The sequence below is a fragment of the Miscanthus floridulus genome, chromosome 15 (assembly GCF_019320115.1).
Source record: "Miscanthus floridulus cultivar M001 chromosome 15, ASM1932011v1, whole genome shotgun sequence".
Classification (NCBI taxonomy): domain Eukaryota; kingdom Viridiplantae; phylum Streptophyta; class Magnoliopsida; order Poales; family Poaceae; genus Miscanthus; species Miscanthus floridulus.
Window position 1 is genome coordinate 71,129,012 of NC_089594.1, and position 72,089 is coordinate 71,201,100.

General features: G+C 42.6%; 1 protein-coding gene across 1 annotated transcript; it reads right to left on the reverse strand.

Annotated features, from left to right (window-relative positions):
* Positions 1-13,639: 13,639 nt before the first annotated feature.
* On the reverse strand, positions 13,640-48,120 carry LOC136507622 (putrescine hydroxycinnamoyltransferase 1-like). Its single transcript, XM_066502290.1, has 2 exons — positions 47,898-48,120; positions 13,640-14,220 (listed from the first exon to the last, which is right to left on the reverse strand). Exons 1-2 carry the CDS (start codon positions 48,118-48,120, stop codon positions 13,640-13,642), a joined length of 804 nt encoding a protein of 267 aa, XP_066358387.1.
* Positions 48,121-72,089: the final 23,969 nt, after the last annotated feature.

Here is a 72,089-nt window from a genome sequence, read left to right on the forward strand (position 1 = left end):
ATCCCCCATGTATCTAGCTAAGTATTCCTTTCCTTTTGTTACTCTTAATTTTGCTCTATTTTACTAAAACAATAATAAAAAGATGCATAACTAAAAGCAATTTTTTTATCTTTGTCTTATATATATTAGTAAGGTGTGATCTAAAAAAATATAAAAATAAATAAAAGGTGTGTCTAGTTTTCTATTTTAAGAGCTAAATAATGGACTTCTGAGGATGATCTCCTATAATGGAAATAATGAATAGTTGCTCTGTTGTAATTCCTTTCAATACCTAATTTTTAGCCTTGAATTCTCCTGAGTTTTGGATAAGACTGTTTTGATATAAGAATTTACTCTGAACTTGAAACTCATGGGTAGTATATGCTTGATCTAAGTCTAGGTAATTGATGGATATGATATGAGAAGGTCTGAGCTGCTGTTTATCTTGTTTCAAGTGATACTAAAGTTCTAGAGATTTATCTTTTGAAAAAACATAAAAATGCTACATATGAGTTCCTATATGACAAAGCTTGAATTCCTACCAGAGCCATATATGATATTTAGAATAGGAAAGCTTCCACTCATATATGCTATTTGTTTTGCATTGAGTTTAGTCAAGCTTTGTTGACCCTTATAAGAGGCTTGTCATGCTCTTAAAATCAAGATCACGTACACACCACTCACATATGCACTACTCGTACACTAGGGGTAAGCGCAAAAACATGCCATTCCATCTAGATCCACCCAAAAATGTTTTACTACTACTCTAGGAGTAAACACCAAAAACATGTTCATAGGGTTTTGCATCAAATAGATGCTCCAAGTTCTTGTTGCTATCTCTCAAAAGTTTTGTTGCAGGAAAGAAGCATGGGGCTTTGCAAAAGTTATTCATAAAAAAAGAGAAAAAAAGAGATGAGAAAAAAATGGACAAGTGTCCAAGATATTGAAAACAATGGGTACTCAGATACCCGCCTGAAAAAAGAGAGAGATGAATAAGATAGCCCATGTTTTCTTGCAAAGTATTTTCCAAAGTTTCAAAGAGAGACATGTTTTCAAGGAGAATAGTAGAATTAAGTTAGCCATCATAAATATCCACCATACATCCATACACATGCACGTCTTGATTTGATTGTATGACTCAACTCTCTTTGGATCCGAGGTTTGACTTTACAGTACATGTATTGCAAGTATGCTCTTTCATGTTTTTTCTACTCCTATGAGCTCCACATAAGCTTTAGTTGTAGGAAGAGAAAGGCATAATATCACTATTGCCTTAGTAAAGATCCATAAATACCACATATATTGAAAAACTTGAGAGTGTCATATGAAGGAAGCTCTGAGTTTTATTTTGAAAATCTATAAAAACTCTAGAATAATGGTTGAGCAAAGAACTTGAGACATTGCGCTTGACTTGATCGTTCTGTCTTTCGATTGCTCAAGATCCAAGTGAAAGCTAAGAAGCCCCATGGTTGAAGGTAATGTGGGTAAGTTTGAAAGTCAGATTGATTCATTATACCTGGAGGAGAATTCTTATTTGAACGCATGTGTACTTTTGAGGATTGAAAGCATCGATGCAACTCCTGATCCATTTACTGAGTTTAGGTTTGGTCAGGGACGAAAAAAGGTTAAGCTTGGAGGAGTTTGTTGACAGTAGTTAACAACCATTATAAATCATCAATATAACATGTATAAGGGCATAAATATAATCACCAACGAAGGTCTTGTAGGGTTATGAGGATGCTACGCTAGCCGGAAAACAAAAATTTTGACCTCATAAACCAGGATCTACTGCTAGTTATAGATCACGGGATTACCACTAGACTGCTAGTTGAATGCGTTGTAGCAGTGCCATGCAGTTGCAAGGTCATCCATCCGTCCGTCCCATTCGTGCGGTACGTCCTTGTGCTCCAGATGCAGCACCTCTGTGGTATCCACACGTATAGGGAGGAAGCGTTGCGCCTCCGGACTGCTTGGTCTGCGAGGAGCAATAGGCGTGGCGTAGGATGGGTGGCAACGGCTGCCAAAAAGGCATGGGATCTGTTAGCCCCGTTTCCCACCCCACATATTTATAGGCGTCCCTAATGAGCTCCCGAGTTGGAGGCCAATTAGTAACCCTAAGCCTTATCTAACTCGGATCCAATCCGAATTAGGCTTCCAGCCCCTTAAGCGTGTGACCCTATAGGTTCACGCACACATAGACATGGCCCGAGTACTCCTACTCGGCCATTAGTTGATAGCAGCCTCTAGCAAGGCATGTCAACTCCTATGTGTACGTAAAGATCATATCAGACGAACCACCACAAAACCACATACTTGTTATTCCCTTGCCTCACGATATTTGGTCCAACTCATAGGTTAACACTTAACCCAAGAACGGCCATGCATTTCTTGATCTAATCATTAGAGTGATCCAGTGATATCTCTCTCATATATAGAGAGGGGCAAATTCCATCTTGATTGTCTATGTCTCATAGCATGTTTCCCGACAAACCCGAAAACCACCTTTATAACTACCCTATTACGGAGTAGCGTTTGATAGTCCCTTAGTAGGTCATTTCACATCTTGAATACATACAACAATCTCAGATCTAAGGACATAATGTACATAACATGAATAGAGATAATAACAACATCTCATGTTGGGTCAGTCTAGCCCCATGTCATACATGTGCCCACATTATTAGTTTGACATCTCCATGTCTATGACTTGTGAAACATAGTCATCAACTAATAATGTGTTGATCTATTATTCATGTGTATCCTCACACGAACTCTGACCAGGGACAACATTAGAATAACCATACAAGTAAAAGAGTTTTACAAACAATTCACATAATTGCTAATCGATACAGGTTGTCTTTAATGGAAATTCAATGAACTCATAATATATCATGGATATAAGGTAATATAATCATCTCTATGATTATCTCTAGGGCATACTCCCAACAATCTCCCACTTGCACTAGAGTTAATATCAAAGATATCTAATACCCATAGCTCTCATGTGTGCCTCATGCTTAGGCTGTGGAAGAGCCTTTGTCAAAGGATCTACAACATTCAAATCTATGTGTATCTTGCACATCTTGATCTCATCTCGTCTAACGAACTCTCAAATGAGGTGAAATTTCCGCAGTACATGTTTGTTCTTTTGGTGATTCCTTGGCTCCTTAGCCTGCGCAATTGCCCCATTGTTGTCACAATATAGATTCAATGGGCTGGACGCATTCGGAAACACACCAAGTTCAATGAGGAACCTCCTCATCCAAACATCTTCCTTCACAGCTCTAGAAGCTGCAATGTACTCAGCCTCTACTGTAGAATCAGTCACCGTCTCCTACTTGGAACTTTTCCAACTTACAGCACCACCATTTATTGTGAACACAAAACCTGATTGAGAATATGAATCATCCATGTCAGTTTGGAAGCTAGCATTGGTGTAACCATTTACAAGAGCTCCTCCTCACCTCCATAGATTAGGAACACATCTTTAGTCCTTCTCAAGTACTTAAGAATGTTTTTAACAAGTGTCCAGTGACTCTCTCCTAGATCAGCTTGGTACTTGCTCGCAACACTTAGAGCATATGAGACATCTGGGCGAGTACATATCATGGCGTACATGATGGAACCAACTGCCGAGGCGTATGGAACCTTACTCATGCGCTTCCGCTCATCAGCTGTCAAAGGACACTATTTATCGCTAAAGCGCATACCATGTGACATAGGCAAGAACCCTTTCTTAGACTGTTCCATGTTGAATCGTTTCAACACCTTGTCAATGTACGTATCTTGGCTTAATCCTATAAGCCTCTTCGATCTATCTCTATAGATCTTGATGCCCAAAATGTATGCTGCTTCTCCTAAATCCTTCATAGAAAAATTATTATTCAGTGAAGTCTTTATGGATTGCAACATAGGAATGTCATTCTCAATCAATAATATGTCATCCACATACAAGATCAGAAATACAACAACGCTCCCACTTTCCTTCTTGTAAACACAAGGTTCTTCTTCATTCTAATGGAAGCCAAACCCTTTGACCACTTCATCAAAATGAATGTTCCAACTCTAAGATGCTTGCTTTAACCCATAAATGGATTTCTGAAGCTTGCAAATTTTTCCAGCATTATTTGGATCAACAAAACCTTTGGGCTATATCATATGCATGTCCTCATCCAAATTTCCATTTAGAAAGGCTGTTTTAACATCCATCTGCCATATCTCATAATCAAAATAAGCAACTATTGCTAGAATGATCCGGATAGATTTAAGCATCGCTATCGGCGAGAAAGTCTCGTTGTAGTCAATTCCTTGAACTTGCTGAAAACCCTTTGCAACAAGTCAAGCTTTATAGATGTGAACGTTTCCATCCATATCCTTTTTCTTTTTATAGATCCATTCGCACTCTATGGGTCTAACCCCATTAGGCGGGTCAACCAAGTTCCAAACTTGATTGTTTCCCATGGAATCTATCTCAGATCTCATGGCACTTTGCCATTTCTCGGAATCTGGGTCCATCATTGCTTCTACATAAGTCGTAGGTTCATCATCGTCTAACAATAACAAATCCCCACGCAACTCATGGATTCTTGCTAACCTTCATGGTTGTGGCGGTGTTTCTATTGCCACGGGTATCTCAACTTGTTCTGCTACATTAGCATCACTCATAGAGTCCTTCCCAACTAGCTCATCTTGAACTTCTTCAAGATACACCTGCTGTCCACTTTTCTCTCTTTTGAGAAACTCTTTCTCTAAGAAAACACCGTTCCGAGCAACAAACACTTTGCCCTCTGATCGGTTGTAGAAGTAATACCCTAAAGTTTCCTTCGGATATCCCACGGAAAAGCATTTGTCTGATTTGGGTGTTAGTTTATCTGTCATAAGTCGTTTGACATAAACTTCACAACGCCAAATTTTTAGAAAAGACAAACTAGGACTCTTACTAGTCCACATCTCATGTGGTGTCTTAACTACTGACTTAGATGGTATCCTATTCAATGTGAAAGCGGCTGTTTCTAGAGCGTATCCCTAAAATGATAATGGTAGGTCTGACTGGCTCATCATAGACCGAACCATGTCCAACAAAGTCTAATTATGTCACTCGGACATGCCATTTCTCTGAGGCGTTCTAGGTGGCGTAAGCTGTGGAACAATTCCACAACTCTTTAGATGATTGCTAAACTCATGGCTCAAATATTCGCCTCCACGATCAGATCACAAAGCCTTAATTTTCTTGCCACGTTGATTCTCTACTTCACTCTGAAACTCCTTGAACTTTTCAAATGTCTCAGACTTATGTTTTATTAAGTAGACATAGCCATATCTACTAAAGTCATCAGTGAAGGTTATGAAGTATTGGAATCCACCTCTTGCTGTCGTACTCATTGGTCCACACACATCAGTATGTATGAGTTCCAGCAAGTCTGCCACCCTCTCAAGAAAACCTGTGAAAGGCGTCTTGGTCATCTTGCCCAGCAGGCAAGCCTCACATGTCTCGTATGATTCAAAATCAAACGAAGTTAAAAGCCCATCAGAATGGAGCCTCTTCATGCGATTCTCACTTATATGACCTAAATGACAATGCCACATATAGGTAGGACTTAACTCATTAAGCCGAGGCCTTTTAGCACTTATATTATAGATAGGAGCATCTTCAAGATTTAAAATAAATAACCCATTCACAATGGATGCAGAAGCCACAAACATGTCATTTTTAGAGATCACACAACCATTGTCTTTACTCGCAAATGAATAACCATCCTTCATCAAACATGAAGGTGACACAATATTTTGACTTAAACTAGGAACAAAATAACAATTATTCAACTCCATAATAAATCCTGACAGGAGGTGGAGTTGCATCGTCCCGGCATTCAACGCAGCAACTCTTGCATTATTGCCCACGCGGAAATCAACTTCTCCCTTTTCCACGCTTCTACTTCTTATCATTCTCTACATCGTATTGCAAATATGAGCAATCGATCCGATATCAAATACCCAAGAATTAATATAAGAATTAGCAAGGAAAATGTTCGTAACATAAACAACAAGTGTACAAGCTGCAGGAGTACCTTTACTGCCGTGATCCTTTATGGATTCTAGGTACAGCTTGCAGTTCCTCTTCCAGTGACCTTTCCCATGACAATGAAAGCACTCAGCATCAGCAATTGGTCTAGCCTTGGGCACAGGTGGGTTTGGCTTAGAGATCTCATCTTTAGCCTTGCCCTTTTTCTTCTTCCAAGAATTGCCCTTCTTCTTAAACTTAGGCTTGTTTTGGACTGCCATCACATGGCTACTTCCAGCACCTTTCTTGATATCAACCTCTACTGTTTTAAGCATGCCACATAATTCATTCAAGCCCTTCTCCGCCCCATGCATATGGTAGTTCACGACAAAATTTCCATAGTAGGGCGGAAGAGACGTGAGAATAAAATCAGTAGCTAATTTAGGGCCAATTGGGAAGCCTAGCTTCTCCAACCTCTGAGTGTAACCAACCATTTTGATCACATATGGCCCAACTGTTGCACCCTCTGCTAGCTTGGTTTCAGCAAAAGCCTTTGAGACATTGAACCTTTCAGTCCTAGCTTGAGTCTGGAACATATCCTTGAGCGCCACGATCATATTGTGCGCTGCATGGTTATTGTCAAACTGCAACTGTAGATCTGGTTCCATACAAGCAAGCATAAGACAACTCACTTCAAGATCAAAATCACATGCTTTCTTATAAGCGTTTTTCTCTACAGCAAGTGCATTATCAGTAGGCTCATATGGTAATGGGGTGTCTAGAATTTCTTCCTTTTTCTCAACCCTGAGAACAATTCTCAGGTTGCGGATCCAATCCGCATAGTTTGTTCCATTCAACTTATCTTTCTCAAGAATTGAACGCAAAGTAAATGGTTGATTGCTAGGCGCCATTTATCTACAACAAAAGTAATGCAAAATACTAAGACAATGTATCCAAGACAGAGTAAACAATATTAAACCTTTAATATAATCTACTCCCACTAAAATCAATATCCCTTTATTGAAACTTAGTGATTCAAGACCCACAACTAACAAGTCTACTAGTGAGCTTTAGCATCACCACTAGAAGACATGGTAGATTGGTAAGCAACTCTTTGCTAATCATATCACATATGACTCTTGTTGTTGGGTAGCATCTCTATGCTTTGGTGCCCAACTACTCATGCTCCAAGGTCCCTAACCGTTAGGATGACCTTGTCCAAGTAACCAACCCTTCTGCTGTAAGTATCTGATACGAACCTGTCTAGTCAAGGAAAACCAGTAGCACCCTAATTTCATAGACCCACCACCGATTGTACAAGACACATGACAGTGCAAGGTTTGGGGAAGCATTTTAACTTAAACATTGCCGAGGGATCGTTCTACTTCACCATCGCATGTAGACAAAAACATTATCGCACGTAAAAGTAGAACATAGTAAGAACGACATTAACACAAATATGACATGGTATAGCCCAATGTTCCTTTAGGGATCTCAATCTCCATTGAACTGTTCCTCATGATGATCTCCATCTCCATGATCCATGTATGCCATCCTTCACTAATGAGTCCACCAAGACTAGCTATCACTAACGCAAGGCAGTGAAGAAGATTACATAGTCACGGATAGGATCATCACAGTTTGGCACGTAGGCCATTACATCAAATTGACAATATCTTAGTGGCTCCAGCCATATTGTCATACTCATGACATGCAAGCCATGAATTAATTACATACATGCATCACATACACATAAGGGCTATACCAGTCATAAATTTCTGCAAAACAGAGTTAACCGATTCTGACGTCTAATCTTAAAACGCCGAAAACACCATCTTCCTGGCCATTTTTCACAAATCTAATTTCAGCAAAACCGCCAAAGGGGGTGAGAATCGGATGTAAAAAATTTTTCTCTACAATTTTCATATAGAGTTCGTCTCAATCCGAGGTCATATGCAAAAGTTATGGCTGTTTTACTGAACAACACTTTTTCTTACACCCCGGCGCCCGACAGTAGATCCAATCTATCACCGTTGCGCATCACATGCTCTCGGCACTTGACCTAGGTTCGATCCAATCAATCTGATGGATCTCCATCTTGCCATGATTGGATTTACATGTATCACTTAACTCGAATGGCGGAATTCCGACCAGTACGAGTAGATCGTTACAAGACCAGCATGGTAAAATCATGAACCATGATCAGAGACTCATCTACAACCGTACATATCTCCATACGTACTCATCCGAACCTATAACAATGCAGTAACCTAGCTCTGATATCACTGTAGGGTTATGAGGATGCCACGCTAGCCAGAAAACAAAAATTTCAACCTCATAAACCAGGATCTACTGCTAGTTATAGATCACGGGATTACCACTAGACGCGTAGGTGCAGCAGAAGCGACTCGATGTAGTCGAACGTGTCGTAGCAGTGCCATGCAGTTGCAAGGTCGTCTGTCTATCCGTCCCCTTCATGCGGTTCGTCCTTGTGCTCCAGATGCAACACCTCCAAGGTATCCACACAAACAGGGAGGAAGTGTCGTGCCTCTGGATGGCTAGGTCCACGAGGAGCAATAGGCGCGGGCGTAGGATGGGTGGCCACGGCTACCAAAAAGGCATGGGATCTATTAGCCCCATTGCCCACCCCACATATTTATAGGCGTCCCTAATGAGCTCCCGAGTTGGAGGCCCATTAGTAACCCTAAGCCTTGTCTAACTCGGATCCAATCCGAATTAGGCTTCTAGCCCCTTAAGCGTGTGACCCTATGGGTTTACGCACACATAGACATGGCCCGAGTACTCCTACTCAGCCATTAGTTGATAGCGGCCTCTAGCAAGGCATGTCAACTCCTATGTGTACGCAAAGATCATATCAGACGAACCACCACAAAACCACATACTTGTTATTCCCTTGCCTCATGATATTTGGTCAAACTCATAGGTTAACACTTAACCCAAGCATGGCCATGCATTTCTTGATCTAATCATTAGAGTGATCCAGTGATATCTCTCTCATATATAGAGAGGGGCAAATTCCATTTTGATTGTCTATGTCTCATAGCATGTTTCCCGACAAACCCAAAAACCACCTTTATAACTACCCTGTTACGGAGTAGTATTTGATAGTCCCTGAGTAGGTCATTTCACATCTTGAATACATACAACAATGTCAGGTCTAAGGACATAACGTACATAATGTGAATAGAGATAATAACAACATCTCACATTGAGTCAGTCCAACCCCATGTCATACATGCACCCACATTATTAGTTTGACATCTCCATATCTATGACTTGTGAAACATAGTCATCAACTAATAATGTGCTGATCCATTATTCATGTGTATCCTCACACAAACTCTGACCAGGGACAACATTAGAATAACCATACAAGTAAAAGAGTTTCACATAATTGCTTTTCGATACAAGTTGTCTTTAATAGAAATTCAATGAACTCATAATATATCATGGATACAAGGCAATATAATCATCTCTATGATTATCTCTAGGGCATACTCCCAATAGGTCTAGGGGTTTAAACTAACAAATTCCATGAGTTTTGGTGAATCTGTACTTTCTACAAGGTTTATCTAGAAAACCATCAAGGTGGACCTAGATGTCAGACTTAATCGCGCTTATCCACAACGAAAACAACCCCAGAAGGTTCCAAAAGACTTGAGAGGACACCACACCAAAGTGGAGGGCAAGGCGCCGCCATAGGTCGGCTAGCCCTTAGGGCCCACCTGTCAGCCCCCCATTGTTATGTCGGTTCTCCACCGCCTCTTAGATTGCATCTATGTTGTTTATTCAAGTTGGTTTGATCCGAGGGCTCAGGATGGACGCTTCGGTCTATATATACCAGCCCCTGCCACCCCCAGGTATCAGATCATTAAACCCTGATCAGGTCATTTGAGAAGACAGAAACCCTAATCATCCTCAGAGCTCCACCATATTTTAGGGCATAACTAGTTAGGCTAGGTCTAGAGGGAGGCAAGCAGGTTTCACTTGGATTCCTGATCATATCAAGAGCGTGGTTTGGTATAATCTTTGGACCCCCTCTTTTGTATCTCTCATTACTTTTATATGTTTGCTATAATTGTTATGACAATATTATTCATATCGTTTATGTTTCTAGTTATCATGTTCATGGCCTACTTTGGTTATATACTTAGTATAGCTAGATTATCATTATATTCATGCATAAGTTTGTATAGCGCTCGCTCTGGTGTACACGGGGTGAGTGGTTGACATTGTGTAAGCATGGTGCTTATACGTTGTTTACCTGTGGATACACCCTATATTCTAGGCCATGTGGTAGATCATGGATGTGACACTCCCGTTGAGTCTTTTATAGTCCACTCCTCGAATATCAGTATACAAGTAGGATTCAGTTACGAAGGAAGACAAGCTCTGTTCTTAATCTTCCTTAGTAATATCCCTTATGTGTAGATATAAAGTTGATCTTAGCTATGACTACTAGGTGTAATTGCACTAATCAATGTATGCTTTGATTTGTAATTAAGAATGACTTAGGAATTATTCCTCTAATGTTCTACTTAACCATGCTAATACCATAGAAAGGAGTACTCTGAGTGATCAATGATTAGTTATTATGCACCATTCATATATACATTTACCTCTTAACTTACCCCTGTTGTGAGTAGAATATTGGTTATGGTTTACTTCTCCATCAATAGCATAAGTTATCAATACATGTCCAGGGTAGACCTTCCCTGTGGTAAAAATATAAATAACGATACCTAGAATACTCTCGGATAAAGTGCTACAATGGTATATTATCTATACACTTGCAGATCCCTTATATATATATATGTAATCTTCCTAGTCACATAAAATAATAAAGAGCTACTTAGTATTATTCTAGTAGTAATGCTAAGTAGTACCAATAAACATCTCTAACCTCATCACTTGGGATGACAACCTAGTAAAGTAATGTTTAGAGGTGTAGACATTAATTAGGTGGCTAGTAAAACAAGTGACAAGTTAATAAATACCAACACACACGAACAGAGCTAGATCGACGGCGGTGGTCATACAGTCTGCCTGGTCACCTAGAGCGTGAGCATGAGGGCGCACCGGCTGCCACAGACCGTGAGCCATGGGTCGTGCCCATCCACTGCATAGCCTACCTAGTCATTCAGTGGCAGCGAGGGTGGGCCCCTGCCGGCCGCCACACAGCGCGTGAGGGTGGACCTGCCAGTTCACCGCGCCCGCCGTAGTCGGCATCGTTAGCTATCGACACCAGTTTAGGTGGAGCTAGGGGATTAGATGCCGACAACAATGACCTTGCCAATGCCACCACAACAAGGACTGGGGCCACCGGATCTGCCGTCCCCAAAGACAGAAACGATGGCAACACAAATGCTGGTGGCTCTCGTAGCACGAGCACTTGCTTCGCGCGGATCCAGGCAGCAGCGGCTGACCGGAGGCCAGATCTGCCGATTTCATGACTGGATCCGTCGCCGCCGCTGACTGAGGGGCACTGGCCATGGGAGGGGGGAGCAGGAGAGGGAGCCACGATAGGCCATCTTGTTGAGTACCCACTGCAGGCCGTCGCCACCGCTCGCCAGAGAAGCAGCAGCTGTGTCTGGAAGGGCGTCCGGGAGGGCCCTCGATGGCGGTGGCTTGGTGTCCCTGTGCCACCCCAAAGGACAAGGCAGGGGGAGGGGGGGCTGGGGGAGCTATCCATTGGTTGTCAAGTGTTGTGTTGCTGAGCTAGCCAAACTAGCAGCTCTGACTTCATGAGAACTAACATCGGTCAAATCTCAAGGCATGAGAAAGGCACCAAACTATCCTCAAGCCCGACATTGCAAAGAACACAAAACCTACCATCGAAGTCCCTTATGCCAACCATTGCCAACAGTGGCATATATAGGGGGGCTGGACTGAAGAGAGCAAGACCAACTTATAACTCAATTATGTCCCATACATAACTAATATATAGCAGTTTTAAGCATTTTATAACATGATAACTTTGATAAACAATTAAAAGTGCATCATATTTCACAAGAAGTAAAAAATACAATTGAAAATGGCAAATGGGGAAAGGAGAAAGGCCCACGACCCACTTGGCCTATTGACGTTACTGCCTTACTGGGCCTATTTGGGTGGGGGGAAACAAAGAGATGTAGAAACAACCGATGCGTTGTCTTCAACCTTCGTTGACCTCTCGGGTGTTTTAGGTCTCCAGCCCTTCATTTCCTTCCTCCATTGCTAGTCCACTGTCCAAAAATTCTTGGGGGGGGGGGGGGGGGGCTAAGGGGGGGCTACACTGACGTGGCCTTGGTAGGGGGGCTTGAGCCCCCTAGCCCCGGTGGCAGATCTACCACTGATCGCCAACAACCAAGCACGGCCTAAACCACAAAGATATGGTGCTTAAATCTAGCTTACATGGTTATTAACGTCCAAAAATGGATGGCCTCCCAAAGGTAACCTTTTGCGCGCCACATATAATTATTACTGGCCAACACAAGGATGTCGTGGCAAAGAAGTGACCATTTTCTAGTTAACCTGATTGAACCAATGCTCCATCTAATCAAATTGTGAACTAAATGTTAAGCAATTTGTTGTCTTGCCCAATCTAAATAAATGCGCATCTAGACTAAACGCATGCACTAGTGCAATCACCGACAATAGCTGCCATAGGGTAAATAGAGAGATGTTTCCCATCATAATCATCGGCGAACAGGCCGGTACCGGATATATCAGCAACTAACTCCTTGTCGACTTAAATCAAAGATTAAAACTACATATTTCTATGGATCCTTTCCTTAAATGGAGTTGCGGAACTCAATATTTAACTATGAAGATTAAAGTTATAATATATACAAGTAAATATTTTTGTGCTGTGCATGGGAGAAAAATCTATCAGCGTTGCACTTTAATTCGATGTTAGTAGGATATTATCATGTTATTGCTAACATTAACTTATAATATGGATGTTGTGTTCGTCGTAATATAAATTGTAGCTTTAAAATTTCATAGAAGGATAAAACATAAATAGATATCTAGCATTTTTGTTCTCGTTTCCAGTAAATATTCGGTAGCTTATTTTTCTCCCATTACAACGGACACACATATTTGCTATTCCCTACAATATAGCATTAGGAATTACTATATCTATGAAACATAATTTATTATAGAAGTAGTACATTTGAATACTGTTTCTTGAAAACATAACATATATATCTAGTACATATCCAATACAGCACAATATTGTGAAAGTACCTTCGAAAAGAGGTCGATACATTTTCTTCTTGTTAAAGTTTTGCGTGTTTGACCACACACGCATCATGAGCAACATGTTCCTATGACAATAGGGAGTAATGCTTGAGCTCCTTGTAGAACAGCTCCTTGAACCTGGACAATGCCTGTGGCTCCATAGAAACGGTGACATTGAGCTGGCCATCGCCGTCTGGGCTAGGCACAAGGTACAGGAAGTTGCTGTGGTTGAGGATGGCCCGACCGACGAATGATGGCTGGCCCTAGCCGAAGTCCATGTCGATGAGGGGCAACTCAATCCAGCTCACGACAAGCAAGTTAGTGTCTGGACAGCCCACTGCCCTAGGTGCAGTCCCGGTGCATCGTTCATGGTGAGCTCCAAGTAGTCTACCAGCGACCGTATGTGCTCGTCGCTCATCTGAGCAACTGTGGCGGAGACCTTGTCGGGACGGCGTTGAGTGGGCTTGAGACGATGTCCTTCACCTCGGTGACTGTCGTCGATGTAAGGGCGATGGCGTTGCTAAAGTAGACACCTAGGAGCGATGGACACATTCGCGAGCGTAGGCAACCCACCCCATAAATCCGTGAGTCTGCCGTTCCACTGATGCTTTTTGCCTTGCATGAGCACTGCCACACATGCGCCATCACAACGCTGCAAGTGGAGACCTTACTGGCACTGGCGCCGACAGCGCCTTTGAGCGCCTCGACCTGGTTCTTGGTAATGGGCAAGACGGCAGTGTTGAATGGCGCCTTCATCGTCGTCGACGGTATGCTGCCACGCCGGGGGTATTTAGGGTGCTGGAAGCGCACTACCGGCAGCGAACGTCCGTGGAGCAGCATGCGGTCGAGGCATGGCTGCAACGATGTGGTCGCCTCGTTGTCACCCCTTGCAATGGCAGCCCACATCTTCATGAAGTCACCAGCCGGGCGGCCGTCACACACCGTGTGGTGGATTGCTGTGCCGAGGCACACCCACCACACTTGAAGAACACCACCTGCGTGGTCGACAACTAAGACCACTACCAGAAACAGTAAATTTGCCGAGTGTCAAAAGATTTGCCGAGTGGATTCCATTGGGCAGTCAGCAAAAAAACTGTTTGCTGAGTGCTTTAGAAACCACACTCAGCAAAATAATGGCACTCGGCATACCAATATCTTTGCTGAGTGCTGAAAAAAGAACACTTGGCAAACTAGGAAAAGCACTCAGCAAAAAACCGCGACGTGGACATCCGTTAGTTAGTGTGCCGACCGTTAGGAGTTTGCCGAGTGTCCATTAGGGGCATTCGACAAAGAAGTAAGTTTGTCGAGTGTTTTTCTTTAGCACTCGGCAAAGAAATAATTTTACTGAGTGTTTTTAGGCACTCGGTAAATAAATAAGTTTTTTTCTCTTTTGATCTTGAAACTTTTTCTACTGTCCACACACAATATGTGGTACTCCATGTTAAGATTTGGTATATTTCTGAAGCTGTTGGCTATATTTAATTAATTCATTGCATTTCAAGGAATTTTTTGGTATAAGTCAAATTTGAACTGGAAGTCATTCAAATAATAGAATAAAATGAGTAGAAAAATGATATTCATGTTATTGAGTCCGGTGTGAGGCCTTACCCAGTAAATAAAAAGAAATTTCGAACATCTTGTCTAGGAAACACAACCACGAATGTGTGGCCGAATGGTTTTTAAATTCTAAAAAAAGCAAATGAAGTATGAAAATCATGAGATTTGTCAAGATCTCATGATATCATACGTGGAGGACATGGTAAAATTTTGAGAAGGTTTTGCACAATCTGTCATGTACGATGTTTACAAACCAAAGTATCTCAGAAGAAGATCGTAGCGTTGAGAAGGATTCGATAAGATTTGGAGTCAAAGTGACGGTCCAATTGGGGTTTGACTTCAAAACTTTTTATATAGGCAATAGAGAACATAGATTGATTCATGTGTAATTTTGGTAATTTTTTGGATCCGTTTGATAATTTTAATTTATTAAGTGCAATTATAAAATTTTAATTGATATAAATTGAATTTGAGCTATAACTGCATGAAATAATAAGTTTTTTTTCTCTTCTGACATTGAAACTTTTTCTACTATCCACATACAACATTTGGTACTCCATGTTAAGATTTGGTATATTTCTGAATTTGTTTGCTATATTTAATTAATTTATTGCATTTCAAGAAATTTTTTGATATAAGTCAAATTTGAACTGCAAGTGATTCAAATAATAGAATAAAATGAGCATAAAAATGATATTCATGTTATTGAGTCTGGTATGAGGCCTTACCTAGGAAATGAAAACAAATTTCAAACATCTTATTCAGGAAACACGACCACGAACGTATGGCCGAATGGTTTTTATATACTAAAAAAGCAAACGAAGCCTGAAATCATGAGATTTGTCAAGATCTCATGATATCATACATGGAGGCCATGGTAAAAAATTGAGATGGTTTCGCACAATCTGTCACGTACGATATTTACAAATCAAAGTATCTTAGAAGAAGAATCGTAGCGTTGAGAAGGATTCAGTAAGATTTAGAGTCAAAGTAACGGTCGCATTAGAGTTTGACTTCAAAACTTTTTGTATAGGTAATAGAGAACATAGACTGATTCATGTGTAATTTTGGTAATTTTTTGGATCTATTTGATAATTTTAATTTATTAAGTGTAATTATAGAATTTTAATTGATATACATTGAATTTGAGCTATAACTGCATGAAATAATAAGTTTTTTCTCTTCTAACCTTGAAACTTTTTCTACTATCCACATACAACATTTGGTACTCCTTGTCAACATTTGGTATATTTCTGGATCTGTTTGCTATATTTAATTAATTCATTATATTTTAAGGAATTTTTTTGGTATAAGTCAAATTTGAACTGCAAGTGATTCAAATAATAGAATAAAACGAGTATAAAATGATATTCATGTTATTGAGTCCGGTGTGAGGCCTTACCTAGGAAATAAAAAGAAATTTCAAATATCTTATTCAGGAAACACGACCATAAACGTGTGGCCGAATGTTTTTTAAATTCTAAAAAAAGTAAACAAAGTCTTTAATTCATGAGATTTGTTAAGATCTCATGATATCGTATGTGGAGGCCGTGGTAAAAAATTGAGAAGGCTTCGCACAATCAGTCACGTACGATGTTTACAAACCGAAGTATCTAAGAAAAAAATCATAGCGTTGAGAAGGATTCAGTAAAATTTAGAGTCAAAGTGACGGCTGAATTGGGGTTTAACTTCAAAACTTTTTTATAGGCAATAGAGAACATAGATTGATTCATGTGTAATTTTGGTAAATTTTTGGATCCGTTTGATAATTTTAATTTGTTAAGTGCAATTATAGAATTTTAATTGATATAAATTGAATTTGAGCTATAACTGCATGAAATAACATGTTTTTTTCTCTTCTGACCTTGAAACTTTTTCTACTATCCACATACAACATTTGGTACTCCATGTTAAGATTTAGTATATTTCTAGATATGTTTGCTATATTTAATTAATTCATTACATTTTAAGGAATTTTTTGGTATAAGTCAAATTTGAACTTCAAGTGAATCAAATAATAGAATAAAATGAGTATAAAAATGATATTCATGTTATTGAGTCTGATGTGAGGCCTTACCTAGGAAATAAAAAGAAATTTTGAACATCTTATTCAGGAAACACGACCATAAACGTGTGGCTGAATGCTTTTTAAATTCTAAAAAAGTATAAAAAATATGAGATTTATCAAGATCTCATGATATCATACGTGGAGGCCGTGGTAAAAAATTAAGAAGGTTTCGCACAATCTGTCACATACGATGTTTACAAACCGAAGTATCTCAGAAGAAGAGTCATAGCGTTAAGAATGATTCGATAAGATTTGGAGTCAAAGTGACGGTCGAATTAGGGTTTGACTTCAAAACTTTTTTATAGGCAATAGAGAACATAGACTGATTCATGTGTAATTTTGGTAATTTTTTTGGATCCGTTTGATAATTTTAATTTATCAAGTGTAATTATAGAATTTTAATTGATATAAATTGAATTTGAGCTATAACGGCATGAAATAATAAGTTTTCTCTCTTCTAACCTTGAAACTTTTTCTACTATCCACATATAACATTTGGTACTCCTTATTAACATTTGGTATATTTTTGGATCTGTTTGCTATATTTAATTAATTCATTACATTTTAAGGAATTTTTTGGTATAAGTCAAATTTGAACTACAGTGATTCAAATAATACAATAAAATAAGTATAAAAATGATATTCATGTTATTGAGTCCGATGTGAGGCCTTACCTAAGAAATAAAAAGAAATTTTGAACATCTTGTTCAGGAAACACGACCACGAACGTGTGGCTAAATGGTTTTTAAATTCTAAAAAAGTCTAAAAATCATGAGGTTTGTCAAGATCTCATGATATCATACGTGGAGGCCATGGTAAAAAATTGAGAAGGTCTCGCACAATTGGTCACGTACGATGTTTACAAACCAAAGTATCTTAGAAAAAGAATCTAGCGTTGAGAAGGATTCAGTAAAATTTGGAGTCAAAGTGATAGTTGAATTGGGGGTTAACTTTAAAACTTTTTGTATATACAATAGAGAACATAGACTGATTCATGTATAATTTTGGTAATTTTTTGGATCTATTTGATAATTTTAATTTATTAAGTGTAATTATAGAATTTTAATTGTTATAAATTGAATTTGAGCTATAACTAAATGAAATAATTAGTTTTTTCTCTTCTGACCTTGAACCTTTTTCTACTATCCACATACAACATTTGTTAGTCCATGTTAAGATTTGGTATATATTTGGATCTGTTTGCTATATTTAATTAATTCATTGCATTTTAAGGAATTTTTTGGTATAAGTCAAATTTGAACTGCAAGTGATTCAAATAATATAATAAAATGAGTATAAAAATGATATTCATGTTATTGAGTTCGGTGTGAGGCCTTACCCAGGAAATAAAAAGAAATTTCGAATATCTTGTTTAGGAAATGCGACCACGAACGTGTGGTCGAATGGTTTTTAAATTCTAAAAAAAGCAAACGAAGTCTAAAAATCATAGGATTTATTAAGATCTCATGATATCATACATGGAGGCCATGGTAAAAAATTGAGAAGGTTTTGGACAATCGGTCATGTACGATGTTTATAAACTGAAGTATCACAGAAAAAGAATCGTAGCATTGAGAATAATTCGATAAAATTTGGAGTCAAAGTGACGGTCGAATTGGGGTTTAACTTCAAAAGTTTTTTATAGGCAATAGAGAACATAGATTGATTCATGTGTAATTTTGGTAAATTTTTGGATCCGTTTGATAATTTTAATTTGTTAAGTGCAATTATAGAATTTTAATTGATATAAATTGAATTTGAGCTATAACTGCATGAAATCATAAGTTTTTTTTCTCTTCTAACCTTGAAACTTTTTCTACTATCCACATACAACTTATGGTACTCGATGTTAAGATTTGGTATATTTCTAGATCTATTTGCTATATTTAATTAATTCATTGCATTTTAAGAATTTTTTTGGTATAAGTCAAATTTGAACCGCAAGTGATTCAAATAATAGATTAAAATGAGTATAAAAATGATATTCATGTTATTGAGTCCGGTGTGAGGCCTTATCCAGGAAATAAAAATAAATTTCAAACATCTTGTTCAGGAAACATGACCACGAACGTGTGGCCGAATGATTTTTAAATTCTAAAAAAAGCAAATGAAGTCTAAAATTTATGAGATTTGTTAAGATCTCATGATATCATATGTGGAGGCCATGGTAAAAAATTGAGAAGGTTTTGCATAATCGATCATGTACGATGTTTACAAACCAAAGTATTTCAAAAAAAGAATCGTAGCGTTGAGAAGGATTCGGTAAAATTTGGAGTCAAAGTGACGGTTGAATTGGGGTTTTACTTCAAAACTTTTTTATAGGCAATAGAGAACATAGATTGATTCATGTGTAATTTTGGTAATTTTTGGGATCCGTTTGATAATTTTAATTTGTTAAGTGCAATTATAGAATTTTAATTGATATAAATTGAATTTGAGCTATAACTGCATGAAATAATAAGTTTTTTCTCTTCTGACCTTGACACTTTTTCTACTATCCACAAACAATATTTGTTACACCATTTTAAGATTTGGTATATTTCTAGATCTGTTTGCTATATTTAATTAATTCATTGCATTTTAAGGTATTTTTTGGTATAAGTCAAATTTGAACTACAAGTGATTCAAATAATAGAATAAAATGAGCATAAAAATGATATTTATGTTATTGAGTCTGGTGTGAGGCCTTACCCAGGAAATGAAAACAAATTTCGAACATCTTGTTCAGGAAACACGACCACGAATGTATGGCCGAATGTATTTTAAATTCTAAAAAAAGCAAACGAAGCCTGAAAACATGAGATTTGTCAAGATCTAAAGATATCATATGTGGAGGCCATGGTAAAAAATTGAGAAGGTTTCCCACAATCTGTGACGTACGATGTTTACAAATCGAAGTATCTCAGAAGAAGAATCTTAGCGCTAAGAAGGATTCGGTAAGATTTGGAGTCAAAGTAACGGTCGAATTGGGGTTTGACTTCAAAACTATTTGTATAGGCAATAGAGAACATAAACTGATTCATGTGTAATTTTGGTAATTTTTTGGACCCGTTTGATAATTTTAATTAATTAAGTGTAATTATAGAATTTTAATTGATATAAATTGAATTTGAGCTATAACTGTATGAAATAATAAGTTTTTTCTCTTCTGACCTCGAAACTTTTTCTACTATCCACAAACAACATTTGGTACTCCTTGTTAAGATTTGGTATATTTCTGGATCTGTTTGCTATATTTAATTAATTCATTGCATTTTAAGGAATTTTTTTGGTATAAGCCAAATTTGAACTGCAAGTGATTCAAATAATAGAATAAAATGAGTATAAAAATGATATTCATGTTATTAAGTCTGGTGTGAGGCCTTACCCAGGAAATAAAAAGAAATTTCATACATCTTGTTCAGGAAACACGACCACGAACGTGTGGCCGAATGGTTTTTAAATTCTAAAAAAGCAAACGACGTCTAAAAATCATGAGATTTGTCAAGATCTTATGATATCATACATGGAGGCCATGGTAAAAAATTGAGAAGGCTTTGTATAATCTGTCATGTACGATGTTTATAAACCGAAGTATCTCAGAAGAAGAATGGTAGCGTTGAGAAGGATTCGATAAGATTTGGAGTCAAAGTGACGGTCGAATTGGGGTTTGACTTCAAAACTTTTTGTATAGGCAATATAGAACATAGATTGGGGTTTGACTTCAAAACTTCACAACATGTGGTTTGCCAAGTGTCAGACCTAGGACACTCGGCAAACAGCTTCACGGGCCCCACACACATAGTAGTTTTGGATTTGGAAATGGGAAAAAATAAAATAGGTTTGCCGAGTGTCATATCAGGGGCACTCAGCAAACCCCCCTTATATGCACCCCACGGCCGGCCGCACTCACACACAAAGCCACTAGTACACCCAATGCCCCACGCCCGTGCCCGCTATCCTCCCGTGCCGTGCTCCCGCCATCGGCGCGCGGCCCCCGTTGCCCCACGCCCCGACCCCGGCGGCCGGCCTCCCGGCCCACCTCTCGCCGCCTGCTACTCTGCCCTAGCCCCACCACGCTCTCCACCGGCCCCTGTCACCGCTGGCCACATGTTCCCTACGCCGGCCCAACATCGTGTCACCGACCCCGCCTCACGCCATCGGCCCAACGCGCCCAACCACGCCGCCCCCTACACTGTCCTCGCGCTAGCGGCCCCGCACCCCCTCCACCCTCCGTCGGCCTCGCTCCACTAGCCCTGTGCCCCTCCATGCACCCACCCATGACACTGCTGCTGCTCCTGATGCCCAAGCAGGTGAGGGCCCTGGACCATGCAATGAAGGTGTTTGATGAAATGTCGATGAAGCTGTTAGCTTGTCAATAGCACCTGTTTGCCATATAACCTGTGAATCTTGATTTTAGGGAACTATGAATTGTTTGAATGTGACATACTTGGTGGTTTGAAAAGTTGTTTGCCCTAGAAAAGAAGTGCCGATATATCTTACTAGAGACATAATAATTTCTTGGTTAAACATACTTTTAGAAAGATAGTATAAAGAGATACTAGATGGAAAATGCCATAATTTCTTAGTTAAACATACTTCAATTATATGCCATGAGCATAAGAAAGTTAGGAAATTACAAGTTCTTCTCTTGCTACATGCACATTTAATTTCAGCATACAAGTGACATGTCTTGTTTTATGTTTTAATAGGTTACGCGGCCGCCGCTCCCTACCCTGCCCTGCCGGCGCCATCCATCGCTCTGTGCCTTGCCCTCCCGCTGCCCCCACCTTCTCCCTATCATGGTTTTGCAAGGTATAAGCTATGCATGTCGGCCATCATGCCATTGGTTTGCTGTGTATGTGGTTGTCGACTATCGTGCCGTTAGTTTGTTGTAGGTTGTGGTTACCTCACCATGCAGGGGAGGTACTGGCAAAATTTATAATTGACACTATTATGTTCCTTTGTTGCAGGAGAGGCCATTACAAAGATCGTTCCCCACCGTCCTTGACTCATCACTTTGCCCTATAGCAAGGTGAGGCATCCTACACCCCTCTTTCCATATGATGTGAAACATAGGATGTTCGTATATCATGTAACCTAGCTAGGCGTCTCCCGTTCGAAGAGACACGATTGGAAATATGCAGATCTTTGCATATCTATAACCGTATCTATTTCGAATTGTCCATGTTTTTTGGATAGCCCGAGTATGTGTGAATGGGGTTAATTTTCATGCTCTACTCTGATCTGAGACAAAGTTTTGATAGCATCTCCCAGTTGTTCTCTAGATACCCAATCTCCCTGCCATGATATGTATTTAGAGAACAATGGGGAGGTGCTGCCGAAATTCTGTCTCGGATAGGAATAGAGCATGGAAACTAAACCCATCTACACATCCTTGGATGGGATTAGGACCTATGTTCACCTATTAGACCACCACATAGGAACCTATAGATGTAATTGGTTTTTATATTACTTGCTGATATATTAGAGGATGGATGACCATGAGTGGATGTACATGTGCCGCTCTAGTCAGGGTTCATTCACAGATGAATGGATTGAGAAGACCGATGCTTTCTTAGAACTAGCATTTGCAAGGGTTAAAGGAGCGCATGCCACTTGGTGTCCCTGCAACATTTGTGCAAACACACGTCGACAAACAAAGGTGGTCATGGGTAAACATCTTTGCAAGAATGGATTTACGATGGACTATACCCGGTAGATCTGGTGAATCCGATCGTGTGAGAGATGAGGTCATGAGACAATGCATCGAGGATTATGATGCCAATGTTGGGGTAGGAGACATGTTAAATAACTATCATGAAGCACACTTCGATGAAGGACATAGGGAAGAGGAGCCAGAGGCAACCGCAAAGGCATATTACTATATGTTGTCTGCAGCACAGCAACCCCTTCACGGGCATACCAAGGTTTCTCAACTAGATGCCATTGCACGCCTAATGGCTGTAAAGTCCCAATTTAGCTTGAGTCAAGAAACCTTCAATGTTATGCTGACAGTTGTTGGCAGCCTTCTCCTAGATGGTCACATCCTGCTAAAGAGCATGTATGAGGCAACCTCAACCTCTCAGAATACGCGGCTAGATGGGTACGTGAATTCAGTTCTTTATTCTAATGCTCAATTCTGTATAATTTCTAATCATATTACTTTTTTGTAGTCGGTGGCACATGGTGGCGAGCCTTGCTCCTAGTTCATGGCATAAGCTTTGCCCCACAAGGGCAAGGCGATGACCGACATCGCCTACAACCCGGAGGACCCACCCTCGGCATATAGCAACGAGTCCATCCACAGCCGCCTCGATGGATACACATCAATGGCAAGGGCGGTCTATGGCCTAGAGTACGATCCGAGCGCTCATGACCTTGATGGAAAAGTGGTCATGAGGACGGGAGGAGGCAAGAAGCATGGCCGGTTCTGGATTGGTGACGACACAATCGACACGACTAGTACTCCCACTCTCTCCTAGGTTTGAGCACGGAGCACCAGTTCCAGCCCAGCAATACACCCATGGCTGGACTCTACACGGTTCCAGATGAACGCACTCTAGGTTATTTCTTTTTTATTCAGCATTCATTGATTTTTACATACTTTTGCATTGCATGGTAACATTGGGATGAAATATTGTAGGCTCAGCTGGAACAAGAAATGAGGTGCCGGGAGGAGGTTGAGGTGAAGATGGAGGCAGAGCAACAAAGGATGGAGGCAGAGCGGCTGTAGATGTTTGAATATATGAGGGGTGTTTACGCTACAATCGATCAACCTCCACCACTGATGCTAGTCCCTCCTCCTCAACCTGCTCCAAATACTGTTTCATGCACTATGAGTCACCTTACAACCTTATAATCACCATTTCTAGTTTATGCAAAATCAATCTTACAAAGATGCCTAGACACTAGAAACTTAGTGACTAATGCTATATGTTTGTTACCAACTAGTACTTAAGCAATCAAACTACAGCACAACGCAACTGAGAAGATATTGCTGATAGTTGCAAGGGTTATACTAGTTAGGCAGTACAGAGACCATTCAATCTTGTTTCACACATGTAATCTCTTCTCCTTTGTGCAGAATCAATCGGTGGCATTGAATGTGCCCCATGACCTAGCGTGGTCATAGTGGAACTCGTGGCCTAAGTGACTACTTTTGATTTTATTTGCATTTGCATTTGTGGATTACCTATGACTACTTGTGACTATTTGTGGTTGTGAATGAACCTACTAGTGATTCTGAAATTTATTTGCATTTATGTCTTGTCGATATATCTATATGAACTACATGTGATGCTTATTGTGAACTATGTGTGATGCTTGTAATGTTTATTTGAGTGGGGTACGTTATACATGACCAAACAATAAAAACATGAAATATATGGTCATTTTACTGAGTGTTACACTAGGCAAAGAGACATTTTGCCGAGTGCCAGGGTAAAAACCCTCAACAAAGCAGACACGTGGTAAATTTCTGTGCATTCTGGGACTAAAATGGCTTCTTTGCCGAGTGTCTGAGCTATAACACTCGGCAAAGAAGCCAACATTTGTATGTTCTGGGCCAGTCTATGTTGAGTGTTCGATATTTGACACTCGGCAAAGAAGGCAGGTTTGCCGAGTGCCCAAGATTTGACACTTGGCAAACCAGCCAGGTTTGCCGAGTGTCTAGGAGTTGACACTCGACAAAAGGAGGCAGGTTTGCCGAGTGTCAGGTCCGAAACACTCGGCAAACACGTCATGACCATCTTGGCGCCTTCATGTTACTTTTTTTCGCTGAGCGTTGGTTTCAGCTCTCGGCAAAATATTTGCCGAGTGCCCGATAGAAAATACCTGGCAAAAAGACGTTTGCTGGCACTATAGATGCTGTGTGCTATTTGCCAAGTGTTACCCTCGGCAAAGCCTTTGCCAAGTGTTTTTTGGTCTTTCTCGAGTGCCTATGGCACATGGCAAAGCCACTGTTTCCGGTAGTGCAGGTGTTCCCGTTCTAGCTACCGTAGCCGCAAAAAATTAATTAGTGCCACCTTATGATGCAACTACTGATTTTTTTTAATATTTCACATTTTTTTATTTATGACTATTTTGGCTATCTTTTGGCAGCACATAGATGTGGTAAAACTGTCCAAATTATATGGCCCACGTGCACCTCTGACTACTGCACATGAAAGCCAGATAATTTCGCTAATCTGTTGGGTGTCCTCGGGGAACCCCGAATCATCCACTTTTTAAACTCATACAGAAACAACAATGGAGTTGCCACAATGACATTACAACACTTGTTACAAAAATAACTTTACATTGGAGTGCAGAAGACTTATAGTAATAGATTACAAAACATGTTCAAGTAAAAACTTAACTTTAGTTCCAAAAGGTGTGTAGTACTACAGAAGCAACTTAGGTAAATCACCTAATGTAGAGGAGACAGACAGATCCTATCGAGCCCACTGACATGACCTCGATTAGCAGCATAAGTCAAAACCTGCAACAAGGGTTAACCAACACTGAGTACTTGATGGTACTCAACAAGTCTTACCCGACTAAAAGAAAAGAGTCCAAGGACATGTAGGCTGAAGAAAAGTTTGAAGCAAGAAAAACTTTTGTAGAAAAGCTTACTATAAGTGGATCCTTACTTTCAAAGTTATTAGTATTATCCAGTTTGCACCTATTCAACATGAATCACATCATCAATCATCTGATCTCATATCCATAAGTAACCATGTTTTAATTGATTAACTACGATGCAGTTCAATTGATCGAGTCTTCTTCTCTAAGAAGCAGTGGCGATTCGAATCGATTAAACCCAGCTGGGGATTCCCAACCACATGACATATGCAAGTCGCGGACCTACACATATCAACCCTCATTTGGATCCCACAAAATGTGAACCGGTCCACGCTACCCGAGGGTACCGTACTCCACCGCCCTACATCATCCCAGATGTTTTTGTAGGGTGGGTACTTACTACTCTCGCCATCTTCCACTCCTAGTGCATAGTTGTTTTTTCACATAATGGATTGGCTAGGGTATCAGGATTATCGGAGTATGTGGCCAATACTATAAGTCATGATCACAAGTGGCCCTACAACGATCGGTCCTTAATCGACATAGATGGGACTAGCACGACCTGGCAACCCTATCGGCTTAACCATCAGAGACATAACCCATGTCCCGTCCGATCTCCAGTTTATCCATATTCATTATTTAAACCCTCAGGACATTTCTTGAGTATAGAACCATTGCGAATGATGAACTCACCACTCGACTCTTATTAACTAAGCATGGCTAAGCTCTAGAGGTGTCGATCTACCCATGCTAGTGAGGTAATAACTAGGAATACCTGAATTTCAAGGAAATCATGCAGCAACGGTTATTTGACCAACTCCTAATTACTTAATGCACATCTCACAAGACTTAAAGTGTGGTAAGCATTTGTAAATACTTGAAGAGGGTTGTATGCTTCGGGGCTTGCCTGTGTTGCAGAGAAGGTCAGATCCCATAAAAAGATCTAGAAGTTAAACTTGGCACCAACACCATTGGTGGATGAACCTTCTCTGAAACTTGATCACAATGAACCTTCTCACTCTCGTAAGCACTACAGATAATAAATGATGCATACTTAATATGATGGAATGCATGCCATGATGCATGATGAAAGACACACAAGTGCATGAAGAAACTTAAACAAACTTAAGAAAGTTGAGTACAACTTTCCTTTGCAGTACAACTAGGGTTACGCTTCACAAAGCATTTTAATTATTTTTTATAACAAGTGAATCATGAGCTCATCAAGAAAGCAACACCTACCACGTTACACTAATCAAGCAAGACAAGATCAAGACCACATTAAAAAGACTTAAGCACTAGAGAGTAAGTTATCTAATTAGACATTCACAAACCTACCATGCTAAGATAGCAAGGCATATCAAGTCTAACATGTAACTATTGGATTGGTCTTAAATCAAGACATGTAGTTAACCAAGCTAATTAAGATTAATATCATAAAAGAGCACTAGTGGTGCCATGGTTCTTCTAGCATGAGTAACTACCTACAGAGATTATAATTCACTATTAGCTTAGCTACTTATCATTAGAGCAAACAAAAGAGCATCACATGACTTAAGTGCATTCATCTATTACTAACAAACTTGCATCATTAAATTTTACAATATAACATAGGTACTAATTATAGGTGATGTTGCAAGACAAAGTTGTATCAAGGTTCCTCATTATGAAAGCATTAGCTACTAAGTAACAACAAGGTTTTATCATCTTACACAAAAATCACAAAACTATCCAAACATTTATTTAAACCATATTAATTATTAAGCAACAAGTGGATTAAAACCAAATCATGAAAGTAATTAAGTTGCCAAGGAATAGCAGGGGTTTGGGTGTTCCAAGGTCCATAGACAATGTTCAAAATACATCAAAGTCATTAAACATTTTCCTAATTCATTTTAACATTTAATAATTAAGGAAAAAACATTTAAACATACTTAAATTAGTTAACTAAGTCAAGTAACTCAAAACAATACCAAACTTTTTGTGAAGGCATGTCTAAGCACATGACATTTACACAAAAAGTTTCATGATTAAAGGGTTAATATTTTTATTTATAAAAAACATACAACAAGCATTTTTCTATTAAAATAGGTAATTTTTAAACGTACCAAAATTATTGATCATGACCAATTCATATATTTTTAGGTTGAGCATATCATAACAAGGCTACAGAACAAATTTCATATTTTTAGCATGTTCTAATAATTAGTTATGAATTAAACAAGAATCAGCATAAAAAACATTTTCTGAAAATCAAAACTGGTTAAAAACCTTTTTGTACCCATCCGCAGCTAGCCATAATCAATGACAACTGGGATCGGGGTCAACTGCATAGTGCTCCCGTGGGTGCACGGCCTTCGACCGGTGATTCCTCGCCGGCGGTGAGGTTTCCGGCGATGGCGAGGGCACCTAAGCGCTCCGAGCAACCTCGCCCATCGTTCTATGGTGACGGTTGAACGAGTAAGGCTTCACAGCTAGCACGACACCGGCGATGATGGCTCGGTGGCACTCTAGCGCGGTGGAGGCACCCGATGGCGATGTTTCTAGTGATGGGGAGACCACCCACGCGCCCCCAACCCTCACGCGAACACGCCTACGCTACCGGTTGATCAGATTAGGGCTTCAAGCGAGCTTGCCCATGGCCATGGCGGCACAGCGGGGCAAAGCACGGTGACTCGATGGTGGATCAGAGCGCTATGGCCCTAATTAGCCTAGCTAGGGTTCCGAATAGCCTCAGGGTGCTCACCGTGACTTGGCGACGCACGCGGTTGAAGCGGAGGCGGCACTAACATGGTTGCCGGCGGAGAGGGCGATGATGGTGGCGTGAACTAGCATTGCCGTGGCTTTCTGGTGCATCTTGTGATGGCACAAGGAAAAGGAAATGCCTATCAGCACCACGACATAGCAAGGAAGCCAAAACAAGCGTTGGGAGGGAGGGAGCTGCAGCGGAGCGAGCTGGCCACGGTGAGGCTCATCTCGACGGCGATGGCAAGCCGCCGTGGTGGAAATCCAGCACATAGCCAATTTTAGTTGAGAGAGGTGGCGTGGGTGGGTCAAGGATGAGCGCCAGGGCGAAATGAAGCTATAGGCGAGAGGAATTGTGCGGAGCTACAACGGCGGTGATGAATTTCACCGTTGAGATGAGGCGACCGGTGGCGAGCAGGAAGTGGAAAAGAGGAGCACTGACGTCTTTGCGTTTTATGGGTGCGGGCGACTTCTCCAGCTATGCCAGCTCATGCTTGGTTGGACACCTAGGCAACTACACATCCACACGTGAGGAGGCGGCGTAAATGGGTGACGGTCATCGGTGGCAAGCTGCTACGTGGCAACTGCTTCACTAGGTACTGTAGCAGCCTCACAGCGTCACTTCTCTCCTCTCGTTCTCTCGATTTTTCAAAAGAACTCAAAAAAACTCCAGGAATAAAAGTTGTTCATCTATACGAGCTCTCCATCTTTGCTTAAAACACTAACTCCAAAGGATCAAGGGTTTTGAAGTTTTTGAATTGATAAGATGGTTACTTTGAAACTGCAAAACTGAATTCAGGTTTAGGGTTTTGCAAATTGTTTTGTTTAACTAACTTTGGAAATTTATTAGTGAACAATCATTAATCAATCATTACAACTAATTACACATTATCAAGGCTTAATCATCACACCAACCAATGAAGCAAAAGTTGGACAAGTTTTATTCATGGAAATTCATTTAATAATTCTCCCAAAAATTGAACTTAATAACTGCATTTTAGTGACTTAGGGAAAAATTGGATGTGTGAAAATCAGCCTTAAATTCAATCTTTGAGGTCAAATTTGAACATGTTTGACTTTAGAAACACACACAAACTTTTGTTCTATAATACAAAGCACACTTTGTACCACAAAGTTTATTTTAGAAAAAAATTAATTGTTTAAGCAATTTCACATATGTGAATTCACAAAGAACCCTAATTGATATAAATGACAATATTTCATGCAATACATGAAACACCACAAATGCAACATGGACATGCTATAATTGAAACATGAAGTGCATTCATGGCATAGTACTTGGTGATTATGCATGATGATGATCATGATCAAGATTTTAATGGCTTCTTAACATCTAGGATGTTACAATAGAAGTCATGCATCAGCAACATTATCTGCCATCACACTCATGGTTCATTAGTTTAGCACGGGGGAGCTCTCTAGGCTGGTCCACATATGCCAGCAATGTACTCCCTCTTCCCAATTATAAGAAGTTTTGGATTTTCTAGATACATAATTTTTGCTATGTACCTAAATATATACACTATGTCAAGATACATAATAAAAACAATGTATCTAAAAAAACTAAAACATTTTATAATACCGAACATAAGGAGTAGTACACATTATTCCATTTGTTTTTTAAGGTGCAGTTTGATCTACGATCTCTATGTCCCTCTATTCCAGAATGATAATGGTATTTTGAACATGGACAAGTCAAACAAAATAATAGATTTTGACCCTTAATTTTCTTTACAATATATTTGCTAAAAAGGAAACAAGTTATCTCAGGGACACTTTGGATAAAATTTATTTATGCAAGTTCTTATGTCCTAACTCCTAACCTTGTTTATAAATTAATTAATATATATTATGACTAACTGTTGGTCACGAATTATAGAAAATTAACTTTCCCGGTATAAAATACGTGCTTATCATTCGGGACAGAGGGAGCGTACTATTGTCGGTGTTTTGTAAATCGGACTAGTAATTTTATATGATTGTCATGCTGCTCTAGGAAGACGATGGTAGCATCCAAAAACACGAGGATTTGTACTCGTTTAGGCTAGAGCCCTACGTCCAGTCTCAGAGATGATCGAGTGCGTGTTCCTCGCTTGAATGCTCTGAAGTTCTTATAATGGGGGGTGCAAGAATGATGGAAGAGGTAGGAGGGCTAGAGCTAGAAGACGGGCTGCCCAAAGGGAAGCTTCAAGAGCCCTTCTATGGTGTAAGAATGAGTGAATGAGTTTAGATCCCGCATGATGGGTGCCTTGGCTGCCCTTATATAGAGTTTGGGGCCGGGACGTGTACAAGGAAGAAGGTTCTCCCGACCGAAGGGTCATGAGCCTGAGATAGGCCTAGCTAACTTGGCTTGCAAGCTACGTTGTCATGTGGTGCACGTCTAGGCGTGGTTGTCGTCATGGTCCTATGGCCACGTCGTGGCATGGTGTGGCGTGGTGCTACTATGCTGGCTATGGTAGCACTGTAGGAATGGTGGTGCTTCACCAGCCATCCTGTACGACGTGGTCTCTGTCATGGTCTTCGTCATCGCCTCCTGGTTTCCTAGTGTGTTGTATAGGAGTAGGTAGCCGCCCCCAAGTCATCGATCACCCGGTTGGCTTGAGGAGCTGAGGGCCACAATACCGATCGCTGGGGTCATGGCTCCACCAGTCTAGATGGCCTCTAAGTCAAGGCCTTCATCGTGGATCCCATCCCGTAGTAGGTAGAATCCTACATGTGTCTTGTCGGGCCATATCTGACCGGTGGGCGTTGTATCGGCCGTCATCGCCCTAGGCGGTGTTGTCTTGTCTGAGCTATGTGGCATGGGGGTGGCGTCTGACCGACCGAGATGACTGTTGTCCTCTTGTTCCTTGCGGGGTTAGTGCAATGTGCATACTCTTATTGGAGTAGGCATGTTTGGCTGGGCGTGACCTCTCCCCATTTTTCCAGGGGTGAGGACGACAGAGAGGTCATGAGTCTCTTGCACATTGTGCGACTACGGCAGAAGGAGGGGTCGTGGCCGACCCTAGCCTAGGCGTCAGGCTTATTCTGCTTGGCATAACTAGGCCTCGATCGTTCGGGCCTTCGCTAATTGATGTGTTGTGGGCCACTTGGCCTACTAACTAATCTAAGCTAGTGCATTCAATGCGGTAGGTGGCTGTAATGTTTTGCCCCGTTTGGATGCCCTAACGATGTGGTACGCAACTGTTGAGCCTTGCTGTGCTAGCGTGCCACGTTTCAGGGTATATTACCCAGGCAGGGCTGAGTGGTCTCGCTGATGTTGTACCAGGCCTACCTTTGGGAGTGTCTCGATTTCCCCATCCTCCTACGGGCATCTGACACTGGCCATTACCTCCCATAGTTTGTCGCATGGCGTAGGGATCCCAGGCTGTTTAGTCCGTCCTTGGGCCTATAAATATAGGTCTTCCTACTATTTGAAGTGCTCATGGCTATGACTACAAATTGTTCCTATCTTCCTACTGAGACAGTGAGGAAATGGGAGAGAAAAGTTTAAGGGGAACCACGTGGTTCCCATCGTGTGTCCCACTAGTGGTTGTTTGTGGTGTTTGGAAGCTAATGGTGCCCCTTCAACGACTAGTGCTAGAAGGGGTCTTATGAGCGGGGAAGGATATGCCCATGGTGTGCATGCACTATGGGGATCAGGCAATCCAACCTTGGGCGAGATGGGTTTTGCTGACTCTAAGGCTCTCTGCTTGTGCCCCATTGGTGCTTGTGAAAGGCCATGGGTGCCCGTTTAGGCATCCTTGAGCTGGTGCGACGTCCGTGCCTCCTCCTATGCTCTCGTGCCCTAGGAGTCATGTTGCTATAGGAAGGTTAGCACGACGCTTTTCCTTCCATGGCAGTAGCAAGGCCACCCAAGGCTTACTGGAGATGTCACCGGTGTGGTGATTTCTAGATTTGTATTTTGGTGTGCGGCTTGTCCACGCCCATTTCCAAAGTTTGATGAGAGAGACCCTTTCTTTAGGTTTGCCTGCTTCCCTAGGGTCTTTGGTGGTGGTTAAGTCGTGGTCGCTTACCCTGGTAATGGCACATACCGAGATGCCCTCATCAGCCGAGGATTATTGCGTGGGTTTTGAAGCATCTCTTGTCGTGCGTGATTAGGGAGAGATCCACATAAATATGGGTAGTTTCCTTGTGGAACTACCTTTATGAGTCTTTTTTTGCCGCTGGTCTGGTTAATCTCCAGCAATGGGCCACCAACCTCCATTGGTTCATGAGATTTTGAGACGGTGATGGGTCAACAACCCAAGACATGGGAAGGAGATAGTCATGGCTTGGCCACGATCCTTATCGGGGTCACATGGACCCTGCTCCTTTTTTCCCTATGTCCTTCTTGACCCTAAGAGGTCGTGATGCCTAGTTGCAAGCAACTTTGGTTTCGCGCCACGTGGGGAGAGGCTTGTCCACCGTAACCACATGGTCAGAGCGGTGTGCCTTGTTGAGGTAAATGGGTAATTCAAGTGAGACCTGATATCCTCCCCAATCAACATGGAGTTCGGCTATGCCTGATTGAGGGACATCCCATACATCATTGGCCATCAAGCCCATCGGTCCCCAACCTCCTCCGTAGCGGCCAAAGGGCAAGATGCCTCCCCCTAGAGGGGGTCAACCTGGGTGACTTCGAATTGAACGACACAAACATAGGAGGAGATAGTCACAAGGTTCCGCACCATCGATTAGAGCTATAGGGGCCCATCTCGTCCTACCCCTACCTCTTTTGTGGCCTCGAACCCATCTAAGGGCTAGCCTAAGAGTGGGTTTCTTAAGCACGACGTGGGTCATGGTTGTGGTGGGCTGCTCCGCGCGTGGACTTAGGGGCTCGCTGCCTCCTCAGTCGTGACGCGACTTAATGGCGCTCATCCGCATGTGAACACATGATGCACTATGCTACACAGTTGCTGTAGTGCGGCGGCTTGCTTGCTAAGGGTCCGTGGGACTTGTCCTAGGATGGATTCCACAATGGCGCGGTTCGCACTCCTGGTTGCCGCCACATATATGACCCCTTCAGTTTGAGTTCCCTTACCTTGTTTTTGTCTTCCACTGTTGTGCACTGCAATTAAGAGAGGGGTGTAAGGGAATTGAACTCAAGGGATTTACCTTTGAGGTGCACAATCACCAGTGATCGCTCGGCGCCATCTCCCTCCACCGCTGCCTCTGCCTTCATCCTCGCCTTGTGCCCTACCTGTGTTAGGGATGAGTGAGTGGGTACCTTCAATGGTGACGGAGGTGAGGCTACTATGGCTTGTCGACGATGGCCTCCTTCCATCGAAGGAAGTCGCTGGGTGGAGGGCCGCTGCTGGTGAGGTGCTCCCTAACCGTGACCTAGGGAAATGGTGTCCTTCACCGATTTCCATGAGCGTAGGTTTGGGATTCCGATGTCAGATTTCCTCTGAGGATTTCTCTAGGAGCATGGCGTTCAGATGTAGTATCTTTGCCCCAATGGCATGCTATAGCTAGTGGGCTTCATGGTCGTCTGTGAGGCCATCCTTGGGATAGAACCCAACAAAGACTTGTTCTAGCGGCCCTTCGAAGTCAAGAGTTGGCGGGTTCTAGGGTCTGTCGGTGGAGAGTTGAACATCTAGATGCATTTTAGGATGTCTCATCTCTACCTATGCCAGTCATTGAGGAGTTCAAACCCTGGCTAGCATGGGAATTGGTTCTACATTCTCGACGATGCCTCTGCCACCTTGCTTCCTTTCTTTATCGCTCCTCTAGTGAGGTTGGCCTCCTAGGGTTAGGGATGTGATGGGAAATTACTGGTAGAGGTGTTGGAGATCTTGGAGATTCTCAAGGGCCAAGTGTTAATTGGTTTGGATTGCATTGTGGTCCTCTAGGTCATGGTTGAAGGTTGGGTCCTTCCACTAAAGCGGCGGGCTCATCTGTTGTTCGACTATGTTGGGGCTGAAGACCCAACCCATGAGGCTATGGAGGAGCTTGAAGACAACACGATTGTGCAACAGATGGCCGGGTGGGTCACCACAGGGGTTGTGGTCACAACCAAGTGCGTCGTCATGGCATTCTTGGTGAGTCATCATCCTAACCTAGTGAGCCACCCCTTCCTATGTTCCTCCCCTTGTCCATGGCCGACATCAATCAGGTGGTCACCGACGCAGCTTATTTTTGGTAGCCTATGCCATTGTTTCACTCCTGCTTTCACATATGCCATCCTAGAGGCGCCGATTGTTCTGCCTAGGAGCAGGTGGCTACTGGCGAGTAGAGGTGACTTCGGGTGAAAAAGTTGCTCGAGAGGGTGGAACGACGGAGGTGTGGAGCTCTGCTTTTGGTAGAAGGTGGTGCTAATGGAGGTGAGAATTCAGAGGGTGACCTTGATGGGGAGTCGAAGGTTCTCCAGCATATCCTCACCAAGTCCTGGAGATCTAAAGATGGGGCCAGGTCGAGCAGTGGTGGTATTGCGGCACGTGCCATGAATGAGGATGGGGCCGTGCGGAAGCGTTTGGCTTCGTTGCAATTGAGGAGGCTGAGTTTGAAGTGCCCTCATGCCACTAATGGTGGTGGTCAGGGCCTTTCATCCTCGACCCCATCCGGCCCGTCCTGAGTCAATTTGCAGCCATTCGGCCATGAGGTAGGAGTTCATGGGCGGTCGGAGGTCGACACCGCTATTCTAGTGCGGGGTGCCTCGTTGGCTTTTGGTCCTGCGACGTCGGGTGCCATGACCCCGGTTGCGGTTCTGCTCCCAAGGAGAGGCGTGACAAGTCTTGTCGTCCCTAATTTGGTGAGCCCCTCCAAGAGGTATGTTACCCCCTGGCCTTTTTCTTTTAGCGGTAGAGCCTATATCATCTTCTTTCTCGTGTCTTTAGGGAGTTCTATTGTAGGGAGATGTTTCTCGGGTTTGTGATTGCCAAGCCATTGGGCTTTATGAACCCACTATTTGTCATTGAGCCATAGTGAGGCTGCAGTGACCGTAGCGTGACACCTTCCTCTCGTGACCCTATGTTCACTGGCTACGGGTGAAAGTTGCTTTGATGTTGGAGCAACAGTAGGCATGATCGAGGGAGAGGCCTCGGATGCAGGTGAAGATGAAGTGACTACTGTTCCTAAGGAGGAAACAACCTCACCATCCTCCATTGATCCATCAGTTGTGGGGATGGTAGTTAGTGGTGTTGGTGGGCCAGCCTTGGTTCCTCACGATGAGGAGCTCAGACCTAGCGAATATACTCTCATTTGGTCACACCCTGTGGATCCCCCTGAGGCTTTGTTCATGGTGAATGACATGGCCAAGTAGGTTGCATGGGCTGGCACCTCGCAGAGCCATGGGGGTATCCTAGTGACCCTATCAGAGTTGGTCAATGCAGCCATCATGGTCATCGAGTTGGGCATGGAGGCCCAACAGTTGTTGATCAAGGAGGTCGTGCCTCATGAACAGGTGAGGCCCTACTGCTCTGCTTCGTCTTTTGAGCTCACTGTGCAAATTGTTCCTTCAGCTAGATGGCGTGACTATTTCTTTCTTCTTTTGTAGGAATTGATGAGGGCTTCAATTGAGAAGTCCTTGTGTTTGCGGCCAGCCTTCTAGGCATAGTTGAGGGGCGCTATGAATCATGACCGCTAGGCTGAGGCGGAGGCAGAAATGCAACACCTGCGGGAGGAATTGGAGGCCTCCCAAAAAGCATGGGTGGAGCTCCATGAGGGCCTAGTCAATGCTATTGGAGGGGTTGACTCGACCCAATAGCAGCTCATGCAACAGGGGGAGTGAGATCGATCTTAGATCGGTTTGCTGACGACCCAGGTGGCCAACCTCAAGATGGCAATGGCTATTCAGGAGGCAGAACGCACCATGGCAGATGCTGCTCGAGATGAGGCTGAGCAGGGTCATCGGTGCTTCGAAGCTGAGTGTCAAGGTCTTTGTTCCACTTGCGCTGGTGAGTTCTCCTTTGCCCGCGTTGGGTCTTAGCTTGACGGCCATGCTTGATTATGGATCTACCACTTGTTTTAGGTTTGCGCACGAGGTGAAAGCTCTAGTTTGATTTTGGTGAATTGATGAAACCCTGAGTGCTAACCTACTTGCTCTAGTGATCATGAGAATAGGGAAGCACATTCCAAGTGATGGAGCAAATGGAGATGATCACGATGAGGATGATGGTGGAGTCCATGGAGATGATCAAGTGCTCGAGCTTGGAAAAGAAGAAAGAGAAAAACAAAAAGCTCAAGGTAAAGGTGAAACTCCATAGGAGCTCTTTATTTTGGTGATCGAGACACTTAGCGAGTGTGATCACATTTAGGATAGATAGTTGTACTATTAAGAGGGGTGAAACTCGTATCGAAATGTGGTTATCAAAGTGCCACTAGATATTCTAACTCATTGCATATGCATTTAGATTCTAGTGAGTGCTAACACCCTTGAAAATGTTTGTGAAAATATGCTAACACACGTGCACAAGGTGACACACTTGGTAGTTGGCACATTTGAGCAAGGGTGATGAAGCTGGAAATCAAAAGGTGCTAAAACAGAGGCCTCGGACCCTACTCCACTAAGCATCGAACCCAGCTTGGGGAGAGTCTGATGGCTAACCCTAGCTGAGTGGCATGAGCGTGGTGGCGTCAGACCGAGGTTCTCAAGGGCATAGGACCAGACACGCGCACTGTTCCTCAGCATGGGAATTGACGCAGAGCTCGAGGGCATGACACATGGCAGTGTCGGACCAAGGTTGGGGTCTGACAGTGGGCATCAGACCAGGGTCTAACCATTTTAGCCCTCTCTAGACCTTACTAGACCGCATCGAACCCTCCTAATGTGGAGTCCAATAGCTGGGTCTGAGGGTCTATTCAGCGCGCGAAAGGCTATCGTTGGTGGCAACAGTCGATTTTGTTTGAACATGGTTACATGGCAACACGTGTTTGGCTATGATCGGCGTTGGACCCTAGTGTTGGATGGTCCAACGGCCCATGTCTCTGGGTCTAACAGTCACTTAAGAGGCCTAACGGTCACTAGCTCGAGGGGGCTTCTATTTAAGCCCCATGGCTGGCTTTAGCTCACTCTCTTGGCCATTTTCATTAACATATGAACCTAGTTAGCTAAGTCAAAGCCCTCCCACTCATCTCTATCATTGATTCATCATCTTTATGAGATTGGCAGTGAATCCAAGTGCATTGCTTGAGTGATTGCATCTAGAGGCACTTAGTGTTCGTGTTTTACTATGGGATTCGCTTGTTTCTCTTGGTGGTTGCTGCCACCTAGATGGCTTGGTGCAGCGAGGATCATCGAGCAGAGGAAGGTGATTGTCTCTGGCTCCGATCATGGTAATTGTGAGGGGTTCTTGACCTTTCCCCGATGGAGAGCCAAAAGGTACTCTAGTGGATTATTTGTGGCTTGTGTGATCCACATCTTGTGTTGGTTGTGTGGCACCCGATTGCGGGTTAGAAGTGTGATGCCTATTAGCGCGTGAACCTCTAAGTAAGTGAATCGCCACAATGAGGACTAGCTTGCCAGCAAGCAAGTGAACCTCGATGAAAAATCTTGTGTCATCTTGTCCCGAGGATTTCTTGGTATTCATTGTGATTGATTGATCATTGCTTGCCACGTCGGTATATTCTCACTACCTCACCCTTGTATTTACATTTCTAGTGTAGCTAAGCTCTTTAGTGTAATTAGTTTTGAGAGCTAGCTTGTGTCGGGTCTAGTGGTTAGTGTGGCTCTTTAGTTAGTCTTTGAGAGCTCACTAACTTAGTGGTAGTGACATAGCCTCTTGTGTGGGTTAGAGATCATAGTGACTAGAATTGTGGATAGGAGGCTTGCATTTTGAGTTGGCTAGCATAACACTCACTTTGCTTCATAATTTTCTAACCATCTTGTTAAGTGTTGTTGTAGAAATTTTTATAGGCTATTCACCCCCTCTAGCCATTAGGACCTTTCACGAGGGTGCTCTTGGATCTAGAGGTGAGGATGGCCACAGAGCAAAGGGCGTAGGAGGTGACCATAGAGCTGGTGGCGCTGGCCAGTTCTAGGCAGGCTATGTGTGACGTCGTGATTGGTGTTGGCCAAGGGAGTACCCAGCTGGCACTTTGTCTTGACGAGGCTCATCACCGGGTGGACCCCCTAGTCTCTGTAGGGGTTCACAGTGGTGTGCTTGTGGCCTTAACGTCTATCAGCTCCCACTATGAGGCATAGACTATAACACCATGGGGTAAGGATACTCGTTGAGGAAGTCTGACGCCGAGATCCTTGTCACCAGTAGTTTGCCGCTCGTGGTGCAGAGGTCCTCACAAGCAAGGTGCCGATTGCCACTATTCATCTCTAGTTTTAGGCTTTTGATGTATAGAGGTTTCTAGTGTAACTAGTCAGGGTTTTATGTGTGTGTCCTTTCTATAACGAATATGTCTAGGTTCAGTGTACATGATGGCATGTGATTGGAGCATTCATTTGCCATTTTGCTACCTTTTTTATTTTCTTTTCATTCGAGTTGGAATGTGCTTCATCCCCCTAGCCCTATGCTCATGGGTGCGTGTTTTAACCTAGGGGTTGGCCCATAGGGCTAAATGGTGTGCGATCCATTAGATTGAGGAGGCATCAAGGGTAGGTCATAGATCCGGCATGATGTGTGAGGAAAAGGGAACGAGTGGCTAGAGATCTATTTTCTTTCGCTCCCTTTGTCTCGAGCGAGCAAGTTCACCATTTCTTCTTAGACCCATGCGAGCGGGAAATCAAGGTTCGGGTCATCGGTTCCTCATCGCGAGAGACATGATTGGAAGGAGTTTAAGGCGGATCAATCGCTGGGACAATGGCAAATAGTGTTGTGCCGGGGGTCATGTGTTTATGCCTATGTGTGTAGTCCACGCGAGTGAGTCATGTCCTACTGTTAGCACAAGTCGGGTCAAATCACTTGGGAGTTAAGCACCACTAGGTTGATATGTATGGGCATCATGCTATCTAGTTTGCTTTATGGGTTGGCTCTGAGTTTCTACAACTATTGGCGGGCTCATTTGTGCAAATGGATGTGCTTGGGTAGAGAGGCTAAGGTCAAGGTGGATGTGACTGACCGATGTACCAGAAGCTGTTGTGAAACTGGTTGCCGTTGCCCAGGGTGCGGCGAGCCCCCGAGCATCTGCTCGTGATGAAGTTGTTGCGGTCTCTAGGCCAAGAGCCGATGATGGTGCTTCTTTACCACATGGAGTGGTCATAGCTGGTGCGGATCGTCCTCTTGGGCTCCCTTGGGGCGGCCCTTGCCGGCTCGACGTCCTCAGCGGGCTCGTGAGCTCTCGAGGATGACTTCTTTGAGTTCGGCTCGCTGTGGCTTCTGGTCATGAGAGCTCGTGCATTCTGATGCATGAGCCTTCATGGTGTGATGAAGTCATGGTCATCATGCCTTCGCTTCTAGGCATGATTGCCGCTCTTGACGAAGAGCCGGTGCGAGCTGTCGCTGTGAGTGTGGGCTCTGAGGGCAAACATGAGTTAATCCGCTCGACGTGACATGTGGTACGCTTAGAGAGCCCGCTTCATTGGATGCACATGCCTCCAAATCAAGGCTAACCGTTCACTGAGATGTGATGGATAGTTTATCCACTGTGTAGGATTGGGTCACGTACGATGTTTATAAACCGAAGTATCTCAGAAAAAGAATCGTAGCGTTGAGAAGGATTCGGTAAAATTTGGAGTCAAAGTGACGGTCGAATTGGGGTTTAACTTCAAAACTTTTTTATAGGCAATAGAGAACATAGATTGATTCATGTGTAATTTTGGTAATTTTTTGGATCCGTTTGATAATTTTAATTTGTTAAGTGCAATTATAGAATTTTAATTGATATAAATTGAATTTGAGCTATGACTGCATGAAATAACAAGTTTTTTTCTCTTCTCTGACCTTCAAACTTTTTCTACTATCCACATACAACATTTTGTTACTCCATGTTAAGATTTGGTATATTTCTAGATCTATTTGCTATATTTAATTAATTCATTGCATTTTAAGGAATTTTTTGGTATAAGTCAAATTTGAACTACAAATGATTCAAATAATAGAATAAAATGAGCATAAAAATGATATTTATGTTATTGAGTTTGGTGTGAGGCCTTACCCAGGAATTGAAAACAAATTTCAAACATCTTATTTATCACACCCAGTTTTAAAGACAAAACCAAGTACTAACTATATGTGAGCCCAGAAAGTCAAATCACACATATAGCGATAAATTACAATAATATCAAGAGACAATGCTTTATTATATAATGAAACATGCTCATATTTAATACTTACATCAGAGTATCGCGGAATGGTAACTAATCCTTAGGCTCCATTCTTCACAGGGACGGCTGACTAGGGGCTACGTATGCCAAACACTTCTGATAGTATTATGAGAACTCCTTCGTTGTCTTCACCAATCTTCTGAGCAGCTTTTACCAAAGTCTGGGGGTGTGGGGAAATAGCAAGGGTGAGCACATGTCGTACTCAGCAAATATAACATGGGGTTCATGAGGCTCAAAAGGCTAACACTGGTTTAACTGCGATTAGCTTTTAATTGTCATAATTTTAGCAATTGAGTAGCAACAAGTTTATCACCAGCCCATGTAAACACATGATCAGGTAAACATGAATAATGAATAGCATAAACAGTAGTCATTAGTGAGCATCTTCATCATCCATATCATTAGTGTTCATCATCTATTCCGTAAATGTAACAAGGCCGCTCGTGACCGTGAGCACGGCTGATATACCAGTTTTACACTCTGCAGAGGTTGTACACTTTCACTACGAGTCGTGATTTACCCTTTCGCCCGAGGTAACTAATCTCTTGACCCACTTCCAAGGAAGGTCGGCAGGGATCACTATGAAGCCTTTCAAAGGTTCGTCTAACAAGTTAGGGCCATTAGATTCACTCGGCAAACAGATGTAGAGCCCCTCTTCCCGATGGCACAATGACGCGCAGCCTATACACAAGGGGACAGAGGCCGCACTATACCCGATTCGGCAAGCCATTCTTACGCCAATAAAGGTAACCACTAACAAGCTAGAAAAGGTCCTCATACTGAGCTAAATCCAGAGCCATGTAGCCCTCACAGTTGTACTGTAAGTCCCGAATGATCACTTACAGATAAGTCCTTAGGGAGAGGAATCTAGAGCACTATAAAAACAGCCCAATGCTCTAGCCCCCTTGTTCCATGTTATTAAAAAGCATCTTTTAATGTTTATCGCATATACCATTAGTCAAGTTACAAGATCATGGTTTCAGTTGAGCACTAGCATCATACTACCCAATGCAATACCCCATAGGTATCAAGGTACGAGGTACAAAGTACTAGGAAATCCTTAGTGGTAGTCAAGGTAGACACATGCAGTATGAATTAAATGATTAAAGGTGTATAGGATAACAAGGAAGATCCCATGCTATACTTGCCTTATAAGCTTGCTCAACCTCCTCATAATTTGCTTCTGGTTATCACCTTCCGATCTTCATCGCTCACAAACGATTCTCGTGGTACTCATAGCAAACATCACGCATAGGAAAGCATGCAAGAAACAAACATAGAAAACTAAGAACAGTACACCACACAAGAGAAAACAACGTACTAAAAGAGAGCTAGTTGCTACGGTCACAAGATCACAAGAAACACCGAAAAACGATGCTACCGTTAGAAAAAACGGCTATCGAAAAGTTTACACTATAAAAGGGAAATAAAGACTACGTACTTGATTTATTTTAATTAAATAAAACCATACGATAGTTATTAACTCAGATTAGTTAAATTATATTTTGGTTCAAAGCCAAGTTAAAAGTAATCATGTTTTATTAATAAATATTATCGTATAGTTTTAAGCAAGTTAGATTTTAACTTTGCAAAATAAAATAACATGTCAGATCATTTATTCGAATTATACATGGTGCGTGTTTACACTAACCAAATTATTATTTACAAACATATTTATGTTGCTATTAATCAAGTTAACAGTGGCGCATAAAAAATGATTGTTAATCTCCATGTTATTTTTAATTTGGAAAGCAATGTGAACAGAGATTAGTCAAAATTAATATTTAAACTAAAAATTTAGAAAAACATGAAGCGTGTTAAACTTCGTTGTCATACAGTAGACTACATCGATTCCAACGTGACACGGAAAGAATAGATTAAAGCGTGGCTAAAGCGGTTAAGATATGATGGAAATAAGATAACGACAATGATGAACATATATAACTACAGAGACTGAGTGGCAGCCTGAGCAGCTCCACCACCGTATATGAACGGTATAATTTCTTGACTGAGGAATAAATAGAGAATGATGATTTATTATGCATGAATGACAAGGCATGATATCAGCACAATATTTAATCACTAAAATAATGGACAATGAGGTGATGCTGACCTTTTATTAATCGGCCATCAGTAGTTTGTTAGTGATGTAAGCAACAACGTTGGTGCTGGTTCAGAGCACGACGACTTGCAAGATTACAGCACAAATATAGCTTGGTTTGCAGGTGTGCGAGTCAAGACTTGTGGCCGCGAGCTTGTTTTGTTGGAGATGCATGGATCGACAAGCGAACAAGTTCAGAGCAACTCTCGTATGTGCACGCAGAAGGATTTTGGCTTGTTCATGTGCACGTAGACTTAGGCATGCATGGTGCTTGCAAGTTGTGTTGACGACACGCTGGACACGAAAGCTCACGAGTGGTGGCCGGTCTTGCGGAAGATTCAGGCTCGTCTTCTGCTCCGGCAAGAGAACATGCACAGCTGGCGCAGGGCCATGGAACAGGGCCGGGACAACCTGAAACGAGACAGACAAATTTGATGGTCGTAGACCTGACAGAGATGAAGATGGGAGCACGTACTAGAGGTCCCCATTGGATGTAGCTGGATCGATGAAACGTACCCACATGTTTGACGGCCGGCGGCTACTTCGGCTTGGCACAGGAGCATCCGTGTAAGGCGGATGGTATCCACGTCAGTCAGCAGGGTCGTCTGGACTGCAGCTACGTGCAAGCGAAGGCGAGCAACGAAGGGCCTGTGTCATCCCAGCGAGGCTCCAGACACCTACGGCTCCAGGAGGCGTGGCGCGAGGTGAGACGTCCAACGCAGGCAGCGACAGACGCTAGGGTAGGAATAGGAGTCGATCTATTCTGCTGAGAAAAGAAAAAGAAACAAAACGAGAATGCGACCTACTATATCAAGGAACTGAACATGTGGGGTTAGATCAGTCGGAGTGTGAATTTTGATTAAAGATAAGCCCGACACATGATTATTAACCATCCGTAGATGAAAGAAGATATATACACTAGCAAAAACATGTATGTACGTGTGACAGGGTACCTGATGTGTTTGAACAGAGGTTGCACCAGGCAAAACACGTAGCAGGTAGCTAGCTAGTTGATGAACTGAACATGTTGCTAGTTGATGAAATAGACGAACAATGGACAAATTCGACAAGATTACCATGCCATCCGTGGATTGCTTCGTGCATGCTCTGGCCGGAAGCAACACAGGATCGGCTCGACCGAGGTGATGTGGGGCTGGCTTCATGGCAGGGCGGTGCGCTGACTCGCGTGGCCAGGACAAGATGATGACGGCACACGCTGAGCACGGACGCCCGGAGTAGAATCTCCACGCTTGCGCATAGAGGCAGCGCGGCCACGCTCGCTTGGCAGACTGCGGCGGCGGCGGTGATAAGAGAAGGAGGACAAAAATATAATTTACTACACGAGAGATTTCCCAAACTAGGAGCTGCCCAAGGGGTTGGTACAGATTTATAGAAAGAAAAACTCCCCACATCTACATCAACTAGCAATATGGTACTAATTGATTTTGCACCCTCCACATTTACTAATGGGCCTAAATAAACATTAAAGCACATTAGTAAATAAAGACATGTGCCGTTAGGATTTATTAGAATTATTGCACATGGGCTTTGAGCGTTGGAAAAAATGAGAGATTTATTATTTTCGGAATTAATTTATTCCGTGGATAAAATAATTCCAGAAAAGTCTAGAATTATTATTTAAGCCACGAAACGTACTCCAAAAGCTCTAAAAATTCGAGGGAAATTCCCAGAGACATTATGGAACATAAGGAACCCAAATAAAGTATTTGGAGCCCATGATAGGATATTTTGGAGCATCTAAAGATTAAATTATGCTCACAGACAAGTAGGAACAAGTTCTAGAAAAAGCTAGAATAATTCCCGAGAAGTTTGTAGAGATTGATTGATGAATGAGAAACTCAAAGGAATGATTTAGAGCAGATAAAGAGGATCTTGGAAAATACCGAACAAAAAGATTAGGATCGAGAAAATAGGAATTTGATTACAGAAAAAGATAGAGGCGAGCCGAAGACAGATAAATGACTTACTAAACGCGTTTTGAAAATTTTACTCACTCATTACACCAAGTCACACAACAAGCAAACATCACATCAAGCAAAACCCATCAAATTAATTTGAAAAAGATTGAAAATTCATTTTTCTATAACTAAATTTGCACTACCTTAAACTAATCTTGGAAAATTTTATATCAACACTAAAATCACTTATTTTATTTATTGTTTTCTAAGCACAACCCAAAATCAGAAATTTTGGGGTGTGACATTATTCAGGAAACACGACCACGAACGTGTGGCCGATTGGATTTTATATTTTCAAAAAAGCAAACGAAGCCTAAAAACATGAGATTTGTCAAGATCTAATGATATCATACGTGGAGGCCATGGTAAAAAATTGAGAAGGTTTTGCACAATCTGTCACGTACGATGTTTACAAACCGAAGTATCTCAAAAGAAGAGTCGTAGCGTTGAGAAGGATTCGGTAAGATTTGGAGTCAAAGTGACGATCGAATTGGGGTTTGACTTCAAAACTTTTTGCATAGGCAATAGAGAACATAGACTGATTCATGTGTAATTTTGGTAATTTTTTGGATCTGTTTGATAATTTTAATTTATTAAGCGTAATTATAGAATTTTAATTGACATAAATTGAATTTGAGCTATAATTGCATGAAATAATAAGTTTTTTCTCTTATGACCTTGAAACTTTTTCTACTATCCACATACAACATTTGGTACTGCTTGTTAACATTTGGTATATTTCTGGATCTATTTGCTATATTTAATTAATTCATTGCATTTTAAGGAAATTTTTTGTATAAGTCAAATTTGAACTGCTAGTGATTCAAATAATAGAATAAAATGAGTATAAAAATGATAATCATGTTATTGAGTCCGGTGTGAGGCCTTACCCAGGAAATAAAAAGAAATTTTGAACATCTTGTTCAGTAAACACGACCACGAACTTGTGGCCGAATGGGTTTTAAATTCTAAAAAAGCAAACGAAGTCTAAAAATCATGAGATTTATCAAGATCTCATGATATCATACGTTGAGGCCGAGGTAAAAAATTGAGAAAGTTTCGCACAATTGGTCACGTACGATGTTTACAAACCGAAGTATCTCTAAAAAAGAATCGTAGCGTTGAGAAGTATTCAGTAAGATTTGGAGTCAAAGTGATGGTCGAATTGGGTTTAACTTCAAAACTTTTTTATAGGCAATAGAGAACATAGATTGATTTATGTGTAATTTTGGTAATTTTTTTTGGATCCGTTTGATAATTTTAATTTGTTAAGTGCAATTATAGATTTTTAATTGATATAAATTGAATTTGAGCTATAACTGCATGAAATAACAAGTTTTTTCTCTTCTGACCTTGAAACTTTTTCTACTATCCACATACAACATTTGGTACTCCATGTTAAGATTTAGTATATTTCTGGATCTGTTTGCTATATTTAATTAATTCATTGTATTTCAAGATTTTTTTGGTATAAGTCAAATTTAAACTACAAGTGATTCAAATAATAAAATAAAATAAGTATAAAAATGATATTCATGTTATTGAGTCCGGAGTGCGGCCTTACCTAGGAAATGAAAAGAAATTTCAAACATCTTGTTCAGGAAACGACCACGAACGTATGGCCGAATGATTTTTAAATTCTAAAAAAGGAAACAAAGTCTAAAAACTATGAGATTTGTTAAGATCTCATGATATCATACATGGAGGCCATGGTAAAGAATTGAGAAAGTTTCCCACAATCTATCACGTACGATGTTTACAAACCGAAGTATCTCTGAAAAAGAATCGTAGCATTAAGAAGGATTCATTAAGATTTGGAGTCAAAGTGACGGTCGAATTGGTGTTTAACTTCAAAACTTTTTTATAGGCAATAGAGAACATAGATTGATTCATGTGTAATTTTGGTAATTTTTTGGATCCGTTTGATAATTTTAATTTGTTAAGTGCAATTATAGAATTTTAATTGATATAAATTGAATTTGAGCTATAACTGCATGAAATAACAAGTTTTTTCTCTTCTGACCTTGAAACTTTTTCTACTATCCACATACAACATTTGGTACTCCATGTTAAGATTTGGTATATTTCTAGATCTGTTTGCTCTATTTAATTAATTCATTGTATTTCAAGAATTTTTTTGGTATAAGTCAAATTTAAACTGCAAGTGATTCAAATAATAGAATAAAATGAGTATAAAAATGATATTCATGTTATTGAGTCTGGAGTGCGGCCTTACCTAGGAAATAAAAAGAAATTTCAAACATCTTGTTCAGGAAACGACCACGAACGTATGGCCGAATGATTTTTAAATTCTAAAAAAGGAAACGAAGTCTAAAAACTATGAGATTTGTCAAGATCTCATGATATCATACATGAAGGCCGTGGTAAAAAATTGAGAAGGTTTCCCACAATCTGTCATGTACGATGTTTATAAACCGAAGTATCTCAGAAGAAGAATTGTAGCGTTGAGAAGGATTTGGTAAGATTTGGAGTCAAAGTGACGGTCGAATTGGAGTTTGACTTCAAAACTTTTTGTATAGGCAATAGAGAACATAGTCTAATTCATGTGTAATTTTGGTAAATTTTTGGATGCGTTTGATAATTTTAATTTATTAAGTATAATTATAGAATTTTAATTGATATAAATTGAATTTGAGCTATAACTGCATGAAATAATAAAATTTTTTCTCTTCTGACCTTGAAACTTTTTCTACTACCCACATACAACATTTGGTACTCCTTGTTAAGATTTGGTATATTTCTGGATCTATTTGCTATATTTAATTAATTCATTGCATTTTAAGGAATTTTTTGGTATAAGCCAAATTTGAACTGCAAGTGATTCAAATAATAGAATAAAATGAGTATAAAAATGATATTCTTGTTATTGAGTCTGGTGTGAGGCCTTACCCAGGAAATAAAAAGAAATTTCATACATCTTGTTCAGGAAACACGACCATGAACGTGTGGCCGAATGGTTTTTAAATTCTAAAAAAAGAAAACGAAGTCTAAAAATCATGAGATTTGTCAAGATCTCATGATATCATACGTGGAGGCCGTGGTAAAAAATTGAGAAGGTTTCGTATAATTTATCACATATGATGTTTACAAACCGAAGTATCTCAGAAGAAGAATTGTAGCGTTGAGAAGGATTCGGTAAGATTTGGAGTCAAAGTGACGGTCAAATTGGGGTTTGACTTCAAAACTTTTTGTATAGGCAATACAGAACATAGATTGGGGTTTGACTTCAAAACTTCACAACCTATGGTTTGCCGAGTGTGAGACCTAGGACACTTGGCAAACAGCTTCATGGGCCCCACACACACGCAGTAGTTTTGGATTTGGAAATGGGAAAATAAAATAAAATGGGTTTGCCGAGTGTCATATCAGAGGCACTCAGCAAACCCCCCTTATATGCACCCCACGGCCGGCCGCACTCACGCACAAAGCCATAGGCACACCCAATGCCCCACGCTCGCACCCGTTGTCCTCCCGCGCCATGTTCCCGCCACTGGCATGTGGCCCCCATTGCTCGGTGCCCCGACCCCAGCGGCCGACCTCCTGGCCCACCTCTCGCCGCCTGCTACTCTGCCCTAGCCCCACCGCGCCCTCCACTGGCCACACATTCCCTGCGTTGGCCCAGCATCGCGTCGCCAACCCCGCCTCACGCCGCCAGCCCGACATGCCTGACCACGCCGCCCCCTCCATTATTTTCGCGCCAGCGGCCCCGCGCCCCCTCCGCCGACCCTGCGCCCCCTCCACCGGCCTCATGCCACTAGCCCCACGCCCCTCCGTGCACCCACCCATGACACTGCTGCTGCCCCCAATGCCCAAGCAGGTGAGCGCCCTGGACCATGCATTGAAGGTGTTTGATGAAATATCGATGAAGCTGTTAGCTTGTTAATAGCACCTGTTTGCCATATAACCTATGAATCTTGATTTTAGGGAACTGTGAATTATTTGAATGTGACATACTTGGTGGTTTGAAAAGTTGTTTGCCATAGAAAAGAAGTGCCGATATATCTTACTAGAGACATAATAATTTCTTGGTTAAACATACTTTTAGAAAGATAGTATAAAGAGATACTAGATGGAAAATGCCATAATTTCTTATTTAAACATACTTCAATTATATGCCATGAGCATAAGAAAGTTAGGAAATTATAAGTTCTTCTCTTGCTACATGCACATTTAATTTCAGCATACAAGTGACATGTCTTGTTTTATGTTTTAATAGGTTACGCGGCCGCCGCTCCCTGCCCCGCCCTACCGCCACCGTCCGTCGCTCTATGCCTTGCCCTCCCACTGCCCCCCACCTTCTCCCTGCCATGGTTTTGCAAGGTATAAGCTATGCATGTCAGCCATCGTGCCATTGGTTTGCTGTGTATGTGGTTGTCGGCCATTGTGCCGTTAGTTTGTTGTAGGTTGTGGTTACCTCACCATGCAGGGGAGGTGTTGCCAAAATTTATAATTGACACTATTATGTTCCTTTGTTGCAGGAGAGGCCATTACAAAGATCGTTCCCCACCATCCATGACTCGTCACTTTGCCCTATATCAAGGTGAGGCATCCTACACCCCTCTTTCCATATGATGTGAAACATAGGATGTTCGTATATCATGTAACCTAGCTAGGCGTCTCCCATTCGAAGAGACACGGTTGGAAATATACAGATCTTTGCATATCTATAACCGTATCTATTTCGAATTGTCCATGTTTTTTGGATAGCCCGAGTATGTGTAGATGGGGTTAGTTTCCTTGCTCTACTCTGATCTGAGACAGAGTTTTGATAGCATCTCCCTGTTGTTCTCCGAATACCCAATCTCCCTGCCACGATATGTATTTAGAGAACAACGGGGTGGTGCTGCCGAAAGTCTATCTTGGATAGGAGTAGAGCATGGAAACTAAACCTATCTACACATCCTCAAATGGGATTAGGACCTATGTTCACCTATTAGACCACCACGTAGGAACCTATAGATGTGATTGATTTTTATATTACTTACTGATATGTTAGAGGATGGATGACCGTGAGTGGATGTACATGGGCCGCTCTAGTTAGGGTTCGTTCACCGATGAATGGATTGAGAAGACCGATGCTTTCTTAGAACTAGCATTTGTAAGGGTTAAAGGAGCGCATGCCACTTGGTGTCCCTATAGCATTTGTGCAAACACATGTCGACAAACAAAGGTGGTCATGGGTAAACATCTTTGCAAGAATGGATTTACGGTGGACTATACCTGGTAGATCTAGTGAATCCAATCGTGTGAGAGACGAGGTCATGAGACAATGCATCGAGGATTATGATGCCAATGTCGGGGTAGGAGACATGTTAAATGACTATCATGAAGCACACTTCGATGAAGGACATAGGGAGGAGGAGCTAGAGGCAACTGCAAAGGCGTATTACTATATGTTGTATGTGGCATAGCAACCCCTTCACAGGCATACCAAGGTTTCTCAACTGGATGCCATTGCACACCTAATGGCTGTAAAGTCCTAATTTAGCTTGAGTCGAGAATCCTTTGATGTTATGCTGATAGTTGTTGGTAGCCTTCTCCCGGATGGTCACATCCTACCAAAGAGCATGTATGAGGCAACCTCAACCTCTCAGAATAAGCGGCTAGATGGGTACACGAATTCATTTCTTTATTCTAATGCTCAATTATGTATAATTTCTAATCATATTACTTTTTTGTAGTCGGTGGCACATGGTGGCGAGCCTTGCTCCTTGTTCATGGCATATTCTTTGCCCCACAAGGGCAAGGCGACGACCGACGTCGCCTACAACCCAGAGGACCCGCACTCGGTGTACAGCAATGAGTCCATCCACAATCGCCTCGATGGATACACATCGATGGCAAGGGTGGTCTATGGCCTAGAGTACGATCTGAGCGCCCATGACCTTGATGGAGAAGTGGTCATGAGGGTAGGAGGAGGCAAGAAGCATGGCCAGTTCTAGATTAGTGAGGGCACAATTGACACAACTAGTACTCCCACTCTCTCCTAGATTTGAGCATGGAGCACCAGTTCCAGCCCGGCGATACACCCACGGCCAGACTCTACATGGTTCTTGATGAACGCACTCCAGGTTATTTCTGTTTTATTCATCATTCATTGATTTTTACATACTTTTGCATTGCATGGTAACATTGGGATAAAATATTGTAGGCTCAGCTGGAACAAGAAACGAGGCGCCAGGAGGAGGTTGAGGCGAAGATGGAGGCAAAGCAGCAAAGGATGGAGGCAGAGCGGATGTAGATGTTTGAATATATGAGGGGTGTTTACGCTGCAATCGATCAACCTCCGCCACCGATTCCAGTCCCTCATCCTCAACCTGCTCCAAATTCTGTTTCATGCACTGTGAGTCACTTTACAACCTTATAATCACCATTTCTAGTTTATGCAAAATCAATCTTACAAAGATGCCTAGACACTAGAAACTTAGTGACTAATGCTATATGTTTGTTACCAACTAGTACTTAAGCAATCATACTACAACACAATGCAACTGAGAAGATATTACTGATAGTTGTAAGGGTTATACTAGTTAGGCAGCACAGAGACCGTTCAATCTTGTCTCACACATGCAATCTCTTCTCCTTTGTGCAGAATCAATCGGCGACATTGAATGTGCCCCATGACCTAGCGTGGTCGCAGTGGAACCCATGGCCTAAGTGACTACTTGTGATTTTATTTGCATTTGCATTTGTGGGTTACATATGACTACCTGTGACTATTTGTGGTTGTGAATGAACCTACTAGTGATTCTGAAGTTTATTTGCATTTATGTCTTATCGATATATCTATATGAACTGCCTGTGATGCTTATTGTGAACTATGTGTGATGCTTGTAATGTTTATTTGAGTGGGGTACGTTATACGTGACCGAACAATAAAAACAGGAAATATATGGTCGTTTTACCGAGTGTTACACTAGGCAAAGAGACCTTTTGCCAAGTGCCAGGGTAAAAACACTCGACAAAGTAGACACGTGGCAAATTTCTGTGTAGAACCGGACTAAAATGGCTTCTTTGCCGAGTGTCTAAGCTATGACACTCGGCAAAGAAGCCAACATTTGTATGTTCTAGGCCAGTCTTTGTCGAGTTCTGGTATTTGACACTCGGCAAAGAAGGCAGGTTTGCCGAGTTCCCAAGATTTGACACTTGGCAAACTAGCCAGGTTTGCCGAGTGTCAGGTCCAGAACACTCGGCAAACACGCCGTGACCGTCTTGGCGCCATCATGTTACTTTTTTTCACTGAGCATCAGTTTCAGCTCTCGGCAAAATATTTATCGAGTGCCCGATAGAAAACACCCGGCAAAGAGATGTTTGCTGGCACTATAGATGTCGTGTGCTGTTTGCCAATTGTTACACTCGGCAAAGCCTTTGCCGAGTGTTTTTTTGGTCTTTCTCGAGTGCCTATGGCACACGGCAAAGCCACTATTTTTGGTAGTGTAGGTGTTCCCATACTAGCTACCGTAGCCTCAAAAAAATAATTAGTGCCACCTTATGATGCAACTACTGATTTTTTCATATTTCACATTTTTTATTTATGACTATTTTGGCTATCTTTTGGCAGCACATAGATGTGGCAGAACTGTCCAAATTATATGGCCCACATGCACCTCTGACTGCTGCACATGAAAGCCATATAATTTCGGTAATCTGTCGGGTGTCCTCGGGGAACCCTGAATCATCCACTTTTTAAACTCATACAGAATCAACAATGGAGTTGCCACAACAACATTACAACACTTGTGACAAAAATAACTTTACATCGGAGTGCGGAAGACTTATAGTAATAGATTACAAAACATGTTTGAGTAAAAACTTAACTTTAGTTCCAAAAGGTGTGTAGTACTATAGAAGCAACTTAGGTAAAGCACCTAATGTAGAGGAGATAGACAGATCCTGTCGAGCCCACTGACATGACCTCGATTAGCAGCATAAGTCAAAACCTACAACAAGGGTTAACCAACGCTGAGTACTTGACGGTACTCAACAAATCTTACCCGACTAAAAGTAAAGACTCCAAGGGCATGCAGGCTGAAGAAAAGTTTGAAGCAAGAAAAACTTTTGCAGAAAAGCTTACTATAAGTGGATCCTTACTTTCAATGTTTTAGCAGAGTATTAAGTTATTAGTAATATCCAGTTTGCACCTGTGCTACATGAATCACATCATCAATCATCTGATCTCATATCCATAAGTAACCATGTTTTAATTGACTAACTATGATGCAGTTTAGTTGATTGAGTCTTCTTCTCTAAGAAGCAGCGGCTATTCGAATCGATTAAACCCAGCTAGGGATTCCCAACCACACAACATATGCAGGTAGTGGACATACACATATCAACCCTCATTTGGATCCCACAAAATGTGAACTGGTCCGCGCTACCCGAGGGTACTGTACTCCACCACCCTACATCATCCTAGATGTTTTCGTAGGGTGGGTACTTGCTACTCTTGCCATCTTCCACTCCTAGTGCACAGTTGTTTTTTCACATAATGGATTAGCCAGGGTATTAGGCTTATCGGAGTATGTGGCCAGTACTATAAGTCATGATCACAAGCGACCCTACAATGATCGGTCCTTAATCGACATAGACGGGACTAGCACGACCAGGCAACCCTATCAGCTTAACCATCAGAGACATAACCCATGTCCCGTCCGATCTCCAGTTTATCCATATTCATTATTTAAACCCTCAGGACATTTCTTGAGTATAGAACCATTGCGAATGATGAACTCACCACTCGACTCTTATCAGCTAAGCATGGCTAAGCTCTAGAGGTGTTGATCTACCCATGCTAGTGAGGTAACAACTAGGAATACCTAAATTTCAAGGAAATCATGCAACAACGGCTATTTGACCAACTCCTAATTACTTAATGCACATCTCACAAGACTTAAAGTGTGGTAAGCATTTGTAAATACTTGAAGAGGGTTGTATGCTCCGGGGCTTGCCTGTGTTGCAGAGAAGGTCAGATCCCATAAAAAGATCTAGAAGTTAAACTTGGCACCAACACCACTGGTGGATGAACCTCCTCTGAAACTTGATCACAATGAACCTTCTCACTCTCGTAAGCACTACAGATATTAAATGATGCATACTTAATATGATGGAATGCATGCCATGATGCATGATGAAAGAGACACAAGTGCATGAAGAAACTTAAACAAACTTAAGAAAGTTGAGTACAACTAGGGTTACGCTTCACAAAGCATTTTAATTATTTTTTATAACAAGTCAATCATGAGCTCATGAAGAAAGCAACACCTACCATGTTACACTAATCAAGCAAGACAAGATCAAGACCACATTAAAAAGACTTAAGCACTAGAGAGTAAGTTATCTAATTAGACATTCACAAACCTACCATGCTAAGATAGCAAGGCATATCAAGTCTAACATGCAACTATTGGATTGGTCTTAAATCAAGACATGTAGTTAACCAAGCTAATTAAGATTAATATCATAAAAGAGCACTAGTGGTGCCATGGTTCTTCTAGCATGAGTAACTACCTACAAGGATTATAATTCACTATTAGCTTAGCTACTTATCATTAGAGCAAACAAAAGAGCATCACATGACTTAAGTGCATTCATCTATTACTAACAAACTTGCATCATTAAATTTTACAATATAACATATGTACTAATTATAGGTGATGTTGCAAGACAAAGTTATATCAAGGTTCCTCATTATGAAAGCATTAGCTACTAAGTAACAGCAAGGTTTTATCATCTTACACAAAAATCACAAAACTATCCAAACATTTATTTAAACCATATTAATTATTAAGCAACAAGTGGATTACAACCAAATCATGAAAGTAATTAAGTTGCTAAGGAATAGCAGGGATTTGGGTGTTCCAAGGTCCACAAACAATGTTCAAAATACTTCAAAGTCATTTAAGCATTTTCCTAATTCATGTTAACATTTAATTATTAAGGAAAAAGCATTTAAACATACTTAAATTAATTAACTAAGTCAAGTAACTCAAAACAATACCAAACTTTTTGTGAAGGCATGTCTAAGCACATGACATTTGCACAAAAAGTTTCATGATTAAAGGATTACTATTTTTATTTATAAAAAACATACAACAAGCATTTTTCTATTAAAATAGGTAATTTTTAAACATACCAAAATTATTGATCATGACCAATTCATATTTTTTTAGGTTGAGCATATCATAACAAGGCTACAGAACAAATTTCATATTTTTAGCATGTTCTAATAATTAGTTATGAATTAAACAAGAATCAACATAAAAAACATTTTCTAAAAATCAAAACTGGTTAAAAACCTTTTTGTACCCAGCCCCAGCTAGCCATAATCAATGACAAGCGGGACCGGGGTCAACTGCATAGTGCTCCCGCGGGTGCACGGTCTTTGACAAGCTAGCCGTTGAGTCGAGGCGACCAGCGGCGAGCAGGAAGAGGAAAAGAGGAGCGCCGACGTCTTCGTGTTTTATGGGTGTGGGCGACTTCTCCAGCTACGCCAGCTCATGCTTGGTTGGACACCCAGGCAACTGCGCATCCACACGCGAGGAGGCGGCGTAAATGGGCGACGGTCATCAGCGGCAAGCTGCTGCGTGGCAACTGCTTCGCTAGGTACTGTAGCAGCCTCACATCGTCACTTCTCTCCTCTCGTTCTTTTGATTTTTCAAAAGAACTCGAAAAACTACAAGAATAAAAGTTGTTCATCTATACGAGCTCTCCATCTTTGCTTAAAACACTAACTCCGAAAGATCAAGGGTTTTGAAGTTTTTGAATTGATAAGATGGTTACTTTGAAACTGCAAAACTGAATTCAGGTTTAGGGTTTTGCAAATTGTTTTGTTTAACTAACTTTGGAAATTTATTAGTGAACAATCATTAATCAATCATTACAACTAATGACACATTATCAAGGCTTAATCATCACACCAACCAATGAAGCAAAAGTTGGACAAGTTTTATTCATGGAAATTCATTTAATAATTCTCCCAAAAATTGAACTTAATAACTACATTTCAGTGACTTAGGGAAAAATTGGATGTGTGAAAATCAGCCTTAAATTCAATCTTTGAGCTCAAATTTGAACATGTTTGACTTTAGAAACACACACAAACTTTTGTTCTATAATACAAAGCACACTTTGTACCACAAAGTTTATTTTAGAAAAAAATTAATTGTTTAAGCAATTTCACATATGTGAATTCACAAAGAACCCTAATTGATATAAATGACAATATTTCATGCAATACATGAAATACCACAAATGCAACATGGACATGCTATAATTGAAACATGAAGTGCATTCATGGCATAGTACTTGGTGATTATGCATGATGATGATCATGATCAAGATTTTAATGGCTTCTTAACATCTAGGATGTTACAATAGAAGTCATGCATCAGCAACATTATCTGCCGTCACACTCATGGTTCATTAGTTTAGCATGGGGGAGCTCTCTATGCTGGTCCACATGTGCCAGCAATGTACTCCCTCTTCCCAATTATAAGAAGTTTTGGATTTTCTAGATACATAATTTTTGCTATGTACCTAAATATATACACTATGTCAAGATAGATAATAAAAACAATGTATCTAAAAAAACCAAAATGTTTTATAATTCTGAACATAAGGAGTAGTACACATTATTCCATTTGTTTTTTAAGGTGCAGTTTGATCTACGATCTCTATGTCCCTCTATTCCAGAATGATAATGGTATTTCGAACATAGACAAGTCAAACAAAATAATAGATTTTGACCCTTAATTTTCTTTAGAATATATTTGCTAAAAAGAAACAAGTTATCTCAGGGACACTTTGGATAAAATTTATTTATGCAAGTTCTTATGTCCTAACTCCTAACCTTGTTTATAAATTAATTAATATATATTATGACTAACTGTTGGTCACGAATTATAGAAAATTAACTTTCCCGGTATAAAATACGTGCTTATCATTTGGGACAGAGGGAGTGTACTATTGTCGGTGTTTTGTAAACTGGACTAGTAATTTTATATGATTGTCATGCTGCTCTAGAAAGACGATGGTAGCATCCAAAAAATATGAGGATTTATACTCGTTCAGGCCGAAGCCCTACGTCCAGTCTCAGAGATGATCGAGTGCGTGTTCCTCGCTTGAATGCTCTGAAGTTCTTACAATGGGGGGTGTAAGAATGATGGAAGAGGTAGGAGAGCTAGAGCTAGAAGACGGGCTGCCCGAAGGGAAGCTTCAAGAGCCCTTCTATGGTGTAAGAATGAGTGAATGAGTTTGGATCCTGCATGATGGGTGCCTTGGTTGCCCTTATATAGAGTTTGGAGCCGGGGCATGTACAAGGAAGAAGGTTCTCCCAACCGAAGGGTCATGAGCCTAAGATAGGGCCTAGCTAGCTTGGCTTGCAAGCTACATCATCTTGTGGTGCACGTTTGGGCGTGGTTGTCGTCATGGTCCTATGGCCACGTCGCAGCATGGTGTGGCGTGGTGCTACTATGCTGGCTATGGCAGCACTGTAGGCACGATGGTGGTTCACCAGCCGTCCTGTACGACATGGTCTCTATCGTGGTCTTCGTCATCGCCTCCTGGTTTCCTAGGGTGTCATACAGGAGTAGGTAGCCACCTCTAGGTCATCGATCACCCGGTTGGCTTGAGGAGCTGAGGGCCACAATACCGATCATTAGGGTCATAGCTCCACTAGTCTAGATGGCCTCTAAGTCAAGGCCTTCGTTGTGGATCCCATCCCATAGTAGGTAGAATCCTACATGCGACTTGTCGGACCATATCTAATAGGTGGGCATTGTACCGGCCGTCATCACCCTAGGCGGTGTTGTCTTGTCTGAGCTACATGGCGTGGGGGTGGTGTCTGACCGACCGAGATGACTACTGTCCTCTTGTTCCTTGCAGGGTTAGTGCAATGTGCATACTCTTATTAGAGCAGGCACGTTTGCCTGGGCGTGACCTCTCCCCATTTTTCCAGGGGTGAGGATGATAGAGAGGTCATGAGTCTCTTGCACGTTGTGTGACTACGATAGAAGGAGGGGTCATGGCTGACCCTGGCCTAGGCGTCAGGCTTATTCTGCTTGGCATAACTGGGCCTCGGTCATTCAAGCCTTCGCTAACTGATGTGTTGTGGGCCACTTGTCCTACTAACTAATCTATGCTGGTGCGTTCAATGCGGTAGATGGCTGTAATGTTTCACCCCGTTAGGATGCCCTGATGACGTGGTATGTGACTGCTGAGCCCTGCTGTGCTAGCATGCCGCATTTCAGGGTTTATGACCCAGGCGAGGCTGAGTGGTCTTGTCAACATTGTACCGGGCCTGCCTTTGGGAGGGTCTCGATTTCCCTGTCCTCCTATGGGCATCTGACACTAGCTATTACCTCCCGTAGTTTGTCGCACGGTGCAGGGATCCCAGGCTGTTTAGTTCGTCCTTGGGCCTATAAATATAGGTCTTCCTACTATTTGAAGTGCTCATGGATGTGACTACAAATTGTTCCTGTCTTCCTGCTGAGATAGTGAGGAAATGGGAGAGAAAAGTTTGAGGGGAACCGCGTGGTTCCCGTCATGTGTCCCACTGGTGGTTGTCTGTGGTGTTTGGAAGCTAATGGCGCCCCTTCAATGACTAGTGCTAGAAGGGGTCTTATGAGCGGGGAAGGATATGCCCGTGGTGCGCATGCACTATGGGGATCAGGCAATCCAACCTTGGGCGAGATGGGTTTTGCCTGACTCCAAGGCTCTCTGCCTGTGCCCCATTGGTGCTTGTGAAAGCCCATGGGTGCCCGTTTAGGCATCCTTGAGCTGGTGCGACGTACGTGCCTCCTCCTATGCTCTCGTGCCCTAGGAGTCATGTTGTTATAGGAAGGTTGGCACGACGCTTGTCCTTCCATGGCAGTAGCAAGGTCACCCAAGGCTTACTAGAGATGTCACCGGTGCGGTAATTTCTAGATTTGTATTTCGGTGTGCGGCTTGTCCGCGCCCATTTCCAAAGTTTGATGAGAGAGACCCTTTCTTTAGGTTTGCCTGCTTCCCTAGGGTCTTCGGTGGTGGTTAAGTCGTGGTCGCTTACCCTAGTAATGGCACAGACCGAGATGCCCTCATCAGCCGAGGATTATTGCGTGGGTTTTGAAGCATCTCTTGTCGTGCGTGATTAGGGAGTGATCCACATAAATATGGGTGGTTTCCATGTGGAACTACTTTTACGAGTCTTTTTTGTCGCTGGTCTGGTTAATCTCCCACAATGGGCTGCCAGCCTCCATTGGTTCATGAGATTTTGAGATGGTGATGGGTCGACAACCCAAGACGTGGGGAGGAGATAGTCATGGCTTGGCCACGATCCTTATCAGGGTCACATGGACCCTGCTCCTTTTTCCCTGCGTCCTTCTTGACCCTGAGAGGTCATGGTGATGCCTAGTTGCAAGCAACTTTGGTTTCGCGCCACGTGGGGAGAGGCTTGTCCACCGTAACCACATGGTCAGAGCGGTGTGCCTCGTTGAGGTCAATGGGTAATTCGAGTGAGACCTGATATCCTCCCCAATTGACATGGAGTTTGGCTATGCCTGATTGAGTGACATCCCATACATCATTGGCCATCAAGCCCATCTGTCCCCATCCTCCTCCATAGCGGCCAGAGGGCAAGATGCCTCCCCCTAGAGGGGGTCAACCTGGGCGACTTCGAATTGAACGACACGAACATAGGAGGAGATAGTCGCAAGGTTCTGCACCATTGATTAGAACCATAGGGGCCCATCTCATCCTGCCCCTACCTCTTTTGTGGCCTCGAACTCGTCTACGGGCTGGCCTAAGAGTGGGTTTCCTAAGCATGACATGGGTCATGGTTGCGGTGGGCTACTCCGTGTGTGGACTTAGGGGCTCGCTGCCTCCTCAGTCATGACATCACTTAATGGCGCTCGTTTGCATGTGAACACATGATGCACTGCGCTATGCAGTTGCTGCAGTGCGGCGGCTTGCTTGCTGAGGGTCCATGGGACTTGTCCCAGGATGGATTCCACAATGGCGCGGTTCGCACTCCTGGTCGCCGCCACATATACGACCCCTTCGGTTTGAGTTCCCTTACCTTGTTTTTGTCTTCCACTATTGTGCACTGCAATTGAGAGAGGGTTGTAAGGGAAGTGAACTCAAGGGATTTACCTATGCGGAGCGCAGTCGCCAGTGATCGCTCAGCACCATCTCCCTCTGCTGCTGCCTCTGCCTTAGCCCTCGCCTTGTGCCCTGCCTGTGTTAGGGATGAGTGAGTGGGTACCTTCAATGGTGATGGAGGTGAGGCTACTACGGCTCGTCGACGATGGCCTCCTTCCATCGATGGAAGTCGCTGGGTGGAGGGCCACTGCTGGCGAGGTGCTCCCTAATCGTGACCTAGGGAAACAGTGCCCTTCACCGATTTCCATGAGCGCGGGTTTTGGATTCCGGCGTTAGATTTCCTCTGAGGATTTCTCTAGGAGCATGGCATCCAGATGTAGTATCTTCGCCCCAATGGCATGCTATAGCTGGCGGGCTTCATGGTCGTCTATGAGGCCATCCTTGGGATAGAACCCAACAAAGACCTGTTCCAGCGGCCCTTCGAAGTCGAGAGTTGGCGGGTGCTAGGGTCTGTCGGTGGAGCGTTGAACATCTAGATGCATTTTAGGGTGTCTCATCTCTACCTATGCTAGCCGTTGAGGAGTTCAAACCCTGGCTAGCATGGGAATTGGTTCTACATTCTCGACGATGCCTCTACCACCTTGCTTCCTTTCTTGATCGCTCCTCCAGTGAGGTTGGCCTCCTAGGGTTAGGGATGTGATGGGAAATTACTAGTAGAGGTGTTGGAGATCTTGGAGATTCTCAAGGGCCAAGTGTCAATTGGTTTGGATGGCGTTGTGGTCCTCCAGGTCATGGTCGAAGGTTGGGTCCTTCCACTGAAGCGGCGGGCTCATCTGTTGTTCGACTATGTTGGGGCTAAAGACCCGACCCATGAGGCTATGGAGGAGCTGGAAAACAACACGATCGTGCAGTAGATGGCCGGGTGGGTCACCACAGGGGTCGTGGTCACAACCAAGTGTGCCATCATGGCATTCTTGGTGAGTCATCATCCTGACCTAGTGAGCCACCCCTTCCTGTGTTCCTCCCCTTGTCCGTGGCCAGCATCAATCAGGTGGTCGCTAACGCAACTTATTTTTTGTAGCCTATGCCATTATTTCACTCCTGCTTTCACATATGCCATCCTAGAGGCGCTGATCATTCCACCTAGGAGCAGGTGGCTGCTGGCGAGCAGAGGCGGCTTCGGGTGAAAAAGTCACTCGAGAGGGTGGAATGATGGAGGCATGGAGCTCTGCTTTTGGATGAAGGTGGTGCTAATGGAGGTGGGAATTCAGAGAGCGACCTTGATGGGGAGTCCAAGGTTCTCCAGCATGTCCTCACCGAGTCCCAAAGATCTAAAGATGGGGCCGGGTCGAGCTGCGGTGGTAGTGCTGCACGTGCCGTGAATGAGGACGGGGCCACGTGGAAGCGTTTGGCTTCATTGCCATTGAGGAAGCCGAGTTTGAAGCGCCCTCGTGCCACCAATGGTGGTGGTCAGGGCCTTTCATCCTCGACCCCGTCCGACCTATCCTCAATCAATTTTCAGCCGTTCGGCCACGAGGTAGGAGTTCATGGGCGGTCGGAGGTCGACACTACAATTCTAGTGTGGGGTGCCTCATTGGCTTTTGGTCCTGCAACATCGGGTGCCATGACCCCGATTGCGGTTCTGCTCCCGAGGAGAGGCATGATGAGTCTTGTCGTCCCTAATTTGGTGAGCCCCTCCAAGAGGTATGTTACCCCCTGGCCTTTTTCTTTTAGCGGTAGAGGCGTGATGAGTCTAGTCTCAGAGATGATTGAGTGCGTGTTCCTTGGTTGAATGCTCTAAAGTTCTTACAATGGGGGGTGCAAGAATGGTGGAAGAGGTAGGAGAGCTAGAACTAGGAGATGGGCTGCCCGAAGGGAAGCTTTAGGAGCCCTTCTATGGTGTAAGAATGAGTGAATGAATTTAGATCCCCCAAGATGGGTGCCTTGGCTGCCCTTATATAGAGTTCGAGTCCGGGGCATGTACAAAAAAGAAGGTTCTCCTGATCGAAGGGTCGTGAGCCTGAGGGAGGACCTACCTAACTTGGCTTGCAAGCTACACTATCTTGTGGTGCACGTTTGGGCGTGCTTGTCATCACGTTCTTGTGGCCATGTCATGGCATGGTGTGGTGTGGTGCTACTATGCCAGCTGTGGTGGCACTGTAGGCACAGTGGTGGTTCTCCAGCTATCTCATGTGACATGGTCTCTGTCATGGTCTTCATCATCGCCTCCTGGTTTCCTAGGGCATTGTACATGAGTTGGTAGCCGCCCCTAGGTCATCGATCACCTGGTTGTCTTGTGGAGCTAAGGGCCATAGTCCTGATCATTGGGGTCGTGGCTCCGCTAGTCTGGATGCCTTTAAGTCAAGGTCTTCATCATGGATCCCATCCCATAGTGGGTAGAATCCTACATGCGTCTTGTCAGGCCATATCTAATCGGTGGGCACTATACCAGTAGTCACCACCTTGGGCAGTGTTGTCTTGTCTGAGCTACATGGCACAAGGGTGGTGTCTGACTAGACCAAGGTGACCACTATCCCCTCGGTCCTTGTGAGGTCTATGAAGTGTGTCTACTCTTGTCAGGGCAGGCACGTTTGGCTAGGTGTGACCTCTGCCCATTCCTCCTAGGGGTTGAGACGACGGAGAGGTCATGAGTCTCTTACATGTTGTGCGGCTAAGGTAGAAAGAGTGGTCATGGCTGACCCTGGCCTTGGCATTAGGCCTATTCTGCTTGGCTTAGCTGGGCCTTGGTGGTTTGAGCCTTCGCTAACTGATGTGTCGGGGGCCGCTTGGCCTACTAACTAATCAGTGCCTTGAGACACCCTGAGGTTATAACCCCGACAACTATCTAAGAGCATCTCCAAGAGTGTGGTCTACCACTAATCATTTAAGCTCTACCACTAATAATCTCAAACAATGTGATAATTACATCTCATGGGCGTTCATCCCATGACTCCCATCAGGATGTCATCCTCATCCACTCATCCATGGACCAATCCCCATCCACTCAAAAATAGACCTTGCCCACCTACGCTGCTCACCCATGCCACCCCACCTGCCCTCATGGGATGGACTCTGCTCGCTCGCGCCACCCCCACTAGTGGGACGGACTCTACCTACACCGCTGAAAGCTCTAGTTTGGTTTTGGTGAATTGATGAAACCCCATGTGCTAACCTTTGCTCTAAGTGAACATGAGATAGGTTAGTGCACATTCCAAGTGGAGGAGGAAATGGATGAAGATCATGATGGTGGTGATGGCCATGGTGATGCTCAAGTGCTCGGGCTTGGAAAAGAAGAAAGAGAAAAACAAAAAGCTCAAGGCAAAGGTATAATTGATAGGAGCTCTTTGTTTTTGGTGATCAAGACACTATAGAGAGTGTGGTCACATTTAGGATAGACGGTCATACTATTAAGAGGGGAGCTCTTATCGGACAACTTGACCATCTAGTGCCACTAGGTGTTGGAAAAATTGCATATGCATTTTAGGCCTTGTGCACAATCAGTGAGAAGTGATTAACCTTTGAAAAATGATTATGAAAATGCTAACACACTTGCATGTGATGGTGAAACACTTGTGGTGTTGGCACATTTGCAAAGGTCTTGAAAAAGGTGAAGAAAAGGAGACAAAACCGAGCTTGAAGTGGTGCTCTGTGCCACGCCACCACCCCCTGTCCGGTCGCACCGCCACCCCTAGGGCGGTGCCCACCTAGCAGTGTCCCAAGAAGCAGCATGGGCACGATCATCACCATGTCCAGTGTACAATGCCTCAGTGAGGGCAGTGCACTGCCTGGTCACCGCCACTAGTAGGGCGGTGCACCGCCATTTTTATCCAGAGAGCGAGGGAACTGGGGGTGGTCACCGAGCATGGCACCATCACCCTATGTCCAGTGCCACCACCCTATTTTTCTAGAGAGGGGGTCTCGGGTGGCTTGGTCACCACCCTACCTAGTGCGGTGCCACCATTGCCTGTCCGGTGCCCGCTCAACCAGTCAAACTAGCCGTTGAGTCGACCATTGGGGGGCACTGCCACCGCATGTACGGTGCCACCACCACCATGTTCGGTGGCCTCGCAGAAACCAGTTCCAAGGGGTAACTTCTCTATTTTGTGGTGGGGCTTATAAATAGCCCCCTTGGCTGGCCATGGCCACTCTCTTGGAACCCCAAAGTGTTGAGATTTCATATTGTGAGCAAGCTAACACACTCCACTCACTTCTACACTTGATTTCATCATCTTGAGTGAGATTGGAGAGCCTCTAGTGCATTGCTTAGTGATCTAGCATCTTGTGGCACTAGTTGGGCGATTTGGGCTGGTGGAGTTCTTGTTACTCTTGGTGTTTGTCGACACCTAGATGGCTTGGTGATTGGTGGATCGTCGAGCAGAGGAAGGTGATTGTCTCTGGCTCTGATCATTGTGATTGTGAGGGGTTCTTGTGCCTTCCCCAGCGGAGCACCAAAGGCAACTCTAGTGGATTACACATGGCTTGTGGATCCTCATATTGTGTTGGTTGTGCAGCACCCAGTTGTGGGTTAGCCATGTGATGCCTATTAGCGTGTGAACCTCCAAGTGAGTGAATTGCCACAACGGGGACTAGCTTGCCGGCAAGCAAGTGAACCTCAGAGGAAAAATCATTGTGTCATCATTTGTCTCATTGGTATTTTATGGTATTCATTGATTGATCACTTGGCATGGCGGTATATCTCGTCTACCACTTTCTTGCATTACTTTGTGTATTTACTTTGTGTAGAGCTTGTGGTAGTTGTAGCTAGCTCTGTAGCTTAGCTTCTTAGTTGTAATTAGTACCTAGCTAGCATAACTAGTGTAGAGAGTAGCGACATAGCTCTTGAGTGCCTAGTGATCTTAATTGACTAGAATTTTTGGTAGGTGGCTTGCACTTTTAGTAGGCTAGCGCAACACTTCCTTCACCTCATTATTATCTAACCACTTGGCTTAGTGTTGTTGTAGATTTTTTAATAGCCTATTCACCCCCCCTCTAGCCATTAGGACCTTTCAGCCACTCGCCCGACCTTCAGACTCATGCCTCCCGTCATGGCCGTGCTACATCCACCTACCATGGCCACTGCCAAGGCCCGTGCCACCAACGAGCTCTGCACTGATGACATCCATGCACTCCATGGCATTGAGCTCGGTGCCGGCGTCGAGCTCCATAAGGACTAGCTCCATTCATCCAAGCAACAAGGTGACATTGCGCTGAAAGCATATGTTTTAAGTGTTTCAGTTGTTTCAGAGGTATGTTGCAAGGGTTTCGTATGGATGTTGTAAAAGTAGATCGAGATGTTGCATATGTTACAATGGTTGTACACTTATGTTGCATACAGTCCCCAATGTTTCATCTATTTTTTAGATATATGTTGCAAGTGTGTTTTATCCTGATGTTGCTTATGTTTCACACATATGTTGCAAGTGTTTTTAGTTGGATGTTGCATATATTTTGCAATGGCTACACATGCATTTTTCCTAGAGTTTCAGACGTATGTTGCAAGTGTTTCAATTGTTTCGGACATATGTTGAAAGTGTTTCATAAAGATGTTGCAAAAGTAGATCTATTGTTGCACATGTTGCAGTGGGACCCATCTACAATAGCCACCGACTACAACTGCTAGGTCTGCCTGCATGCGTGGGTGTGGAGGGGGTGCCACGGTGCGGGCGTAGTCCACGGTGCGGGCATGGAACACGGTGTGGCATGAGCCCACATGTGAAGCAGGCGCAGCAGGTGCTAGCCCCACATCTGAGCGCTAGATGTTCCATAGTACACTGGTGATTTCTCTTGGCGCCACCCTTTTTTCACTGGCGGTTGGGAAAGAGGTGGCGCTAGTAGAGAGAAATATGTGGGCCAGCCTCAACGACCGCCTGTGTAAAAGGCTTTACACTGGCGGTTCATGTAAAAAACCTGCTAGTGTTAAAGGCCTATTTACACTGGCGGTTTGCATTAGCCAACCACCAGTGTAAAGCCTATTTACACTGGTGGCTTGCTTACATAAATGGTCACATTTACACTGGCGGTTGAACTATGTGAACCGCCAGTGATACTCATTTTCCGTGGTGTTTTTTTTGTGAACCGCCACTAATACATCTGCTATAAATACTGCTTCTTCCTTCCCCGACCAACACTATTCAGCCGAGCCACGTTCCATTGGTGGCGAACTTGGAGGTCCAAAAATTGCAAAATATAAGGGGGGAGGTTTTGCTCTTCATTTCTTCGGAGGTGGCTTAAGAAGGTTAGTTAATGCCTCTCATAGCTCTTTTTGCATTAGTTCTTCTCACTTTGAGCTTAAACTAGATCTAGCTAGAGAGAGAGAGTTTCATGCTTGTGTTTTGAGAGAGAGAGAGAGAGAGAGGTTTTGCTCTTCATTCCTTTGGAGCAGGTTTCTTAAGAAGGTTAATTAATGCCTCTCATAGCTCTTTTTGCATTAGTGCTTCTCACTTTGAGCTAAAACTAGATCTAGCTAGAGAGAGAGTGTGTTTCATGCTTGTGATTTGAGAGAGAGATAGAGAGAGTGGTAGTAGATTTTTGTTTAGGATTTCAATACATGGTATTTTAGAAGGTTTGGATTATAGTGGTGCACCTCTCATAGTTGATTCTCTATTATAAATTTGATTCAAAACTAGACCTAGGGTTTCATGGGGAGAGAGAGGGAAAAATGGTAGTATTATAGAGAGAGAATTGGTATTATCACTTGCTTTAATGGTTGTTATAAATAATGTGGGAGTTAAAATATGTTATGAAAAAATATTAAATATTGGTAAAACTACATCTAGCTATATTTTTTGAACTAGTGTTTTGAGAGAAATATTGTTTAAAAAGATTTTAAACAATCTAGTTTATTCACCAAACTAGATGTTTTGAAATTACATTAATTTTTAGTTTATTCAAATAACTACAATGATTTTAATTTTAAACAAATAATTTTAAATGTACCCATTTAATTACACATTACCATTATAATTTTTGTATAGCGGAAGATGGAAAGATCGTTCTGGATGTACAGCTTATCAAGATTAGACCCGTCATACCATTTGGAGGTTCGTAGGTTTATTGATGCCGCTAGGAGGCATGCATGCATACAGAAGACCAAGTACATATGTTGTCCGTGCATCGAATGCAAAAATGTTGTTGTATTTGAGGACGCAGAAGAAATCAGTTCTCATTTGGTTCGCCGAGGTTTTATGAAGAATTACTTGATTTGGGTGAAACATGGAGAGGGTAGTTCTGCGCCTTCTGCAGAAGCCAACCTAGTTCATGCAAATGGACTGAATATGGATGACAGGACACAACACCATAGGCCCTAGACTGATCCTGTTATGGTGGATCTTAGTGATGATGCTGATGTCGGCGTCCAAAATGCGTGTGAAGACATCGACGAAGTTCAAGTTGTCTATGAAAGTGAACAAGCAGAGTTTTTCGAGGCATTGTTCCACTGTTATTCCGATCCTTCTATGTTCATTATCAAAGGAATGGAGGCCTTGAAGAAGGCAACAACAGAGCATTTGTACGAAGAGTCTAAGGGTTGTACCGATGAATTCACCACACTGAGAGTTGTCCTTCAGTTTTTGATGCTAAAATCTCGGCATGGCTGGTCTGATGATAGCTTCAATGAGTTTTTGCGTGTTCTTGCAAAACTCCTTCCAAAGGGGAACAAAGTGCCCGCTAACACATACTATGCAAAGATGCTAATCAGTCCACTGACTATGGGTGTCAAAAAGATCAATGCATGTAGGAATCATTATATCCTATATTGAGGTGACAATTATAAAGACTTAGAGAGTTGTCTGAATTGTGGTGCGAGTAGGTACAAGACCAATAAAGACTATTGGGAATAAGAGAATGTAGCTTGCGTAAAGATAGGGAAGAAGCGAAAGAAGACACAAAAGAAGACCAAAGAGAGTTCAAAAACCAATAGCAATGAAGAAGTAGACTATTACGCGCAGAGAAGGATTCCTGCTTTGGTGATGTGGTACCTCCCCGTGGTTGATCAGTTGAGGTGTTTGTTCGCAAACCCTGAGGATGCAGAACTTATGTGCTGGCATGCTTCTGATGAGCGCAAACACGATGAAAAACTTCGACATCCATCTGATGCCAAGCAGTGGCAAAATTTCAATGACACATACAAGGATTTTGCTGATGAACCAAGGAACATAAGGTTCACGCTGAGTACCAATGGAATGAATCTGTTTGCCAAGAGGAGCAACAAACACAACACATGACCGGTGATCCTGACCATCTACAACCTTCCTCCATGGCTGTGCCAGAAGCAAAAATACCTTTTGCTAACCATTCTTATTTCTAGACCTACACAACCTAGTGTCGATATGGATGTGTTCCTAGAGCCCTCAATGAAGGAGATGAAAAAACTATGGGAAGAGGGCATGGCCATGTGGGATGAGTTTTGCAAGGAGCCATTCACACTAAAAGCAATGATTTTTGTTACCATAAATGATTACCTAGCTCTCTTTTCCTTATCGGGGCAGTTCAAAGGAAAGGTTGGCTGTGTAGTATGCCTTGATGAAACCTCACATGTGTATCTTACTGCATCTAACAAGCTAGTGTACATGAGGCACAAACGCTTCTTACTGAGAGGACACAAGTACTGGTTGAAAAAGATGGACAAGTACTTTGACAATAGGGATGAATCAAAATCTACTACTCCATCAGGTACAAGTGCAGGTAAAAGAGTGTTCCTAATAGTTAGCAAAGTCACATTTGTTTTTGGAAAGAAGACCAAAGATGGAAAGAAAAGAAAGGATGTCAAGGCATCGGAAGGGGATACATTCAAGAAGATGTCAAAATTTTCAAGTATTAGCCATACTGGAAAGACTTAGACATACGACACGCGATCGATGGTATGCATGTCTAGAAGAATGTTTTTGATAGCATAATTGGGATCTTGCTCGATGTAAAGGGCAAGACAAAGGAAGGACTCAATTCATGTTTGGACCTTGTCAATTTAGGCATCAGAAAAGAACTTCACCCTATACCTCAACCAAATGGGAAGTACCTGCTCCCAGCAGCAAGCTACAACCTCAACCCAGAAGAGAAACATGAGATTTGTGTGTGGCTGAAGACTTTGAAAGTTCCTTCTCGATTCTGCTCCAACATCAGAAGTCTTGTGTCAATGAAAGACCTGACACTCACCAACTACAACTCCCATGATTGTCATGTCATGCTAACCACTTTCCTCCCTATTACTATCAGGGCTATAAAGCCAGTGTTTGTAAAGATGGCAATCACAAGATTGTGTACTTCTTCAACAAGGTCTCACAGAAGGTAATTGACCGTGATGAATTGGAGTCGCTGCAGGAATTCACCGTGGAGACATTATCATAGTTGGAGATGTGCTTCCCTCCATCATTCTTCAACATCATGGTACACCTGGTTGTTCACTTGGTGGCTCAAATAGATGCATTGGGTCCCATGTATTTGCATGAAATGTGGACATATGAGTGTTTCATGTCAATTCTGAATGGGTATGTATCAAATCGTGCTCACCCAGAGGGGTCCATGATAGAGGCCTACACTACCGAAGAGGCCACTGAGTCCGGAGGTCCATTATGCAATAAATGCCTAAAAGACCAGATCACAATTGGTTTGCCTCTGTCCTGGCATGAGGGTAGGTTGTATGGAAAAGGGCGAATGGGACAGAAGTCATTCATCCCGTCGGATTACAACACAGTCCTAGAGGCACACAGCATCCTACATCAACTCTTGATAATGGAGCCATTGCTTGAGCAACACATGAATGAGCTTCGCGAACAAAACAATGGGCACATAGAAGATTGGGTCATGAAGGAGCGCAAGCGTACGTTCACCACATGGCTGTAGGATCGGAACATTCCAGATGGGGAAATAATGGAGGAAAAACCATCAAGAAGTTGGCATCTGGACCATCACCCCAGATCACTACATGGTAGTCGTATGACATTAATGGCTTCACATTTTATGTCAATTCAAAGGACAAAAAGAGTGTGGCACAAAATAGTGGGATTCGTTGTGATGCTGTAGATGAAAATGGTGAATATACTACATATTATGGCTTCGTTCATGAAATATGGGAACTAGAGTATGGTGTTAATTTTCAGATTCCTATCTTTTGATGCCAATGGGTTGAAGGCCAACGAGGTGTCAATGTGGACAACTATGGGATGAGAATTGTTGACCTCAGTAAAGCAGGTTACAAGGATGACCCATGGGTCCTTGGTAATCGTGTTGCACAGGTCTTCTATGCACAGGACCTAAGCATTGAGAACAAAAAGGCAGGAAAGCAAAAGCATGTAGTTATCTCTAGGAAACTACAAATTATAGGAGTTGACGGTGTGCTTGATCCTGAGAATTTTAACTAGTTTAGCGAAATGCCACTCTTTATAGACCTACCAGAGAAGATAACTAATATAGATAGAAGTATTGTAGCAAATTCATTGCCCTATTTGCGCCTCGATGGACATGCAAGAACAGTAGCTAGCTAAACTCTGTGCTTGATGTCATTTATCATGTAATTCATGTATCAGCTTGTATGAATGGTTTATCATGTAAACTATGTGCTTGATGTCATTTATCATGTATCATTTATCTAACAATGTACGGTGATTGTGCTCATGCTTCCACAGTTTCCAAAGTTTCCATAGTCCAAATAAATGAATTATTCCGTACAAACCATAATAATTTAGATCAGTTCATTACAAACACATAATAATTTAAATTTGTTCATTACAAACCATAATAATTTATTACAACCAACAATAATTTAAATTCCTAGAACTTCCCAATGTCGTACCACGTACTCGGAGAAGTGCAGATCATTGATTTCATATGCCAAAATGTGAGTGATGTAGCGTAATGTATTCACTAGTGCACTCTCCCTTGCTTCACAAGATTGTTCATAAGGCCTACTAACGACGATCAGATATGGTCGAGAACCTTCGCTCCTAGTCACAAGAATGTTTTCCTGGATTCCCTCTGAAGTTTCCACAGGGCCACCATATTCCCAATTATAATGACCTAATTGATGTAGGGACTGGTTTATAATGGTTTCAAAGCTACAACCAGCGTATGTAACGTCAATCTCCTGAATCTGCAAGTGTTGGAAAAAATATGGGTATCAAAACTATGCATATATATAGACATAACAATTAATCTGGATATAAGTTATGAGACTAACCACATCATTTATGTTTTCCTTAACATGATGTGCACAAAACAGTCTAATATCGTGGTGGAGGCCCACATTCAAAGCTCCAATCCTCATGGAGGAGTATGTAGGAATATTGTACCCAATATTTTGAAGGTCCATTAAACAATCTTGCACAGTACATTTTTGCGCACTAATGTCATGATAATCTGCGCGGCCCGTCCTCTCGATGTATAAAACCATACCTTGTTGGTTACCCGTCCTAGCGAGAATAGAAAAGGCAAGTCGACATTGCTTGAGTCCACCACCTACAGGGAATGTACCCACATTGATGTAATCAACCCCAAAATTTGAGATTGTCTCTCTGAACCATGGTATAGGACGAATTGTCTACATTTAAGAATTATATATATCAGAACAAAATATCTATAGAGGTGTCTTTAAAACATGTTACTTACTATGATGGGATATGGGTGGTTTGCCCTCGCCAATGTTGGTTGGAAGCCCAGATCATATGCATAATTATCTGGCAGATCTAGCAAAGGGAGTTCAGCCATCTCTTCTCCTAAATTTATGTCAAGGAAGAAAAAAGTTATTAGTAACTTTATAACTTATGCACAAACAAGGTGTGTTGACCCATGCTTTGCTATGAGCCATACAACTACTAAATTCAAAGTCAAAGTGTAGACAAATATTCGTCACATGCATTGAAGAGTTAACAAATATTTCAACAATTGTTTGTAAAATACAATTACAAGCATAATCTTGAAAAATAAACCTAGACTAATCTATCAACCATAGTACCACGTAGTAGAGAACAATAATGACAACAAACTGAATAGCGATGACAATCATGCTGGGTGTTATTGGATTTCCACCCTTGTCTCGCTTCAAAACCTCGGCCTCCTACTTGCAAACCCCATGCTCAACCTTTTTCTCACATGTGCCATCTTTCATGTATGCACCAAATGCCATGATGGCTTCATCTTTGGTCTCATATCTCTTATAGCAATTGTCACAAAATCCTGAGATTTGTTTCTGGCAGTCGGCCCACTAATGGTAAACACTGGGCTCATAGCCACGAAAAACAACATACCAAGGCATGGTCCTCCTACTAGAACATCAATTAGTAACAATCATGATGAAAAATTAGCAACCGCCAAGCTAAACGAGAGACAATGGAGACCGACAGCGCGAGTGCGTGAGGCATGGGCCACCGTGGCGTGGGCGCGTGGGGCATGGGCCACTGTGAAGGCGCACGGGGCAAGGGCCACCGTGGGGTGCGCGCGCGGGGCATGGGATGGGGCATGGTGCGAACACGGGGAATAGGCCGCTAGGTAGCGCGCTGGCGGGCATGGGGCGTGGAGCCCACGCGGGGCACCAGATTGTGCCAGGAGGCCACCGGTTGGTGGCGCAC

Coding starts and splice junctions, on each gene's coding strand:
- LOC136507622 (XM_066502290.1), bottom strand. CDS start 48,120: ATGTCGGGCTGGCGGCGTGAGGCGGGGTTGGCGACGCGATGCTGGGCC. Junction 14,221..47,897: donor GTGCGAGCGTGGGGCATTGG/GTGTGCCTATGG, acceptor TCGACCACGCAG/GTGGTGTTCTTCAAGTGTGG.